At 42.2% G+C, this 71,940-nt stretch overlaps 3 protein-coding genes across 3 annotated transcripts; 1 reads left to right on the top strand and 2 right to left on the bottom strand.

Annotated features, from left to right (window-relative positions):
* Positions 1-12,585: 12,585 nt before the first annotated feature.
* LOC311094700 (E3 ubiquitin-protein ligase TRIM35-like) lies at positions 12,586-28,661 on the bottom strand. The gene is made up of 6 exons (XM_084132824.1): positions 28,084-28,661; positions 27,412-27,507; positions 27,069-27,299; positions 26,929-26,951; positions 26,735-26,847; positions 12,586-15,598 (listed from the first exon to the last, which is right to left on the bottom strand). Exons 1-6 carry the CDS (start codon positions 28,477-28,479, stop codon positions 15,039-15,041), a joined length of 1,419 nt encoding a protein of 472 aa, XP_083988950.1. The 5' UTR covers positions 28,480-28,661; the 3' UTR covers positions 12,586-15,038.
* A 6,895-nt stretch (positions 28,662-35,556) lies between these two features.
* Positions 35,557-45,078, bottom strand: LOC311094702 (E3 ubiquitin-protein ligase TRIM39-like). The gene is made up of 6 exons (XM_084132826.1): positions 44,456-45,078; positions 43,932-44,027; positions 43,589-43,819; positions 43,449-43,471; positions 43,251-43,369; positions 35,557-37,039 (listed from the first exon to the last, which is right to left on the bottom strand). Exons 1-6 carry the CDS (start codon positions 44,849-44,851, stop codon positions 36,498-36,500), a joined length of 1,407 nt encoding a protein of 468 aa, XP_083988952.1. The 5' UTR covers positions 44,852-45,078; the 3' UTR covers positions 35,557-36,497.
* Positions 45,079-56,924: 11,846 nt separating this feature from the next.
* On the top strand, positions 56,925-58,327 carry LOC311095370 (cyclic nucleotide-gated channel alpha-2-like; the record flags this gene model as incomplete). The annotated part of the gene is given in 2 exon segments (XM_084133862.1): positions 56,925-57,336; positions 57,339-58,327. Coding segments are annotated over 2 exon segments (1,401 nt in total).
* Between the last annotated feature and the right edge of the window lie 13,613 nt (positions 58,328-71,940).

Genomic DNA, 71,940 nt, shown 5'->3' with positions numbered 1-71,940 from the left:
CCTCTTTCTAGGTCTAACATTCTAACACTTGGAAACACATTGTACTAGAACGTTCTGTTCTTGTCTATTTGAGTTATGGAAAAATTTGTCTAATGCTGACTATAACAGAATCAAGAATATACTGTCTATCCTGTCCCATTACATATTGAGTAATCAACAGAACTCTTAACCTTTACTTGTGTTTTTTCTGTGTTTTTGCATATGCCACTAACAGAGGGTGAAAAGGAGGGGGGCTTGCTTCCTTATATTAATAGAAGATGACAATATTAAAGTCATGAGTTAGGCAGGTGATTTGGTTTCTGTGCGTCATGTCTTTATCCTATATAACCTGATGTATTTTTCTATGTGGGTGAGATTTCTCTGAGAACTGCTCGAGAAACTCTCCCAGCCGTGATTAAAGCATTTAAAAGACAATTGCTAGAGTTTGTCTGTCATTTTATGCTGCGCAGCAAGAAAACTAGTTAGTAAGGGAAAACAAGTTAGACTAGGTGACTTATTGAGTGGGGACGTTGATTTGTAGACGAGACCCAGATAGACTAAACGTCGACAGTAGACGTAAGGGGACGTCGATTTGTAGACGAGACCCAGATAGGTTTAGGGAAAAATCTACCACAGCTCCAACTCTGCAGTTCTTTTTTCCACTTCTGCTGCTGTTTTCCCCAGATCTGTGTTCTCCTCTTTGAGTTGTTTCACCTCGACGTGCAGTCTTTGGCACTGTTCTTTACATTCTTTGATTTCGGCAGAGTTAAACTCTACCGCTTTCGCGATGTTGGCTATGGTCAGCGTGTTCTGCTTAAGCTCTGCTTTGAAGTCCTGCATCATGTTTTGAAGAGTGCCGATAGCAGCCAGGATCGCAGCATTAGAGGCGTCTTCAGCATGGGCTCCAGCAGTCACGACATCGTCTGGTTTTGACTTTTTCTGTGGTGCTGGTGGTTTGGAAGGAGATGCTAAGGTGTTTTTGGTTCCTCTGGTGTTAGTTTCCATCCTTTCTGGACCACCATAGTCGTGTTCTTGGAGAGCCTTCAATTTAGCATTAGCTTTTGTGCTAGCCATGTTATGGTCTGCAATATCGTACTCCAGGAGGTGCTCAGGGTCACTCACACGTTTCTGAATTATTATAAGTTCCCTACGGTTTTACATCTGATATTTCAGGGTTTTGTTGAGTTAAAAGTTCATTCTGTTGATTTTCAAGGCTTTGCTACTCTGAACTATTCACAATGCGTCTCCTCTCTCCGCCATCTTGAGCCCCCTCCCAATTCAATTCTGTATCCTTCGAAGGCCGTTTTCGAAGGGCGGTTGCGTCATCGCGGCGCGACGAAGGCTACCCTGATTCAAAAGCGACACCAAATGCACCCTTCTTTTCCCCCGTGAAAGGATGTCAAACCACAGCCTGTCCAGCAGAGGGAGACTGAGAGCACAAGGCCTTCCACATCTTCCTCCTAATTCTATGCTCATTATTGGTTCAATGAAATCACCTGTGCCTAGCTAGTTAGAGTTAACCGGTGTATTTTTTTAAAGACTTGCATTTGCTTGTATCTTAGCTCAGTCTTGAAGGTCTCTTGCCTAGCCTATGCTTTTGTGTTTCTTGTTTGGTCTACCCTGAAAGACTTTTGCTCAGACCTTTTTGACCAGTTTCTCGGGTAAACATTGTTTTATGTTTTTGGACACTTTTGCCTGTATCATCCAGTGTGGATTTTGTACCTTGCTCAACCCAGCACTTATGCTGGATCCTTTGTGTTTGCTCTGGAAGAAAACTAATAAAGAACGTTTTTCCTTCTAACCTGCCTCTTGTGATTATCTGCCACTTGGGTCCACACTGCCCCATAGAACAGTGGTTAGAACCTTGGGTTTCCAGCAACACACTCTGGGTTCAAATCCTGGACCTGACAAAGGAAGGATACATAAAAGGAATTCTTAGTGGCCTATCCTACCCTATAAGTCATTGCGCGCCAGTGATGACAGCATTTTTTTTTTTTTTTTAAAAGGAGGCTGAGACTAGAGTTCGGTGGTGGACAGCAAATTCACATTTAAATGTAAGTATTGTTTTCATTTACTCAAATAGCTAGCGAAACCAGAGTTAAAAGCAACAAGTTTTTCTTTCTTATAAATTTCATCTTAACTCCTTCGTCACCATTGCATGGCTTCATTTGTCAGGTGGTTTGAGGCAAAACTTGTGCTAATATTATTAACAATAAGAAAAGTAGTAGATAAGGCAATGGGGTTTCACTTTTATGTGTTTTTGTAGTGTTGTCATGCAAGCTATGTCTACAAAGGTTTTAACCAAATTTGAGTATCCAGAAATATGTTTTCTGAAGTATTTTGTATGCATGTCCTGATGTGTCATACTTTGCAGTGTTAACAATGCATTAATGTTAAGATTGCACCATTGTGTTAATATTTTTCATAAGTACCCTTTTCTGCTTTTTTAGAGCAATTCTGGAGAAAATGGGTCTGCTGGGGAAGGTAACTCCCATGCTGCTAATAATAATAATAATAATAATAATAATAAAAATAATAATGATAATAATGATAATAATGATAATAATGATAATGATAATAATGATAATAATGATAATAATAATAATAATAATAATAATGATAATGATGCAACAACTTCCAAAATAAATAAATACAAAGAAAGTTAATACACACATCTTTGCTGAAATGTATTGTGTTGTTGTTAACAAGCCATGGTTCATTTGCTCTGCCTTTAGGATTGCAAGTGTCCTTGGACTTGGACAGGTGAGGGTGTGAGTGGGAAACCCACTGCTGAAACTTGGACCTGGTTTGTCCTCATGGATGAGGTGTTGGGACAGAGGCATTGCACCAACCCCCCATCCTCATTGCCTCAATCCCTGAGGAAACACCAGGGCCGAGTTCAGCAATGGGTGCCCACGTGAGGAAGAGCAAGGGGCAGCAGCACCACCAGCAGCAGCAGGAGCACCACCAGGAGCACCACCAGCACCAGCAGCACGAAGGCAGCAAGACAGAGAGGACTGGTTTTTGGACTTGATCAGAGAAGACATGCAACTAGGGTGACCACCATCAACCAAACCAAATGTGGGATGATTATAAGTTTGTGTGGGACAATGTGGGACATGTTACCAACACCAAAACATAACCTGAAACTGTTATATAATGTTTATCTAACTTAATAAAAACATTTGTATTCCGCCTTTCAGCTGATATAAATTCTTTGTTCTTTAGTTCCTTCCAGAAAACACCATTACATCACTATGTAACATAACATGTCTTTATTTTACATGTCATTTAAATTCAACATCACTGAGCCCAAAGGCAGCAGGCATCATCCATACATGCATACATATTTTTTTTTTTTTTTGACCAACAGTTCTGACCAACTCCAACTAAAATCCAACAAAATAAACAATGAACAAATAAAATATAAAACATGAAATTAGATCATTGACAGTCTTATATATTAAGAATATATTAAACCAAAATGTTCATATTTTTAGAAAGGATGTGAATTAAAACAACCACAGCAGGCAACAAGTTGATAAATTCTGTTAAATTTAAATTTACCAAATTATCTTTTTGTTTTCTGACCGAGAACACATGGAACGAATCACCGCTCCACATTTTGCAAGAGAATGCACGTTTTCTTAATATGATAATTAAAAACCTACAGACTGATGAAAATGCGGGACATTTTCGACGGGCAGGACAAGGGATTAAAATGTTGTGCGGTACAACCCAAAACGGGACGGATGGTCACCCTAATTGTATCCTATTACATAAACAGACCATGCGGAATAGACTTTTCATTATAAGTTCGCTGAATGATCTGATGATTTTCTGAAATACAGTTCAGATTCACTTAGAAATTCAAGTGATTATTAAATATATATGTATATATATTTTTATGATTTGTACTTTATTGATTTTCTCATTTGCAAACAAGAAATTATATAAACAATAATGTACTTGGCATATGAAATATATATATATATATATATATATATAAAAGAAAATACATAAAAAAAAAAAAAAAGTTGACCAGTGTTGCCAGCACCATAAGTTCCCGCTATAACTTAAATCATATTCACCATGACCATTATTTTTATTTTCGTCTCACCACGTTACTACTACTGTGGGTTACAGAAATGCCAAATTTTCCCCCATTTATATAAAAAAAAAAAACATCAATCCTCCCATGCAAACTGTAGGAGAGTTTTTCAAGGGCTGCGACCTGCCCTAAATCCGAAAGCCACTCAAAAATCGGAGGCCGGAAGATTTCCAGTTTTTTACAATCACATGTCTACCCAGCATGATGTAACTCTCTATCCACTATGATTCATTTTTTTTAACATGAATTAAAGGCAGAACTAAGAATGTATAAACTAGGACAAAAATCATACTGGGTCTGTGATATCTTTGAAATATAGTCGTGTAACTCTCTCCAGAAACTGGACTTCTGAGCATTGCCATAAGACATGAAATAGGTTGCCTTCCCCTCTCTGGCATCGCCAGCATTCAGGATTACCCTTTAAATCTGCTCTAAACAGCCTCCTGGGTGTCCAGTATAATCTGTGTAAAATTTTAAATTGTATGAGACGTGTTCCAATTAGATTTAGACATCAATTTTACATTACCAGTGAACCTCCCCCATTCCTCATCATCAAATGAGCATCCCAAATCTTTTTCCCAAATTATCTAAACCGCAGAACTAATATTTTGGCCCATCTGACTAATAAGAAAGGAATAATATGTAGATGCCTCGTGACCAGTACCCATAATATTCCGGATCATCTTGAGAAAGTTTTTACCCCTGGGAACATATGAGGGGGAGGAAAACATTTTGAGCAAATGTCTCATCTGTATGTGACCGAGTGAATAAGGATTGTGTACGGGGTGGGGCGTGTTTTTAGTTTGCTCTATAAATAGCGCAAAGGTTAGTAGGCCGGCATAACTTCCTGACATTTTCTCTTCCGTCTCCTTCCGGTGTTGTGACCCCGAAGCGCCATAGCGAGGTGTGAGTTTGGGATTTGCTGTAATGTATAAAGATGTTTAGTTTATTTATATTGTTGATTCTGTGTTGAACGCAGGGAGGAAATCCTTGATACACGAGTGTGAGCGCGTGGGTGATTAATGTGGCTAGTGTCACAAGGCCGTGTTTAGCCTATAGCAACAACCTTTGTCACCCAGTCTATTCCACTCTTGGATTACGGCAGAGGTGTGTGTGTGTGTGTGTGGATGATTTTAGGATGATTTCACTGATAAATGTTTATGTATAATTATTTGGTTATCTAACAATTGTGTATTTTGAATGTTTATGACGCTGTATGGGATTTGCGTCATAAGTAGTTTATTTGGGTTTGTATTTCAGATTTGAGTATGGGTTGTTTGGTATTTATGTTTTGTTTTTTTTATTTGGCAGATCTTTCTTTGTGGAGTTCTCTGTGGGGGGTCAGCCCTATGTTCCCACAGCCCTATGTTCCCACATTTCTAAGAATTTTTTTTTATGATTTGTCTAAACCCCAGTTACAGGTAGGTTTAGGGGTGGGGTCAGGGGTGGGGTTAGGGGTGGGTTTAGGGGTGGGGTCAGGGGTGGGGTCAGGGGTAGGCCATTTGTGGGAACATGGGGCTGTGGGAACATAGGCACGCTCCCCTATGTGGACCTCTGACGTCTAGGACCTGCTGTTTTGCTTATGATTTATTTTTGTTATGCAAATCTTAAGTTTATGGTTATACTGATTTTTCTGTTTTGAATTGATTTCTTGTTTATGTCTGTAATTGATGTTACTATTTGAGTTTGGTTTAGACCAACCGCTGAGGTTTATGTGATGTGAAAGGGGAGTTTTAATTCATATCTCCTGTGTTTTAGGAGCCAGCCTGTGTGGGAGTACTTTCCTCTGGGGTCATCTGGGCCTTTCCTCTCTTCACTGCATGTGGCGTGAGATTTCCTGCACTGCATGGGTATTGATTTGGGCGTGTAGAGTGGTTTGTATTATTCACTACACTTTTCTTTAGAAGTGGTTGGTTAAAGGAGAACTCCGGTCAATTTTAACATTGAGCTCATTTGTTTGTACATTTGGAGTGCTGTCAGTACAGAGAACAACGACAAAAATCGGTGTTGCCTACACCGTGTTATCCTCTTTTTAAAATTTGCACACTATTGACTTCAATGGGGCATATTTTAAACCTGCTTTTAGCCTCTTAACATCCTTGATGTGTCATTACAAGTGCCCAGCCAATGTGAGTGATTCCTTCAGAGTGAACGCGTGTGAATCTGACTGCAGTAGATGTGAAAGATATGAATAAAAATTAAGTTAATTCGGCCAGCGCTCATACCTGTATTTACACCCTGTTTTCGGTTGAAGTCCAAAGTAGTCGATTGTCGAGTTCACGCGCGTGATCATAGGTAACTAAACATATGCGCGTGAACTCGACAATCGACTACTTTGGACTTCAACCGAAAACAGGGTGTAAATACAGGTATGAGCGCTGGCCGAATTAACTTCATTTTTATTCATATCTTTCACATCTACTGCAGTCAGATTCACACGCGTTCACTCTGAAGGAATCACTCACATTGGCTGGGCACTTGTAATGACACATCAAGGATGTTAAGAGGGTAAAAGCAGGTTTAAAATATGCCCCATTGAAGTCAATAGTGTGCAAATTTTAAAAAGAGGATAACACGGTGTAGGCAACACCGATTTTTGTCGTTGTTCTCTGTATTGACAGCACTCCAAATTTACAAAAAAATGAGCTCAATGTTAAAATTGACCGGAGTTCTCCTTTAATGATCTTGAGAACCGTGCACGTGTGGTGTGTGCTCTTAGGGCTGCGGGTCCGTGGCCCAGTGACTCTTTCTCTTCTTCCCACAGGCTTGGTTACTCCTGTCTTAAGACTGGTGGGTTGTGATTTTAATAACTGACCTAATGTCTATATTTATTAAATTGTGATCCCTCTTTTACAGTATTCACCATTAAAGTTGATTGTTGATTCAGAGTTTCATGACTCCTGTTCAATAAAAGTTTTGAGCTTGAAAGTCACCTCTTCGTTCTTCCATTTAGTACTGTCTATTTGAACTTGTGTTGCTGTTAAGTTATTTCTGTGGGTGTTCAACCCCGGTGGCGTAGTCGGGATCAAGTGTGACCTCACGCCACGGTTACATGTAGATATCTCCAGAATTGATCATTAGACAAGATTAATTTTTGTTTAAGTCTCCCAAAAGATATAAATGCATCATCCTCAGACAGATCTTTCAAAATATTGATATTTTTATCTAACCATTCCTTCCAAAACACAGGTGTTCCACCTATTAACATTTTTGGATTGGCCAAATAGCAGACGAAGGGCTTAAAAAAGGGTCAACCCCTAAAATATGAGAAGTCTTCTTCCAGACTGTTTGTAGATGGGGAATAATTGGATGATGACTGCGCACTGGTAGTTTTGTTATCAACAAGGAATCAAATGGTAAATGTGGACAAACAGATTTTTCCATGGCTAGCCATGGGGGAGCTCGCTCTGGAGGTAACATCCATTGTCCCAGGTGCCTCAAACCAAATGCATAATGATACAAAGATAGCTTGGGGAGACCTAGTCCTCCCCTCTCAACTAGTAGCTGCAGTTTCTCTAGCCGCATCCGAGGCTTCGCCACATTTCACAAAAACTGTTTGCATATCTTATCATATATTTTGAATGGACAGAGACAGGCAGGGAGCTTAAAACATAATTTTAGGTATGGAGTTCATTTTTAATGCATTCACCTTGCCCCAGAGGGAAAGAAAAAGGGATGCCTTTTTTTTTTCCAAAAGGGGGTCAAGATTGACTTTAGCAATATCCTTAAACTGATGGGGGAAAGTAATGCCTAAATATAAGAATGCTCTTGTCAGGCCATTTAAAGGTCCCATATTGTCAAAACTGAAATTTCCTGGCTTTTTTCATGATAAGAGAGGTCTAGGGGCTATGGAACTGCCATATAAGTTTCAAAACAGTCAATCCACAGACAAATGCACACAGCCTGCATAAAGTAGCTGTGCCTTTTCACGAGCCGTTGTGACTTCCGTATAAATGTGATGTCAGAACTACTCAATCACCGCCTTCAGTCACCACCCACACCAATGGTGGGTCACTCAGAAAACAACAGGCCAATCAGAAGAGAGGCTTATGAATATTAAGTAGACAGGCCAAAATCGACCTGTTCTTGGCAGAGCTCCTGAGAAAGGAGCTGTATATATATATATTGAGATGGTTTTTGGTACTTATACCGCAAATATATATTCTTAAGGACATCAAATATAGAACATAAATATCGGGCCAAATCCAAAAGCTTCTAATATTGTGAACAAGTAAGGCCACTCAATACAATCAAAGGCCTTCTCGGCGTCAAGTGACACCGCAGCAATAGGAGAGCTATCGTTCCTTATGGCTTACATAACGTTAATGAAGCGTCTGATATTATCAGAAGAGTGCCTATTTTGTATAAAGCCGACCTGATCAGGATGTATTACAGCCGAGATTACTTTTTGTAAACTGTTGGCAAGAATTATAGAGAGTATTTTGACGTCTAGAGGAATCAATTAAATTGGTCGGTAGCTGGAACAGTGAGTTGGGTCCTTCCCCATCTTTAAAATTACTGAGATCAAAGCCTGGAACAAAGTTGGGGGTCGCACTTGCCTGTTGAAAGCCTCCGCATAAATATATTTTAATAAGGGTGTTAGTTCTGAGGAGTAACATTTAAAAAATTTGGCTGTATACCCGTCTGGTCCAGGACCTTCCCTGTTGGTAAATTCTTAATCACTTCTGAAATGTCATCCTCTGTTATGGGAGAATCCAAGAGTTCCCATTGATTCTCACTGAGAGATGGGATGCTAAGTCCACTTAGAAAGTTTTTTATATCTTCCTCAGAGGAACTTTTTCTAGAAGTGTACAAATTTAGATAGAAATCCCCAAATGGGGCATTAATATCCATGGCCTTAGTTACAAGGCATCTCCCAGGAGGTTGAATAGCACATATTGAGGCAGAGGATTCCCTATGTTTAATATATCTAGCCAGCATTTCCCTGCTTTATCTCCAGATTCAAAGGATTTTTGTCTTATTCTGAACAAGTCAAATTCAACCTTCTGAGTAAGGATATTGTTACACTGATACTATAGCTGTACTAAAAGTCTAAGATTACAATGGTTCGTTCTCTGTTTTAAATTATTTTCTGCTTCTTTGATCCGCCCCTCCAGTTCAGACAACCGCTCTAACTTTCTTTTAGCTGAGGCGAACTGTATAATGACCCCTCTACCATATCCTTTAAGTGCCTTCCATGCCACCCTTACTGAAGGAGCTGAATTAAGATTAGTAGATAAATAAAAATTAATTTGGTATTTGAGTAAATCTTTAAATGCTGGGAGATGTAACAAAGTGGAATTGAACCTCCATCTGTAAGATCTTTTAATAGTGTCCAATGGCATAATATCCAGAAATACTGGTGCATGGTCTGAAATCAATATGTTGCCAATTGTACATTTTAGCATGGACGGTACAATGTTTTTAGAAATAAAATAACAATCAATACGTGAATATGTGCTATGTGGTGATGAAAAGAAAGTATAATCTCTGCCAGATGGATTAAGCAACCTCCAAGCATCAATGAGGCCCAAAGAAGTACACACTTGTTTTAACAGAGTCTGATCTAGGGGTCCGTGTGCTGCCCGGACGGCTGCGATCTAAAACAGCATCTACTACCACATTCATATCCCATGCCCATATGACCGGATAGTCACCTAAATCACTCAGAATGCCTTCTAAAGTGGCAAAAAAAGGGGTCATCACTGTTTGTAGCATATGTATTGGCCAGAATGTGTGGTTTCCCTAAAAAACAAGTTTCTCATCTTTCCGGGATGCAATGTGTTTTCCAATGATCCCGGAACCGTCCATGCTTGTTTTCAAACGTGGAATAACACAAAATATGTATCATCTTAAAGCTTAGAATATCAGCTTGTTAAAGCATCTAAGCACTTCGATCAACTCTGAACGAGTGCTGACTAGTCGCTCTAAACCGGACACGCGGGCGCCACCTAGCTGCGAAAATATTATCATATTTTAAAAAAAAATACTGCCTTTATTAACACAAATTAGGTGTCAATTGAAAGCTTAGAGTCTGAACTTTACAGTGAATGTAGCCGTGTTGAGTTAAGCAGTGTTGAGTTATTTGCTGATAAGTATAATTTATTTAATTTTTTTCATAATCTATAAAATACTTTTTTGTACTATGTACTGCAATGTGTCAAAAACATCATATAGCTCATGAAACAGTCACAGATCATTGACAGCATATTATTATATAACAGCATATTATTAAAATTAAAATGAGCCCAAAATAAACAATCTATTGCGTTGATCACAAGATATTCCTCATGGAGGAACAATTTGTGAAAAATTGTGGGCATAAAAATGCCCTTTAAGGGGCATCAAGGACTGAACAAAAAGATTATCTTGGTTCCAGGTGCTGTAACTTTTGATTCCTTTATCCAGTCACCACAAAATTTTATCCAGATGCAGCTCACATATTGTCAGGATATAGGCACGGAGACAGAGGTAAGTGAATCCAAACACAGTTTTATTCAAATAGACAAGAGTGCAAGGTGAGTATTCAGAGTTCAGTTACATACGTTACTTTGCGGAATCGCGATGCATCAGCGACTTCAGGAGACAATAATGGTCTGTTCCTGTTGGAGGCTTGACAATGAACTGAGGCTGTGGTGAGTGTTTTATAGAGCTTGCTGATGAGGCTGCTGATTGATGTTATTTATATTTAAAAAAAAGGTAACACTTTAGAATACTGTATCTTACTTACTGCATAACTAATAAGGAATTATTGAGGAACTAATAGATAATTATTTATTAACACTTAAGTCACTACTGTTAACTACTAAGGAAGATGTGTTAACTAATCAGTATGTAATAGAATTGTATGATTGTGTTAAGTTTCAGTTAGTTAATCAATAACTAATGAATTATGTCATAACTCTTGAAGAACTATTATTAATTATCTATTAATTAATGTGCAAGAAAAATAACTAAGAAGTAACTATGAACAGTCATACACAGTGGTTACTACAATAAACCGTTTTATTTTAGCAGTGGAGTGGTGGATGAAGTACACAAATCAAGTACTTGAGTAAAAGTACAGATAACCCAATAAAATATTACTCCAGTAAAATGATAAACTATTGGCCTATTCATTTTCAAAATTACCTTAGTAAAAGTATAAGGTAATTACTTGAAAAGTAAAAAGCACTGATCAATGTTTTTTATTTTATTTTCTAGCCAGTTTTAGTCATTCTTCAGCACTAATAAGAAATATAAGTGCAGACATTTACTAGGCTATATATTGATCTGCAAATAAGCAAACTTTTTATTTAATTAGCAAAATGTATCATAATGTATGATAACTTATCTATTTTACAAAGGTTTAGATAATACCGTTAATAATGTGTTTTTTTACAGTAAGTTTGATTTGAGTCAGAAGTATGTGGTAATTCTGTATTAATTACTAATGAGTTCCCTATATTCTCACTTTAGAATACTGTTCCAGGTTTCAAGTAATTCCTGAAGAATTATCTAATAATTATTTGTTAATTACCAATTAATTTCCTTATATGTTCACTTTAGAATACTGTTTCAGGTTATAAGTAGCCTAATTCCTGGATAATTATTTGATAATTATTTATTAATTACTAATGAGTTCCCTATATTCTCACTTTAGAATACTGTTCCAGGTTCCAAGTAATTCCTGAAGAATTATCTAATAATTATTTGTTAATTACCAATTAATTTCCTTATATGTTCACTTTAGAATACTGTTTCAGGTTATAAGTAGCCTAATTCCTGCAGAATTATTTGATAATTATTTATGAATTACTAATAAGTTCCCTATATTTTCAGTTTCCCTCAGTCATTGCCTCAAACATGAATTTACTCAATGGCATTCTATGCTGAGGAAAACAGACACACACAGTACTATAAAATATAAAAACTAATCTGAGGTTAGTTTTGTATGACTGTTCATTAGTAGTTACTTCTTAGTTATTTTTCTTGAACCTTAATTAGTAGATAATTAGTAGTAGTTCTTCAAGAGTTATGACAGAATTCATTATTTATTGATTAACTAACTGTTACTTAACACAATCATAAAAATATATTACATACTGATTAGTTAACACAAATTCCTTAGTAGTTAACAGTAGTGAAGAAGTAGTTAATGAATAATTACCTATTAATTCTTCAATAATTCCTTATTAGTTATGCAGTAAGTAAGATACAGTATTCTAAAGTGTTACCAAAAAAAATAATATATATATATATATAATTTTATTTTTTTAACGAGTTCTATCAAACGATACCTACCTTTTGACTCTCCATGCTATAGTTTTGGAGTTATGAGTATTTACTTTTGTGTGTGTCACTCAGACAAAACAACTCTAAAAATGCCTTCAGGGCTTAATCAGAGTTCCGTGTTAGTTAATAGTAGTTAATAATAGTCACTAGCAGTGGTGGCTGGTGAATAATTTTCTAGGTGGGGCTGTGGGTTGTGGAATATCAAACTATTTCAGCAAGTGTTGCAAGTTGCAGTATGATTTATTGCAAAACAGGCAAAGTTAAAGAACATCTCCTTGACACCTTTTCATAAACTCAGAGGACAACTATGTACAAGAAAAATCGTTAACACTTCACAATAAGGTTTATTTAGTTAACATTAGTAAACTACTTCAGTTAACATGAACTAAGAATGAACAATATGTCTGCAGCATTTATTCATGTTAGTTAATGTTAATTTCAACATTACGATGTACTTACTGAAACTTTTAACCAGGCAAAGGGGGTCCCCTGGATTGGCAAACATGAAGCCTCGGTAGCAGTCTTTGTTGGGATCGGTGGGCTTTTTGTGTTTTTTTTGTTTCTGCATTATAAGACAAGCAAATATATTCATCATCATTTTCATCTTTTTTAATGACGAATGAATGCTTTCTTAATTCTCGATTTCATTCACGCCCCCTCCATGCCAGGTTCAGCTGAATGTCATACCAGACCTTGCGAACAAGCCTGGCTGCTGTGTCTGGTGACAGCTACGTAGAGTTACAAATGCGCTCTATTTCAGCGGTCAAAATGAGAGGATGATGAGAACTGGAGTCTTTCCCAGCCTTGCGAAACTTTTTGAGGACGGCCTTGAATACGCCGTTGGATGATTTGAATTCTGACTGCCGAATGATGTTGTATTTGGATATATAGCGGAGAGAAAACTTGACACTGAATACTCTGCGCCTGATGTGTTTCGGACAGTGGCATAGAAAGCCTGCAGCTGGGTATTTAAAGCATCTGCCCTGTCTCTCTCTACTTTGTCCACAGACGTATTTTTGGCCTTAAGCCACTCGTTAAACACATTGACAGCCCAAGCTGTTGTTTTTTTGGTGTTTTCTTCATGTTTTTCCCCCTCGAGTCTATCTAGCTGTTCTTCGCTGATTGTTTTATGTCTTTTGTTGTTGCCTGCTGCTTTTAATGTCCTCTTCTGTTTATTTGTTTTTTCGGTTTCACTTTATTTGGATGGTCGCTTTAACACATTCTGTTGTCTAGAAGTAACATTGCACCTACATGTCTACTAACTCTCATTAGAGTGTTAGTAGAGTATTAGTAGACTGGTAGGGTTAGGGTTAGAATAAGTTGACATGTAGTTGCAAAGTTACTTATAGTCAGTAGAGTGTCTGTTGCAGAGCCGGACAGTAACGGAGTACATTTACTTGAGTACAGTACTTAAGTACAATTTTGAGGGATCTGTACTTTACTCGAGTATCATTTTTGGGGAGTACTCATGACTTTACTCAAGTACATTTGAGAGGCAAATATTGTACTCTTTACTCCACTACATTTCTATCCATAACTGTGAGTACCCGTTACTTCTTCTATAAAAAAATAAAAAAATAAATAAAAAAAACCTCGGAAACCCTCAATTTGTTGTTTCCCTCTCAAATGTGATTGGATTGTGCAGGCGCCACTGATTGGGACAGCCTATCAGCAAGCAATCACCTTCACCTTTCCGCCAAAGTCAACTCCATGGTCAGATTTAGATAAGAGACGAAACCATGGACGAAACAATGGATGAAGACGCAGCAGGTCCATCCCGGGAGTATTTTTTTCCCCAGGATGGTAGGGGAAGACTCATGAATATTCATTAGGGAAGTCATCCCTGATTGGTTTTAACCCCAGTGACGGGTAGGTTTAGGGGTGGGGTTAGGGGTAGGTCATCAGACCAATCAGGGATGACTTCCCTAATGAATATTCATGAGTCTTCCCCTACCATCCTGGGAAAAAAAATATCGCTCCTGTGGCCCCACCTCGCCAGATTATTTAAATTTTCTGAACAAGTTAATGATAGTTTTCGCTTCAAGTATTTGCTGTGTTTACCAGTGTAAGCACTGTGGCAGTAGTAATGCAATATTTAGAAAATGTACTCTTGATACTCAAGTACTTTTAAAAACAAGTACTTTAGTACTTTTACTTAAGTAGACATCTGACTGTAGTACTTTTACTTGTACTTGAGTAAAATTTAGCAAGGGGTATCTGTACTTTTACTCAAGTAATGAAGCTGTGTACTCTGTCCGCCTCTGGTCTGTTGGAGGACCATCACAATAAAGAGTTTGCAGATATTAAGCAGACAGTCTACTAATACTCCAATGAGAGTTAGTTGACATGTAGTTGCAAAGTTACTTATAGTCAACAGAGTGTTCAAAAGGGACCATCAAAATAAAGTGTTACCGTTTTTTCATCTGGGTTATCCAATATTGCCGTCACCCAGTTGTTAAAATTTTCACCATAAATAAATATTAAAATTTACTTCCGGAAAATCAAAATTGTCTGTCATTTTTTTTCTTGTTATGAATTGTATCCTATTTTCCGTTATTACAGTTAACTACGCGAAGTGATATGGAACTGGAATGCGGTCAAGACCTGCCTGGAACTACTTTAGCCGTGTGTTTCCCTAAAAATAATTTCACACCTTAGAACGTTCGTCAACTAATCAGATACAAGCATTCAACGGCCTTGTAGTGTAAGCTGCAATAAAGAGTTTAACTGGTAAGATCCTCAGAGGAGTTGTGCGGCGATTATATAAGAATGGAAAGACTGTGTCGTTGAAGGTGGATGTGAATGTGATTAAATGTGTGTTAGTTACAGGATCAGAGAATGACACTGTTCCTCTGTCATAGTCCAGCTGAACTCTCACACGCTGAAGCTTCTGTTTAACAGTAAAGTAAGTGTGGCTTTGCTCTGGGGATTGTGAGCCATATTCGCTCTTAATGTAATTCACAAACCAGACATTAGACTTAAAGAAATCCTTTCCCTTCCTTTGGTTTGATGCTGTGGTTATTCCAAGAATCCAGTATGTATTGTCTCCAACCTCCACATCCCAGCGGTGTGTTCCTGAGTTAAAGCCCTCAGATCCCAGGACACATGGATACCAGTCAAACCTCTCTGGATTATCAGGAAGTGATTTATCTACATCACTGTCCGACACACTGGTCAGATCAGCAGAGAGTGTGAGCCAAGGAGCTGCTATGTTTGGATCCAGAGTCAATGGAGCTGCAAAGAGAATAACATCAGATTAGAGTATTAGATATGATGTATTGGAAATTTAAATGTTAAAAACGTACTCGGTTACTAACGTAACCTCGGTTCTCTCTAGAAGAGGGAACGAGTACTGCGTAAGTATCTTACGCTCGGGGAAAATCTCTTTTCCGCGAGATATTGAAGCCAAAAAATTATCCTTTAATTTTGTATTAATGTAAAACGCGTTGCAGCAGTATGCAGGCATAGGCGAGACAGCTCGCGCGCCTATTGGCTGCTCTGCGGCAACTGCATCAGCCTATCGAGTGAGGCCTATCGTGACGTCAGATCCAATGCGTCACATCCCGCCGAAACGGGCGTGGCTTAGGCCTATAATACAAAGCCTCGGAGGCAGCTGATATCTGGTTTTTCATCGCCAAAGCGAACCAGAGCGTGTTGCATGCACGGCAAGATACGCAGTACTCGTTCCCTCTTCTAGAGAGAACCGAGGTTACGTTAGTAACCGAGTACGTTCTCTTACGAGAGGTCTCGTACTGCGTAAGTATCTTACGCTAGGGGACCCTATGCAAAACGCCGTGCGTGCTGGGATCTAACACTAATAAACCTGAAGCGAACGCTCAGGGTTCACAGTGCATAATCACCAAGGGAACTTCACAGAGAGTTCTGGGAATAGGGGGGGGAACCACTCCATCCCACATACAGCAGCGTTCGTAGACGCAAGTGCTTTAACATGACATCATACAGACAGGACGGGATTCGGCCTGAACTGATGAACGTCTAAACCGACAACAGCTTGGCCTGTAAGGCAGGAACCTCCAGGTTATAAAACCTTATAAATGTAGACGGGGAGGCCCAGCCTGCCGCCATACATATGTCTTGCAAGGCAATCCCGCTAGACCAAGCCCACGAAGAGGCCATGCCCCTCGTGGAGTGTGCTCTGACACCCAATGGGCACTGCAAGCCCTTGGCAGTGTATGCCAGCGCTATAGCATCAACTGGATAGCCATCTGGATAGGCTCTGTTTCGATGCAGCTAGTCCCTTGGAACGCCCGCTGAACGAAACAAATAGCTGCTCTGTCTGTCTAAAGGCAGACGAGCGAGACACATAAGCTCTTAGCGCCCTAACTGGACAAAGAAAGCTTGCGTCCCCTTCCTCGTCAGAGACCGGCAGGGCTGACAGGGAAATGACCTGAGCCCGAAACGGTGTGTTGAGGGATTTTGGAACGTAACCATGCCTAGGTTTGAGTATGACTCTCGAGTCATTTGGCCCAAACTCCATGCACGCCGGTCACCTATGCGCTTCACTGAAGCGAGAGCCAGTAAAAACACTGTTTTGAAAGACAAGTGTTTAAAATCAATCGACTGGATAGGCTCGAATGGGTCACCTTTCATGGCCTCCAACACCGTAGAAAGGTCCCACACAGGGACTGAAGGAGGTCTGGGAGGATTCAGCCTCCTAGCTCCCCTAAGGAAGCGGATGACAAAATCATTCCTTCCTATTGACTGACCAAGCGTTGTTTTAGAAAACGCTGCACTGGCCACGGGACAGTGTCCGCTAGCTGCATCATAACTGGGAACCACGGTTGGTTCTTCCAGAGCGGCGCTACGAGCAGCACTGAGCATCCCTCTTCCCTGATCCGTTCTATCACCTGAGGCAGGAGAGAGACGGGGGGAAAAGCATAGAGCGGGCAGCGCGGCCACGTTTGGGCCAGCGCGTTCCTGCTCTTGGAGAAAAATTCCGGACAGTGAGCGTTTTCGTGAGACGCGAACAGGTCCACTTTCGCTCTGCCGAACCTCTCCCACAACAGTTCGACTGTATGTGGGTGTAGAGACCAATCGCCTGCTGGAACGTTGTTCCTGGACAGCCTGTCTGGCCCCAAATTCTGCAGCCCAGGCACGTGCACCGCTCTCAGCGTGCGCAGGTTGCGCTGAGCCCATACCAGAAGGCGTTCCGCCTTGAGAGCGCCCTGGCGATTTATGTAGGACACCACCGACATGTTGTCCGAGCGGACCAAGACGTGGTGACCCTTTATTTGGGGACGAAAACGCGTCAGTGCGTTGTCCACTGCCAACATTTCCAGGCAGTTTATATGTTGAAGCTTCTCCCGTTCTGACCATTGGCCGAAGAACGGTCTGCCCTCGAGCAGCGCTCCCCATCCCGAGGTGGAGGCGTCTGTTGACACCACTTTCATCCTCGAGGAAGTCCCCAGGCTTACACCTGATTGGTACCAGTCGTTCGCTTTCCAAGGTTTCAGAGCTAAGATGCATGTCTGATCGACCTTGAGATGAAGCAGACCGGACGCCCACGCTCGGCGCGGTACTCGCGCTTTTAGCCAGAACTGCAGAGGGCGCATGCGGAGCAAGCCCAGCTGGAGAACTGATGATGCTGAGGCCATGAGACCCTGCATCTTCTGGAATTTCTTGAGCGGGACGGTCGCGCCACAGCGGAAAGAGCTCGCTGCGCGCTGAATGTCCAGCGCGCGCTGTGATGACAGCCGCGCTATCATAGACCGCGAGTCCAGTTCTGTGCCCAGAAAGGATATTATCTGACTGGGGATCAGGGAACTCTTTGCCCAATTGACTCTTAGACCTAGATTCTCGAGGTGTTCGAGTAAAACGGTCCTGTGCTCTATGAGCTCTGAGTGTGATTGAGCTAGAATCAGCCAGTTGTCCAAGTAGTTCAATACTCGCATGCCCCGGAGTCTGAGGGGTGCGAGCGCTGCGTCCATGCACATCGTAAATGTACGGGGTGCTAGGGACAAACCGAACGGTAGGACTGTGTACTGATATGCCTGGCCCTCGAAGGCGAATCTCAAGTATCGCCTGTGACGTGACGCTATCTGTATTTGAAAATACGCGTCCTTCAGATCTATCGACATAAACCAGTCTCCTCTGCGAATCTGCGCGAGGATTTTTCTGGTTGTGAGCATTTTGAAGCGGCGTCTCGCCAGTGCTTTGTTCAGTTGTCTTAGATCTAGTATGGGTCTGAGACCCCCGTCTTTCTTCGGTACCAGGAAGTATCTGCTGTACAGCCCCCCTTCACTTTGAGCTTGAGATAAAGGCTCTATTGCCCCTTTGCTCAACAGTTTCGATATTTCGGCTCGAAGTAGGTGTGCTACTTCTGTATTCACTGTGGTTTCGACACGCGCCGCCACACGGCGAGGGCGTCGACAGAACTGTAGCGAATAGCCTCTTTTTATAATGTCCAGCGCCCATTCCGAAACCCCGGGAAGCGCTGCCCATGCGTCTGCATTAGTGGCTAGGGGTTGAATGCAGAGAGCGCTCTGGCCGCACGGCGACAGAGGCGCTTCGGTGCGCTGTAACATAGGCGTTATGCTTATGACATTTGAGGCGGGGAGCGCGCTGATCACAGCGGGCAGATTGCCCGCGCTCGACCCCGCTCGACCCTGCTACGGTGTTTAACCGAGTGAGGGAGGGCTGGGCGAGTCCCGTGGGACTTGTCATGTCTGTGAGTGAATGTGGGCGCGGGAGAGCGGGCACATTTACTGCATTGAGCGCATCGTCTGACCGAGCAGAGTGAAAGCGCACTGGTTTCGTTTTTACAGAAACCGTGAGACATGCAGAACATAGTGTTTGTGGGCACTGGGCAGTGGGCACGTTTACTATGTTGGATGCGCAATCGACCTGAGTCGATTTTATGAGCGCGGGTCCTGTGTGAAAGGTTGCTTTTTTGTGTAGGGATGGGCACTGGGCAGTGGGCATTTTTTCTACACTTATAGCACCATCGGCCGTGGCCGGGACACCAGAAAATACACTCTTTATGGGATTTATCTGGGTAGCCGTAAAAACGGCATTTGTGTGCAGGCAAGCGGGCAGCTGTTCCGGCTTGTACACCTCGGCGAATCTCTCCACAAAGTCGTTGACAGAGGCCAGCAGAAGAAAGCGGGGCGTCGAGGAACGCGGTGTGCTCAGACTCAGACATCTCCGAGAGCGTCAGCCATAAGTGTCTCTCAGCAACGGTGAGAGATGCAATGCTCCGTCCAATGGCCTGTGCAGCAGACTTAGTAGCGCGAAGAGCGAGGTCTGAAGCACTCCTTAAGTCTGCCATGCAGATTGCATCTGGTCCGCTCTCGTCCAGCTTTCGGAGGAGATCGGCCTGGAAAATCTGCAGCGTGGCCATCGTGTGCAGCGCTGACGCAGCCTGCCCAGCGGCGGAGAAAGCGCGACCGAGCAGTGTTGACGTCATGCGGCAGGCTTTAGAGGGTAGAGCCGATTTTGCACGCCGTCCAGCAGAGGGCGGGCAAAGGTGGGCTGCTATCGCCTCTTCGACTGGCGGAAGTGAATGGTATCCTCTGCTCTTAGCACCATCAACAGTAGAGAATGCCGGCGAAACAGAAGAATGCATTCGAGCTGAGAAGGGGGCGTTCCAAGCTTTGGCAACTTCTTCATGTAACTCAGGAAGAAAGGGTGCCGGTTTGGACTCAGGCGAAGCACGCTCCCCAGGAAGGAAGAATGCATCCAGCCGGTTGTGAGAGGGCAGCTCAGGCGTAGACCACTCGAGGCCGAGGCTCGCCGCGGCCTGCGTGAGAATACGCATCAGCTCCATCTCGATGCTAGCTCTTTTGCTCGACGGTCCACGGGCAGAAGGCACGAGATCCACAGAGCTCGCCCAATCCTCACTGCCCGATGCCAGCAGAGAGCAGGTGTCATCCTCCCCAGACGCGGCTTTCAAGTCATCCTCCTCAATAGAAGCGGCGGCGGACCGCGGCCGCTGTCCAACAGGAAGTGACTCGACCATAGGCAGTAGCTCGCAGTGAGGGCAGCTGCCGTCAGCGAGCGCGAGCGCTGCGTGATCTTCACCCAGGCAGGAAACGCAGATAACATGGCGGTCCCCGTCGCTGAGTGGGGCTCTGCACGAGCCGCATGAAGGCATCTTGAAAAAGACGCGAGCTCTTTTAGAGTGTGCGTCGCGCCAGCGAACACACACACACAGAACAGAGAGTGAAAAAGGATATAGGCGCCGGATAGCGCAGCATACTGCTGCAACGCGTTTTACATTAATACAAAATTAAAGGATAATTTTTTGGCTTCAATATCTTGCGGAAAAGAGATTTTCCCCGAGCGTAAGATACTTACGCAGTACGAGAGACCTCTCGTAAGAGAACATAAAGATTTTGTTGAAAGAAATCATAAATCATAACAATGGTCTCTTACTGTCAGAATGGACTGACGCTTCAGGTTTAATATCAGTATTCAATAAACACTATTGTATCCTAATACATAAATATAGTTTATGAGGAATATACTTTTCACTATGAGTTCGCTGTATGATCTGATGATTTTCTGAAAAGCAGTGTAGATTCACTTAGAAATTCAAGTGATTATTCAATATATTTCTATCAAATGTTAATGTTGTGTGTGTTTATCACAGGTGTAACCATTGGTAAACACGGTTGCAATCAGGGACCTGCGTGACTGGAAGATATTGATTGACAGCCGGAGCATCACATCAATGCATTTTACTACTTTTAGTCTGATCGTATTTTACTTTATCGCAAATTTATTTGAATAAATAATGACAAAAAACACGTTTTACTGATCATTAAATACATGTTTGAAACGACCAAAGATGGATTTTGGAACGACCAAAGATGGATTTTGGTGTAATTTGTTTGGAATTGGGACTAGGGAATCCCCGGGTCCCAATTCGAATCCCAGATAAAGTAAGTGAACATGCATATTGCGTGCAAAACAGTAAAAATGTTGAACTTGAGACAGACAATATCGATATGGAGTTGTCATCAAATTACAAACACAAAAGTGGCTTTCAAAAGCGAAAATGCACAGAGGAAAGCCAAGAAAATGCCGCTATAATGTAAGTGAGCATCTTTTTAATGATGTTTTATAAACAAAGTTCGGGAGGAGCACGTTCAAATAATCAATCCAATCTACTCGTCATCAAACAATTATGTCTACCCTAATCAGCATGACAAGAAGTATATATATATCCACTCTGTCAACTCACCTAACATTCCTTGACAGTTTTCCAGCATCCCTCCACCACCCCGACTCCTCGCTCTTGGCTCAATCTTTTACAGCCAGGAATACGGGGGGAGTACTCTGGGTTCGGGCCGAATACCGAGCCCGGAGCCCTCTCCTCGGACAGCACGCCAAATACGCATTTATTCTATCTGACTTATTTGTAAGTGTGAACTAGTGAAATGTATTTAATGTGTGTAGTCATAGCAGTGAGTAACAATGTGTTATGGTGCGCCGTCACCAGCAGTGTTTTTTCATGTCAAGTCATCTTCATTTATATAGCGCTTTTAACAATGTAGAAATTAAAGTAAAGTGCTTTATAGCAGCTCTAGAATAAAGTTATTGTGCAGCTAAAGTTAGTTAGATTGATTCACTTCCGTCGCAACGATCATTAGTTATTAACTTAGGGGTCGGTAACACGACACCGTTTTAACAGAAAACTCTTAAGTTCTTTCTGCGCAAACTTCAAAAACGCGAAGCAGTGAGAACGCAGATGCCGTGCACATGCGTATTATGAGTTCTCTTACGAGAGTACTCTCGTGTTGCGTAAGCTAGCTTACGCTACGGGAAAATCCCTTTTCTTGAGAATACTAAAGCCAAAAATTATCCTTAATTTTGTATTAATTTAAAACGCATTTGCTGCAGAGAGCAGACCTAGGCGAGGCAGCTCGCGCGCCTATTGGTTGCTCTGCGGCAACTGCTGCAACCTATCGAGAGGCTGCTTGTGACGTAAGCCCCAATGAGATGTGCGACATCAATGAGATGTTGCATCCAATGAGGAATGCAACATCATGACTGTGTCGACCCTGCGGGCTCGACTAGCCATTTCAATTTTGACGTGGACCCCGCTCCTCCGCCTCTCTTGTCCGTGCCGTGCCGCAAAAAGCGCAGCTCTCAGAGACCACCGGAATGCGATCCTGTCACAGCCCACCAGAATGGGCGTGGCTTATGCTTTATAAGCCAGATCCCGATAGGATGCTCTTTGTTTTTTCATCTCTTCAGCGAAGTGTTCACATCGCTGGATCTCCAGAAGAAGCCTGCGCCGTCCAAAAGGCCCTGCATCGGGACGAGCCATCTGCATCGCAGAGCCAAGTGTCTAAAGAAGCCGGCCGTCTTCTCGTCGCCTTCAGCCGCCGTTCCTGCTGTGCCATCCGGCACCCATATCCTTTGCATATGCTCCGTGTGTGTTCACCATCGCGACACTCACGTAATCTTCCTAAAAGAGCCGAGGCGTTGTTTCAAATGCCTCGTGTTTCTAAATGCGGCTCGTGTAGAGCCCCTCTCAGCGACGGGGACCGCCACATCCTGTGCGCTTCCTGCCTGGGACGGAACCACACAGACCACGCACTTTCCCAAGGCGGCTTCCATTTTTGATGTGGACCCCACTCCTCCGCCTCTCTCGTCCGGGCCGCGCCGCAAAAAGTGCCGCTCGCAGAGACTACCGGAATGCGATCCTGTTCGCGAATGTACGCCGGTGGAATCCCTGCGTGTATCGCTTCCTGAGTCTCCCACCTGCTCACGGCTGGTCAGCGCCCTACTTCCGCCCCCACTCCCACCGTGCTTGACGAGTTCAACGGGGACAATGCAAATGAGGACAGCTGCTCTCTTCTCGCTTCGGGGAGTGAGACTCCTTTGCTGCAAGAGTCCAGTGGAGTATGGGCCAGCGTCGACTCCGAACTTCTCCGCCTCCTTACGCCTCCTTAGGACCTCAGCCTCGATTGGTCGCTGCCCAAAGAGCCCGTGCCCAATAGGCTTGATGACAAAGGCTTCCTCCCCGGACGCCGCTCGACGCCTCACTCGAGAACCGCTCACTTCCTGCCCGAGCTGCATGAGGAGCTATCTAAGTGTTGGAAGGCGCCATTTTCGGCTAGGCTGCGGACTTCTTTCTCTTCGACGCTCTCTATTGTTGACGGCGCGAAAGACAAAGGCTACCAGTCCATTCCTCCCATCGAGGAATCTGTGGCGACGCACCTTCACCGTCACCGAGAGACACTTGTTACTCAAGCTGTCCGATAAGAAGGATTCCTACAGAGCCACCTTCCTCGACGCGCCCGTGTCTCCGTCCGGTCTCTTTGGCCCGGCTGTTAAAGGCTCTGCTGAGCGCTACTCAGAGGTGCAGAAGACGTCGCAGGCCATGCAACACTTCATCCCCAGGCGCTCGAGTTCCGTGACAGGTCGCTCTAAAAAGCAGCCACCTGGCCAGAACACAGCCGTCAGCCCAGGGACTCTCATCAGTGCTCGCACTCCTTGAGCCACCGTAGGCCGCCTCCCCCCGGGGACCCAGGCCCAAGATTGCGCTGAATCCTGAGCCTCCCTAGTCTTCCTGACCACTATGAGAAGACGACGATGGTCGAGTCCCGCTGTGGCCGGACCGCCATCGAAAGCAGCACGCTTCGCTCTCGCAGTTCCCACAACAGAGGTGACTGGAGGAGTGTATTTTGCAGCCAACGAGCCCATTATACAACGCCTGTACCCAAACGCCGTTTTCTCCATATCAGCCATAGCTGCGTTTATAAAACCAACGCATGGCCAGTCACTGGGTAGGAACGACCTTATCATCCGCTTCCTTAAAGGAGCAAGAAGGCTAAACCCTCCTCGACCCCCTTTGGTTCTGTATGGGACCTTTCCACGGTCCTGGAGGTCATGAAAAGTAACCCCTTTGAACCACTACAGTCTGTGGATATAAGGTATCTCTCACTTCAAACCGTTTTCCTGATGGCTCTTGCCTCGGTCAAGCGGGTGGGTGACCTGCATGCGCACTCTGTGAGCCCCACGTGCCTTGAGTTTAGGCCTAATGACTCCAAAGTCATCCTCAAACCGGTTATGTCCCCAAGGTGCTTGCCACCCCTTTCAGAGCGCAAGTTATTTCCCTGTCAGCTCTCCCTGGGTCTGACAGCGAGAATGACGTGAATCTCCTTTGCCCAGTCAGGGCGCTAAGAATTTACGTTGAACGTTCTGCTGCCTTCAGACAGTCAGAATAGCTCTTTGTTTCTTTCGGTGGCCGCGCTAAAGGGCTAGCTACCTCGAAACAGAGCCTTTCTAAGTGCATAGTTGATGCTATCGTGTTGGCTTATACGTCCAAAGGCCTTCGTTGCCCTTTGGGCGTTAGAGCTCATTCCACCAGAGGCATTTGTATGGCGGCAGACTGGGCCTCTCCATCTACATTTGTAAGGTTTTACAACCTAGAAGTTCCTGCCCTACAGGCTAGACTGTTATCAGTCTAAACGAAATATCTGCAGTTCTGCTAGACTCAGTTCCAACCAGACTGTGTATAATGCTTTAGCATTCTTGTACAGAGTGGACTGTGCTCAGTCCAGTTGTCATTCTACAGTTCAGGCTGACTAAGGTCTATCCTGACTGTTATACTGTGTTAAGCACCTATTCATTCTACAGTTCAGGCTGACTAAAGTCTATCCTGACTGTTATACTGTGTTAAGCACCTATTCATTCTACAGTTCAGGCTGACTAAGGTCTGTCCTGACTGTTATACTGTGTTAAGCACCTATTCATTCTACAGTTCAGGCTGACTAAGGTCTATCCTGACTGTTATACTATGTTAAGCACCTATTCATTCTACAGTTCAGGCTGACTAAGGTCTATCTTGACTGTTATACTGTGTTAAGCACCTATTCATTCTACATTTCAGGCTGTCTAAGGTCTATCCTGACTGTTATACTGTGTTAAGCACCTATTCGTTCATTAGGCAACTATGCTGCCTTCTGTTATTCTCATTAGGCCCACTTCTTGTTGGCCTTGATATTACCCACCTATCATGTGTGCCCTGGGCACATGCCCTTGGGACAATGTTGTGGACGATTCTTAGCATGCACAGCGTTTTACATTGGGTTCCCGTAGCGTAAGCTAGCTAACGCAACACTAGAGTACTCTTGTAAGAGAACGTTTTGGTTACTAACATAACCTCGGTTCTCTCTAGAAGAGGGAATGAGTGTTGCTTAACCCTGCCGTGCTTGTGCTACGATCTGGTTTCACTTCAGTTGATGAAAAACCAAAGAGCATCTTATCGGGATCTGGCTTATAAAGCATAAGCCACGCCCATTCTGGCGGGCCGTGATGACGGGCCAGCGCCCTCATTGGTGCTTACGTCACGAGCAGCCTCTCGATAGGTTGCAGCAGTTGCCGCAGAGCAACCATAGGCGCGCAAGCTGTCTCGCCTAGGTCTGCTCTCTGTAGCAAATGCGTTTTAAATTAATATAAAATTAAGGATAATTTTTCGTTAAAACTTACGCAACACTCGTTCCCTCTTCTAGAGAGAACCGAGGTTACGTTAGTAACCGAGACGTTCAGTCTATAGGTATGTGCGTTTGAATATATGTGCGCAGGTGTGTAGTCCTTCCCTACAAATCAACCCAGAATTTTATCGCTTCCAAGTAGCCGTGCGAACCGGAATTATCCCGACAATGCTTTATCTGTAGAGAGGTAAAGGGAGGGGAGGGAGCGTTTAAGCGTCCAAGCGCAGGTCCTTCATCAGATCTGGATACAGCCTGGATCCGGAGGACTGCGGTAAACCTCGGGATAAACAGAGAGACTAATATTAGCGTAGACGCCATTCTTTAAATTATGTAACGAGTACATCAGGATTTATGGGAAGTGTTCCCGGTTCCGGCTGACCTAATCAATGCAGCCTAACATTGAATTATAGAAGTCTATAATGTGTTATGTGTATGCTAGGTCAAAGAGATTGTTTTTAGTCTAGCTTTGAACTGACAGAGTGTGTCTGCTTCCCAAACAATGTTAGGAAGACTGTTCCGAAGTTTTGTTGCTAAATAGGAAAAGGATCTACCGCCAGCAGTCGATTTTGATATTCTATCTAGGTATTATCAACTGGCCGGATTTTTGAGTTATTTTGAATTCATGTGTTATGTTGCGCATTCACCAGTGTTTTCTTTGGTGTGTTGGTGCACGTAGGCTACTCCTGATTTTGTCAGTCATCTCATCTCTATTATGCTGTGTCTCTATGATCCTATCCTGTTCTATTCATGGTAGCCTGTTTGTGGACATTGCATCTTCACGTGCTGTAGTTGGGGGGCCAAATTGATAATCCTGCATTAGGGCCCGGTGTTGGCTCGTTACGCCACTGGTGTTTAAATCTGAACTATCTTCTGCACTGGTGTCAAATCTGCTGAGACTCACTGTATTGGACAGTTTCCAGCATCGTCTCGCAGACTCTGAACGGCAGGTTACCCAGATAACGCGACACATGAATCAAAGCTCCAGAACTCATCCGTGGATCCGAGATCTGGACTCTGAGGAACATTCAGGAGTCAGAACTGCAGTGAATTTGAGTTCAGATCCACTGAGAGAAGAGATACGAGCAGCTCACTCACCTTTTCATCGTGACTTTATAGTTCTGGAAAATATAGAGTTTGAAAACATTTTAATATCTTATCAAACACTCTCAGTGTCAATGAGTCTCTCTATACAAGTTGTTTTTTGCACAAAGAATGAAGCCAGATTGATTTGTCACCTTTAGAAATGAGACGTCATTGTCTTTCATCATCTCCTCCATGTCTCTGATTGTGTGTGAAAGAGCTGAGATGTGTGTGTTCATCTCCTCCAGCTTCTCCTTCATCCTCTGCTTCTTCTGCTCCTCTTCCTCTCTCAGTGCAGTGATTGTAGCTTCTTCTTCGTCTCTGAGAAACTGATGAAGCTTCTCAAACTCTTCTTTAATCTGGCGCTCTGTGTGCTCAGCTTGAGACTGAAATCAAATCACATTCACTTCAGTCAGCGCTGTATGAACACACACTCCACTAATGTCAATAATAAACTCTGCGTGTGAATGTTGAGTATTTAACTTTTTATATCCTCACCTTGATGTGTTTAATAGTTTTATCACACTCTTCTTTCATTTCTTCTCCATGTTTGAGCTTGTTTTGTAAGGATGTCAGTGCTGTATTAAATTCCTCCTACAGGTTAAGATGAAAATCTGTGAAACTTTTGCAGCTCTTAGAGGTTTAAACATTGTATGTTTGAATGTTTTTATAGTTATATTATTTATATGTTGAATGGGTGATTCTCATGGAAGCATTTGTGTCTCAAAATTGCAGGAAAATTGCTGATAATTTGGAAAGGATGAACATCAATAAATCATGTTTTTACCAAACAAATGTGTTTTTTGCAATGGCCAGTTCTTAATTATTATATCCATGCAGTTGTAAATTTTGTGGTTGAGCAAATACAAATACAGAAAGAGAAAGTATGTTAGTATCAGTCACTTTTTGGTGTCTTGTAATTAATCACATATTATTAATGAAAAAATATTAATAACCCATGACATTTCTATTTTCTATGTTTTGTGCCAATGCTGTTACATTCAAGAAGATTTGAACATTAGAGGGTCGAAGTTTTGTGTAGAATTTTATATCAGTAGAAAGTCAGAGATTTAGTCTGAGTAAAAATAAATACTGGTCTATTGTAAACACAAATAATACTCTATGTTTAGCACTGTATTCAGCATATGAAATGAGAGATATTAGTCTTACCTTGTAAGATGAAAGAACTTCACTGATGGGTCTGAATGTGTGATTGGTGTGTTTCTCTGAGTCTCTGCACACAAAACACACAGGCTGTTTGTCCTCCAGACAGAAGAGTTTGAGTTTCTCACTGTGTAAACTGCAGATCTCCTCAGATCCTGATGAACGTTTCTCATTTCCCTCCTTTATCAATGAATCACACAAGTTTTTTAACACAAGAATAACTGGTGGATCATCTCTAGAGGATCTTCTCCTGCAGACAGGACACTCCTGAGTTTTCTTAGTTTTCCAGAACTGTTGTAGACACTCTTTACAAATACTGTGACTACAGGACAGAATAACAGGAGTCTTGAAGATTTCACAGCAAACAGGACAAGAAAGCTCTTCCACAGATTTTGAATCCATTTCCTCGTCTTGTAAAAGATCCAATGATCTACAATTTACTTTCACTTTCTGAACTTTGGTTTAAAGAGTAAACAACTATTACAATCAAAATCTCATCTGGTTTCATTCAGAAATAAACAAAAATGCTATGAAATAATGTGTCCTCCTCTGTTCTTCACAACACTGACTCGTTTTAGCTTTCAGTAAAGCTGAAAGGCAGAAATAATGACTCACTTCCTTTTAGGTTTTGTAAGAGGGTGGAGTTTCTGAAGACAGACTGGATGTATAGACTGGATTTTTATCACTGTAAAGCCGCTTTGGAATAATCTAAATTGCTAAAAGCACTATATAAATGAAGATGACTTGACTTGACATGTATAGTTTTATCTTATTTTATGTGTGCTTTCAAGCATATTCTGGAAACAAAGAACTGAATAAAGAATCAAGTGAGAGTCTGTAGCATAAAAAAAACATTATAAAAGAATTTAATACTATAAAACAAAATAAGTTTACTAATATATATTTAGAGATAGACCGTCATTGTGTGTGTGTGTGTGTGTGTGTGTGTGTGTGTGTGTGTGTGTGTGGGTGGGGTGAACATGGATGGTATAAGTTGCTGACTTGAGAACATCATACTAGCATACTACTCTTCCTATTTCTGCCATATTTTTATGGGGTTTTTTTAAGCCGGTAGGAAAAATTGCATCACAATCTTCCAGTTCAGCTTGGAGTGAGCATCGAGTTTGCAAATCGATTTCTATTCATTTGGACATAAATATGTTAATTTTTCTCATGGAGAAAATACTAATGTGGTAAACTGCACAGTGAACTCTGTCAGCTGGTACATTATTATTAAAGGTTGATTAATAATTGATTTGTACACAATTGCATGCACAATATGCATTTTTTTCCGTAATAAAACATACGTAATAATCATTTTTTTAACATGAATTAAAGGCAGAACTAAGAATGTATAAACTAGGACAAAAATCATACTGGGTCTGTGATATCTTTAAAATATAGTCGTGTAACTCTCTCCAGAAATACTAGACTTCTGAGCATTGCCATAAGACATGAAATAGGTTGCCTTCCTCTCTCTGGCATCACCAACATTCAGGATTATCCTTTAAGTCTGCTCTAAACAGCCTTCTGGGTGTCCAGTAGAATCTGTGTAAAATTTTTAATTGTATGAGACTTGTTCCAATTACATTTAGACATCAATTTTACATTACCAGTGAACCTCCCCCATTCCTCATCATCAAATGAGCATCCCAAATCTTTTTCCCAAATTATCTAAACCGCAGAACTAATATTTTGGCCCATCTGACTAATAAGAAAATAATAATATGTAGATGCCTCGTGACCAGTACCCATAATATTCCGGATCATCTTGAGAAAGTTTTTACCCCTGGGAACATATGAGGGGGAGGAAAAATACTTTTGAGCAAATGTCTCATCTGTATGTGACCGAGTGAATAAGGATTGTGTACATAGACAGTAAAAGTATTTTTCCTCCCCCTCATATGTTCCCAGGAGTAAAAACATTCTAACATAGAGTCTGATCTAGAGGTCCGTGTGCTGCCCGGACGGCTGCGATCTAAAATAGCATCTACTACCACATTCATATCTCCTGCCCATATGACCGGATAATCACCTAAATCACTCAGAATGCCTTCTAAAGTGGCAAAAAAAAAAAAGGGGGTCATCACTGTTTGTAGCATATGTATTGGTCAGGAAGTCTCTCATCTTTCCGGGATGCAATGTGTTTTCCAGTGTTCCCAGAACCGTCCCTGCTTGTTTTCAAATGTGGAATAACACAAAATATGTATCATCTTAAAGCTTAGACTATCAGCTTTTTAAAGCATCTAACCACTTTGATCATCTCTGAACGAGAGCTGACTAGTCGCTCTAAACCGGACACGCGGGCGCCACCTAGCTGCGAAAATATTAATTGTCATATTTTTCAAAAATACTGCCTTGATTTAACACAAAATTGAAAGCTTAGAGTCTGAACTTTACAGTGAATGTAGCCAATTTGAAAAACTCCTAAGTAGTGTTGAGTTATTTGCTGATAAATATAATTTCTTTTTTTCATAATCTATAAAATACTTTTTTGTACTATGTACTGCAATGTGTCAAACAGCTCATGAAACATTCACAGATCGTTGAAAATGGCACAACATTTTTTACATCATATTATTACAATTCAAATGAGCCCAAAATGAACATAATCTATTGCATTGATCACAAGATATTCCTCATGGAGGAACAATTTTAAAAATGCCCATTAGGGGGCGTCAAGGACTGAACGAAAAGATTATCTTGGTTCCAAATGCTGTAACCTTTGATTCCTTTATGCAATCACCACAAAATTGTATCCAGATGCAGCTCACATGTAGAGGGACTTCACCAAAAAATAATTATTTAAAGAATTTATATATAAGAAACAATACTAAAATTCAGAGTCAGTTCATTCGCATTCGGAGATCGACTATTTTTGACTGACAAAATGCCGGCGGAAACAGTGAGTTGTTCAAAATCTTTCTTTTTAGTAAACTCTGTGTACACAAACACTGTTCTCAATGCTGGAGTTCAAGTGTAGAGCCCCTGGTGATACTTCCAGCAAAGTTTCATGTTGTGTCGAGCCTTCTTAGTGTTTTAAAAATAGCGATTTTGATGCTGTCATAATCGTGCCCCAAGCACTCCCATTCAAAAGGCAATTTGAGCGAAAACGAAAATACGGTCAAACTTAAAAGTGCCGTTTCCATTCTAATTATGCTTTTAAACGAAAGCTTGCCTTGGGTAGATTAACAAAAAGACCCTAGGTTGCATTTTAGGTGAGAGTTACGCTTTAAGAAAATTGTATCGGATTGGTACAAGGGTTTAAGAACTCACCGATAACAATGCCAGAATTTTTTGTGATATCGGCGGCATTTCCAATACTAGTATCGGAATCGGAACAACCCTAATTCATATTCTTAAAAAAAATTTGTTTGGAAACTGTAACTGGATCTATTAGAGTGATAGCAGATAATGTCTAATAAGGGGAGAACTTCCACTCTCAGTACACTTCCGGCTTCTGAACTGGTTGCAGTTCCATTCTGGTTCCATATGAGGGCGCTCACAGGACGAGTGCAGAATGAATGGAGGTCTATGGAGCTATACCCCTCAAAATCCACTTTTCTCAAGATATAATTAATCTTTTTTCAGGAAAAAGATTATTTTTTTTCTTTTCACTTGAGAAATAGGATAACCCTTTGCCCACTATTAGAACAATTTATCATTGCACACCTGCAAGGCATTTTTCTCCTTTTTCAATTTTTATTGATATTTAGCACTATTGAGCGGGACATTGTTTTTTTTGTTTTTTTTTAAGGTGGCAATACTATACCATATGTATCCTGTATTTCCTAACACAAGAATAACACAAGTACTTGAATTCAATTTATTTTCCGTGTAAATTTCACAGTACATACATAACCATAGGCAGATAAAAGTGCCAGCAACCAAAAAAAAAGTTGTTGCTTTGAAAAAAAAAAACTTGGGCGAAAAAGTCCGCCTTAACATTCTGGTCCCGCTTCGGATGCCACGATGCCATCAAGCGGTATCTCTGGTCGTAATCAGTCCTTCACTGACCAATCAGTGTTCATTAGCAGAATGCTAGCGTGTTATGGGCAACAACAACTCAACCTGTAAGAAATCGAAAGAACATAAGTACTCGTTCATTCAACTTTCGCCCTATAACCCATGTTGAACTTGCAAAACCTACAATCAAATCTGAGATTTCTCAACAGCAATCGGGTGAAAGAGACAAATTTAGCTGCCCCATAGACTCCCATTCATTTTGCACTCATGTGCGATCGCCCCCAGTGGAACTCTGGTGGAACTACAACCAAAATTCGGTACAATAGGACTTGATAGGGAGTGGCCAGGCTCTCCGTAGACGGTCTCTGGTGATAGATTACAAAGACTTTTACAAAGGGAAACCTATTATTTCAGTTAAAAGCTACCATTTTTCCTTGGTTGAATGAAGAATTAGATTTAACTCCATAAATATAATTATGATTATTGTTAGTATTATTATGATTTTTTTTATTATTATGAAGTGTGTATGTGATTATACTTTGTCAATGATTAGATCCCCCTGTAATGGTCTCTTTGGTTTCTCCCGTTTCTACTGAGTAACTAATTACATCCACACCTGTGACTCACTTTGTACCGGACACACTCTGAATGCCTGAAATGCATCAGTGTGCTCTTTTAGTTATTTTTAATGTTAGAGTGAGCCATGGTTTGAATAAAGGCTTTTTAACTGTTTTGAACTGGAAGAAGTGCCTTGGATCTTTTTTTCTATAAATACAAGTTTGAAACCCATGAGCACATTCTTGTATTACTTCACAAACGTCCTTCAAACAAGCAGCGCTCCAAGATGTGTTCCTTGAACAGTTAGTCTTATTGTTTAAAAGTCTTGTTTTCTTCATTTATCGCAAGTAACATGCATGTTTATATTTACTGAACAAGTAATAATCAAGTAAAGATAATCTAATGAATTTACGCTATGAAGTATATTACATTACTGTATTATTATTGTATTTTGATCATGTAAAACTGTGCTGTGTTACCCCACTATTTAATTCGACAAATAAAGTGATGTAGTGATTTAGCATTAAACATTACGTTACTTGCGGCTAATTCGTTAGAATAAAATAAAATCATGTGATCAAACGTAACGGTTATAAAACTATATTTCATTTCCTCATCCATGAACATGATTTGAGTCCCGTCGGATTGATTCCCATCGGCAGTGGAGGTGAAGACGACAACTCCCATGATTCCACACTACGCCTGCGTTATTTGAATATGGCCAAAATTGCATACTGTGCCTTTAACTTTTTATAATAATGTACGGCTGACATGGTTCCCTGTAGGCTATTGTTCACAGCATTAGTTTAGATTGTTTTTCCTTGAGAAACACAATAACACACTGTACCTGATATACAGTATTTCAAAATGAATCAACATTGAATCTAATTGAAATCAAGATCGAAATCAAACTGCAAGCTTATCGAATCAAATCTATTTGTGAAATTTGTGTTAATACTATAATTCTTACTCCAAGCTGAACTCAAAAGTTGGCTGCGCTGGTCTAGAGACTGGTTTGATTTCTCAAAACTATTTCACATCTATTTTACTGATGGTCATATCAGATGGTTTAAAGTTTCTCTTCATGTGTTGATTTATTTTCTCACAAGTTGATTAACGACTGTATTTTACTTTTATTTCTGTCAAATTAAATTGACACAAGATTATTGTTATCAATGCATATAAAAGTAAAAAATGAAAGTGAAATTTTCAAGCATTTGGAATGAAATTAAATTTATTTTGAAAAAGTGCAGATCTTGTGAACGATTCATCCATGTACACTTTTTTTTTTTAATTCATCCCTGTAATATTTAATCCAATCATTTATTCTCCTTAAACTCTACAATCAACTGTAAGCTCACATTCATTTTTGAGTGCAACATCTCAACATCCAGTCAACAACTGATGAACCTGCCCTACATTTCTGATAATCTGATAAACTTGGATGTGCGTCACAATATGTAAGAAAAGATCTCTCACTATTTCCTTTTCATTGCAACTTTATTTATATCATGCTTTATACAATACAGATTGTTTCAAAGCAGCTTTACAGTGATAAACAGGAAAATAATGATCAATGATGCAAACAGAAATCAATTCTGCTGTAAAGCAGATCTAAAAAGACAACAGTGTCATAGCCGTGTGTTGTAGTCCTTAAAAAGTGATTTCTGTAAAAGGAAATATCTCCATTTGCTTTGACCTTTGAGTGTCGTAACATTGCAGATGTTGTTTAAGCTCAAACAGCAACATTACACACTAACTAAAGTTAAAAACGTGAAATCATAATCAAGGACCCCTTTATTATCCACTGAAGTGCATCATTTTGCATCTGGCATGGTGCTTTTTTAAATTATAATGTTAGTATTATAATGTTTTTAATCATAACTTTAGTATATATTTTTTCAACGCCTGTTACATAAGACAGTTTTGTGCATCCCATTTTTGACTGATGAAAATCTGTCACACTGTAACCAACTTAAACCTTACATTAAAAACATTAAACATTTTAAACATTTAAAAATGTTCTAAATAACGGTTTGAAAGCATCTAGTCTTGTTATTGTCAATCATTTTGCATGAATATATAAACAGCTGCTTGCCTCACAGTGAATTCATAATTTTCAGAGCTCAATAGGATAATATGAGGAATTCACTTTATATTTCCATTTAAAAATATATATGTACATTTAACACTATTGTATTATATTACCTTTTCATAAAAAAAAAAAAGTTAACGCTGATGGTGTTTCTAATACAGTGACTGTGGGAGTGACGGATAAACTGACATCTTTCTCTCTTCTGACTGCCGTTATAAATCCCTCTATTTTTTCCCTCGCTATTTTTTTGTTGAAATTTGTGAAAACTCTATTGTGGAGTTTTTCTTTTGCCATTTGAGCAAATGGAAACATAAAATATATATTTAATGTAGTCTCTCATTCACCGCTAAAGAAGTTTCCCCAAATATGACGACTTCTGCTTCTGAGAAACCCGGAAATCTGAAAAGGGTCTATGACTAAAATGTGTCGACACTTTATGTTGTCTTACACTGTAAACGTGGATTTAAACATACTTTCATTATTTTATGAGTTATTTAATGGTTACTTAATTATCAAATTTATAATAATAATAATACACATATTTTTAAAAAAAATACAGAAATCAGATTTTTAACCCTTATGTTTCAGTTTATAAAGTTACTCTGAGGTCTTTAGAGGACAAAAATGTCTGTCAAAAAATAAACTCATAAACATTTGAAGCTTCGGAGCACAAATTTAATTCTGAAGACCCTCGAGAAGAAGAAGACTCTTGGAAGATTATTGTTGAAAAAAGTTACAAAAGTGAAAAATGAAAAAGTTAGAGGCTTAAATTTATGAAAATGATATATATATATTATATAAAATGTATATTTAATAAATAAATAAAAATAAATAAACTAAAAAACTGCTACCAAATAAAAGCCATGAATCCATTTTTATTTAAAATAAAAAATATATTTAAAAAAATAAAAAGAGAGAGAATTCAGTGAGATTTAGTTTGGGTTCAGTACAAAACTTTCCCCATGAATGCCAGCAAAGCTCCACTGGTATAAACAACGCTGGGATTTGATTTGCAGTACAGTAGAAACTTTCTCTATCAAATATTACACACAGCAAACACACACACACACACACACACACACACACACACACACACACACACACCGTTTTTCTAGTACATGCATACAAACCACACTGACATCCACAAGAATTATAACTGCATTATTTATCCAATTGATACACGCAAAAGAAGAAAACATAAATAGACATTTAAATAAACATAAATAATTGCATATGCGCAAAAGAAAACATGAATAAAGCGAGTATTTGCTTTATAGGCCAAACCTGAGAAAATGGCGCCATCTTGTGAAAAAGACCAAATTTACATTTTGTATCTTTACCAAACAAAATAAAAATGTTAAATGTTTGTTTGTTAAATGGCCCTGGGATAAAAAAAAGAAATGTAGTTTTCAATGGGGATATTTTTGTCCTTAAGGTCCTGAGTATAAATATGTTGTGTTACTAGTGTAAAATTGATTCATGAAAGAAAAAGATGAGAGTAAAATAAGAAAATTCGAATAAAAATAAACACTTGTGCCAAAATTCATGAATTTGGCATTAACACAGGAAATAATTATTTTAAAAAACAGACAAAAATGTCCTTAGGAAGTGTTAACAACAACAACAATCGTAAAGGACTGTTATACATCGCACAGTGTGCACCCGGCTTAAGGACGCACAAGTGTTAAGTTGGCAATAAATGTTACATTTAAGTGTGATTGATCAATGAGACCCTTTTATTACAGTGTTGTTATTGAAGCATAATTTGCAAAACTGAATTAATCTAGAAGCAGAATCAGATTTAACTGTGATTTTCTGCTGTAATAAAGAGTTTAACTGGTAAGATCCTCAGAGGAGTTGTGCAGCGATTATATAAGAATGGAAAGACTGTGTCGTTGAAGGTGGATGTGAATGTGAGTAAATGTGTGTTAGTTACAGAATCAGAGAATGACACTGTTCCTCTGTCATAGTCCAGCTGAACTCTCACACGCTGAAGCTTCTGTTTAACAGGAAAGTAAGTGTGGCTTTGCTCTGGGGATTTTGAGCTGTATTTGCTGTTCCAGTACTGCACACGCCAGACATTAGAGTCAAAGAAAACCGCTCCCTTCCTTTGGTTTGATGCTGTTGTTATTCCAAGAATCCAGTATGTATTGTCTCCAACCTCCACATCCCAGCAGTGTGTTCCTGAGTTAAAGCCCTCAGATCCCAGGACACATGGATACCAGTCAAACCTCTCTGGATTATCAGGAAGTGTTTCATCAACATCACTGTACGACACACTGGTCAGATCAGCAGAGAGTGTGAGATTACGATGTGCTGTGTTTGGATCCAGAGTCAACGGAGCTGCAAAGAGAATAACATCAGATTAGAGGATTAGATATGATGTATTAGAAATGTAAATGTTAAACACATATAAAGATTTTGTTGAAAGAAATCATAAATCATAACAATGGTCTCTTACTGTCAGAATGGATTGAGGCTTCAGGTTTGATATCAGTATTCAATAAACATTATTGTATCATAATACATAAATAAAGATTATGAGGAATAAACATTTCATTATGAGTTCACTGTATGATCTGATGATTTTCTGAAATATAGTTCAGATTGACCTGGAAATATATTTATTAATCAGATTCAGATTCACTTTGTAATTATTAAATATATTGGTAACACTTTACAATACGGGTGCACTAATATGCAGTAATTCATGTTTAACTAATGCACAGATAATCATGAGTTAATGTATGACTACATTATAAAGAACTAAACCATTAATTAATGATTACAATTGTCATGATTACTGCCAGGTTCATCCACCACAATCACCCAGCGATCACAGTCACCTGAGTTTTAATAAGTCACACCTGCACCCCATCAATCACCACTGCTTCTTAAGCACACCTCACGCACCTCTCATTGTCCGGGCTCGATTATCCGAAGCGGACTCATAGTGCTTCTCTCTGCGAGTTTCACTACTAAACTTACCTGTGTTTACTTACCAGTTCTCTCCAACGTTTCCAGTCTGTTCCAGTCTGTTCAGATCTCTACTCGAGTGGTCTCCGAGCCGTAAGCCTGTCTGTTCCATCAAGTGGTGCGTGAGTGTGTGCTGTCACCTGTCATCCTCTTCATACGAAGATCTTCTCCACTCTGAAGTCTCATCTTGCCGTTCCTGCAAAAGATACAGCGATCATTCAATCACGAATACCAATCAAGAACTGTGCACTTCTGAACTCTGATACTCACCTAAATCCTGCACGTTGAATCTTCTTGACACTCAGCTGTTTAAATAAACATTACATCACTACTTACCTTGTTGTCCGTCTGCTTCCGTAACAGTTAGCCCGGACCGAAAAGACAGCGGCAGCATGAGTGTTCCAGATCCCTTTCAAGAGCTGGTGGATTCATTAAAGCGGGTATTAACACTTCATCCTACCATCACGCCTACTCCAACCTTCACGCCTTCCGCACCACCAGCACCACCACTTTCGAGCACTTCTTCGACCACCGCATCGTCCAGTCCCATGGCCCGACCAGCGCCCTACTCTGGCGGGGCAGAGGAGTGCAACGGATTTCTGCTTCAATGTTCTCTCATATTCACCATGCATCCCACATTATATCCCACCGATCAGTCTAAAATCGCATTCATTACATCTCTTCTCACCGGTCCAGCTCTCCAATGGGCTGAAACGATTTGGAAGCAAGCTGGTCCCGCCATCAGTTCCATTCAAGCCTTTGTTTCTCACTTCAAAGAAGTATTCGGCCGAACAGATGGAGAGATATCAGCCGGTGAGCAACTCTATCATTTGTCTCAAGGAAAGATGTCCACTCATGAATATGCCCTTCGTTTTCGCACCCTAGCGGCAGCCAGTGGATGGAACGAACGGTCCTTACTGACCACCTACCGGCTTGGTCTCACACCTCAACTCCGTTTGCAGCTGGCCGCCTTGGATGATGCTATGGGGCTTGAAAAGTTCATTCAACAATCCATCCGATGTTCAGACCGTATCCAATCTTATCAGTTCCATTCTAACTCTTCTGCACTCCTCCGCCCATCTGAAACCGCCAGCCCTCCAGAACCAGAGCCCATGATCATCGAGTCTGGTAAACTTACCGCTGCTGAGCGACAGAGGAGGCTGACCCGGGGTCTTTGTATGTATTGCGGAGCCAGTGGGCATGTTCGGTTGAACTGTCCAACTCGTCCCATACGAACATCGGTGAGTGTATTCCATATTGATGAAGAAAAAATGCAACCACTCACTTCTTGTGTCCAGTTAACCACCCAGACATCATCTGTTTCAGTTCACGCCCTCATCGACTCCGGGTCAGCTGGTAATTTCATCTCGGGGACCCTCTGTCGCCAGCTCCAGCTCCGTACCGAAGCCTCGTCAATAGTTTACCAGATTCAATCCATAACCAAGTTCATCACTGCACGTCCTCGTATTCACCGGAAATGTGAACCCATTACGCTTCATGTCGGAGCCCTACACCAAGAGGATATCCAGCTGCTGGTTCTGGAGGGGGCCAATGCGGATATAATACTGGGACGTCCGTGGCTGGTGAAGCATGATCCCATCATCTCTTGGGGCTCCGGGGAAGTGATGAAGTGGGGCAAGAATTGCTCACCAAAATGTTTTCCATTTCTTCCACGTCCTGTTTTGAATCCTGTTCCAGTCTATGTCACATCAGTCGAAAGTCCACTCGAAAAACAGTCCACGAAGATTCCTGATATCTACTCATCTTTCCAAGACATCTTCTGCCCCAAGAGAGCTTCCCAGCTACCACCTCATTGGCCATGGGACTGCGCCATAGACCTGATTCCTGATGCTCCTTTGCCAAGAGGTAAGATCTACCCGTTGTCAATTCTAGAGACCAAGGCCATGGAGGAGTACATTAAGGAAGCTCTCGATCAAGGGTACATCCGGCATTCGACATCTCCTGCAGCATCCAGTTTCTTTTTTGTGGCCAAAAAGGATGGAGGGCTGCGGCCATGCATCGATTACCGGATCCTAAACCAAGGTACGGTCAAGTTTAAGTATCCCCTTCCTCTCGTCCCTGCGGCCCTCGAACAACTCCGATCAGCTACCATCTTCACGAAGTTGGACCTCCGCAGCGCTTACAACCTGGTGAGAATACGAGAAGGGGATGAATGGAAGACCGCTTTTGTGACCCCTACTGGCCACTATGAATATTTGGTTATGCCCTATGGGCTGGTCAACGCCCCCTCCGTGTTTCAAAACTTCATCCATGAGGTCCTCCGGGAGTTCCTGCATCGCTTCGTGGTCGTCTATATCGATGACATCCTCATCTACTCCCGGAGTGAAGACGAACATCGTCACCACGTTGCGGAGGTCCTTCACACACTCAGAGCTCATCATCTTTTCCTGAAGGCCGAGAAATGTTCTTTTCATCTCCAATCAGTACAGTTCCTAGGATACCTCATCGACCGTCAGGGGGTCCGCATGGACGAGAGGAAGGTCACCGCTGTAACCACCTGGCCAGAACCCACCACGATCAAAGAACTCCAGAGAGTCCTTGGTTTTGCCAACTTTTATAGACGTTTCATACGAGGCTACAGCATCATCACCACTCCACTCACCAACTTGCTCAAAGGTAAACCCAAAAGTCTCCTCTGGACTCCCGAAGCGGCCGCAGCCTTCCAATCCCTCAAGTCTGCCTTCACTCAAGCACCTCTCCTGACTCACCCTGATCCTGAGCTTCCTTTCGTCGTGGAGGTGGATGCTTCAACCTCCGGAGTTGGAGCCGTCCTTTCGCAACTTCATGGGACACCGAAATTACTCCATCCATGTGCCTACTTCTCTCGGAAGCTCAGCCCGACGGAGAGGAATTACGATATCGGCAACCGTGAGCTCCTGGCCATCAAGCTCGCCCTGGAGGAGTGGCGACATTGGCTGGAGGGCGCCATCCATCCATTCCAAGTCATCACAGACCACAAAAATCTCCAGTACCTCCGTGATGCAAAACGTCTCTGTCCTCGTCAGGCCAGATGGTCATTATTCTTCTCGAGATTCCACTTCACCATTACCTACCGTCCTGGTCCCAAGAATGTCCGTGCTGATGCTTTATCCAGACTACATGATACTCCAGAGACCTCCGAGTCAACCACCAACATTCTACCCGAAGATATCATCATCAGTCCCATCGAATGGTCTGCTCCTCCAGCCGTCGCCACTCCTAATCCTCGCCCTCCGCCGGGCTGTCCACCTGATCGCCAGTTCATCCCTAGGACGCAACGGGTAGATCTCATCCACACTACTCACACCTCTCTGGGCACTGGACATCCCTGGGCCAACAACACTCTCTCGCTGCTATCCGAACGCTTCTGGTGGCCGGGTATGGCAAGGGATGTGAAGAGGTATGTCCAAGGCTGTAAGGAGTGTGCCATGTCCAAAAGTCCCAGACATCTGCCTGCAGGAAAACTCCATCCCTTGCCAATTCCTAACCGCCCCTGGTCACACCTAGGAGTTGACTTCATGACCGATTTACCATCATCGGATGGAAACACCTGCATCTTCGTCATCGTCGATCGCTTTTCTAAGTTCTGCAGACTATTACCACTAACAGGTCTTCCCACTGCCCTGGAGACCGCCGAACTCCTCTTCAATCATGTCTTTCGCTATTATGGGATCCCAGAAGACATCGTGTCAGACAGGGGACCCCAGTTCATTTCCCGAGTATGGAAATCGTTTTTCAAGCTCCTAGGTGTGACAGTCAGCCTCTCCTCTGGCTACCACCCTCAAACCAACGGCCAGACGGAGAGGAAGATCCAGGAAGTGGGGCGGTTCCTCAGGACCTTCTGCCACGGCCACCAGAACTCCTGGAACCAGTTTCTGGGCTGGGCAGAGTATGCCCAAAATTCACTGCGGCAACCCACGACAGGCCTCACACCATTCCAGTGTGTTCTCGGATTCCAGCCTCCTCTATTTCCCTGGGATGGTGAACCATCTGAGGTCCCCGCAGTGGATTACTGGTTCCGGGAGAGCGAGAGAGTCTGGGACGAAGCTCACCATCATCTGCAGAGGGCAGTTCGCAGATCCAAGACAGTCGCTGACCAGAGGAGGATTTCGGGTCCAGTCTACGTTCCAGGTGACAAGGTTTGGCTCTCCACTCGCGATATTCGTCTGCGACTGCCCTCCAAGAAACTGAGTCCCAGGTTTGTTGGCCCCTTTACCATCCTGGAACAGGTCAATCCCGTCTCTTTCAAACTCCAGCTTCCACCACAGTACAGAATTCATCCCACATTTCACGTCTCCTTGCTCAAACCCTTTCACGAACCTCTTGTTCCCTCCACAGAACCTGGCCATGAAGAGGAACCTCCTCCCCCCTTGATGCTGGAAGAAGGGTCCATCTACTCCGTTCGTGAAATCCTGCAGTCCCGACGTCGTGGTGGTCAGTTAGAATGTCTGGTCGATTGGGAAGGATACGGACCAGAGGAGAGATCATGGATCCCAAGAGTCGATATCCTAGATCCCACACTCATGGAAGAGTTCCATTCCAGTCATCCTCAGTACCCTGGACCTCGTGGACGTGGAAGACCACCACGGCGTCGGAGACCTCGGCCCTCAGGAGCGGGCCCTGGGGAGGGGGGTAGTGTCACGGATTGGCCAGGTTCATCCACCACAATCACCCAGCGATCACAGTCACCTGAGTTTTAATAAGTCACACCTGCACCCCATCAATCACCACTGCTTCTTAAGCACACCTCACGCACCTCTCATTGTCCGGGCTCGATTATCCGAAGCGGACTCATAGTGCTTCTCTCTGCGAGTTTCACTACTAAACTTACCTGTGTTTACTTACCAGTTCTCTCCAACGTTTCCAGTCTGTTCCAGTCTGTTCAGATCTCTACTCGAGTGGTCTCCGAGCCGTAAGCCTGTCTGTTCCATCAAGTGGTGCGTGAGTGTGTGCTGTCACCTGTCATCCTCTTCATACGAAGATCTTCTCCACTCTGAAGTCTCATCTTGCCGTTCCTGCAAAAGATACAGCGATCATTCAATCACGAATACCAATCAAGAACTGTGCACTTCTGAACTCTGATACTCACCTAAATCCTGCACGTTGAATCTTCTTGACACTCAGCTGTTTAAATAAACATTACATCACTACGTACCTTGTTGTCCGTCTGCTTCCGTAACAATTACTGCATCAGTAACTAATAAAGATTCTAAATGATTAATAGATTAAGTAATATATAAATTGTTGTTAATTAAATGTGTCATAATGTATTAATTCCTTAATAACTTATTTTATTAACTAAAAATGTAAATTAATGCGTTAATTACCACCGTTGGTCAAGGCAATGTACTTCAACTTCCAGTTGTCTCCTTTAATTAATCATTAACTAATGATTTGCAAATGTATCATGTTATGCCTTTACTTGTTGAGGCACATAACTATTAACTAATTGTTAAGTAATATGCCATTAGTGCAATTATTGTAAAGTGTTACCAATATATTTCTATCAAATGTTGATGTTGTGTGTGTTTATATGTGAACTATCTTCTGCACTGGTGTCAAATCTGCTGAGACTCACTGTGTTGGACAGTTTCCAGCATCTTCTTCCAGACTCTGAACGGCAGGTTACCCAGATAACGCGACACATGAATCAAAGCTCCAGAACTCATCCGTGGATCCGGCTGTGAGATCTGGACTCTGAGGAACATTCAGGAGTCAGAACTGCAGTGAATTTGAGTTCAGATCCACTGAGAGAAGATACGAGCAGCTCACTCACCTTTCCATCGTGACTTTATAGTTCTGGAAAATAGAGAGTTTGAAAACATTTTAATATCTTATCAAACACTCTCAGTGTCAATGAGTTTCTCTATACAAGTTGTTTTCTGCACAAAGAATGAAGCCAGATTGATTTGTCACCTTTAGAAACGAGACGTCATTGTCTTTCATCATCTCCTCCATGTCTCTGATTGTGTGTGAAAGAGCTGAGATGTGTGTGTTCATCTCCTCCAGCTTCTCCTTCATCCTCTGCTTCTTCTGCTCCTCTTCCTCTCTCAGTGCAGTGATTGTAGCTTCTTCTTCGTCTCTGAGAAACTGATGAAGCTTCTCAAACTCTTCTTTAATCTGACGCTCTGTGTGCTCAGCTTGAGACTGAAATCAAATCACATTCACTTCAGTCAGCGCTGTATGAACACACACTCCACTAATGTCAATAATAAACTGTGTGTGTGAATGTTGAGTATTTAGCTCTTTATATCCTCACCTTGATGTGTTCAGTTGTTTTATCACACTTTTTCTTCATTTCTTCTCCATGTTTGAGCTTGTCTTGTAAGGACGTCAGTGCTGTATTAAATTCCACCTACAGGTTAAGATGAAAATCTGTGAAATTTATGCAGCTCTAAGAGGTTTAAACATTGTATGTTTGGATGTTTTTAAATTATTCATATGATGAATTGGTCATTCTCATGGAAGCATTTGTGTCTGAACATTGCAGGACATCAAGAAACATCAAGAAAATAGCATGGCCAATTCTTAAATATTATATCCTTGCAGTTGTAAATTTGTGGCTGTGCAAATACAGAACATTTCTATTTTTTCAAAAGATGTTTTGTGCCAATGCTGTTACATTCAAGAAGATTTGAACATCAGAGATTAGAGCAGAATTTTATATCAGAGAGATATAAAGATTTAGTCTGAGCAAAAATAAATACTGGTCTATTGTGTACACAAATAATACTCTATGTTTAGCACTGTATTAGCATATGAAATGAGAGACATTAGTCTCACCTTGTAAGATGAAAGCACTTCACTGATGGGTCTGAATGTGTGATTGGTGTGTTTCTCTGAGTCTCTGCACACTAAACACACAGGCTGTTTGTCCTCCCGACAGAAGAGTTTGAGTTTCTCACTGTGTAAACTGCAGATCTCCTCAGATCCTGATGAACGTTTCTCATTTCCCTCTTTTATCAATGAATCACACAAGTTTTTTAACACAAGAATAACTGGTGGATCATCTTTTGATGATCTTCTCCTGCAGACAGGACACTCCTGAATTTTCTTAGTTTTCCAGAACTGTTGTAGACACTCTTTACAAATACTGTGACTACAGGACAGAAGAACAGGAGTCTTGAAGATTTCACAGCAAACAGGACAAGAAAGCTCTTCCACAGATTTTGAATCCATTTCCTCGTCTTGTAAAAGATCCAGCGATCTATAATATACTTTCACTTTATGAACTTTGGTTTAAAGAACAAATAACTATTACAATTAAAATCTAATCTGAGTTAATTCAGAAATAAACAAAAATGCTATAATATAATGTTATATATATTATATAAACTTTGTTCTTCACAACACTGACTCGTTTCAGCTTTCAGTAAAAATGAAAGGCAAAAATAATGACTAGTCACTTCCTGGTAAGGTTTGTAAGAGGGTGGAGTTTGTGTGTGTGTGTGTGTGTGTGTGTACTTGTACTGTATTTCTTAGTTTGTGGGGCCCTGTGTGTACGTGTGTGTGTGTGTGTGTGTGTGTGTGGGGTGGGTGGGGGGGGGGGGGTTAAGTCATGGGTCATGGATGGTATCTGTTATGATTCCTGTCTTGTGTTCCCCTTGTTTTGTTTGGACTAATGTTATTTCCTGTTCTGTGCCATGTTTTGTAGTCCTTTGTAGTTTTTCATGTTGATATCTGTTTTACTTTATTTACTTAAAAAAAAAACAAAAAAAAAACATTTAGATCCTCACCTTCTCCTGCTTTCTCTGGCACGTTACAGTATCAGTTGCTGAATTCAGAACAGCATACAAGCATACTCTTCCTATTTCTGCCATAAAATAATATGGTAAATGTAGTATGAGTAGTGTACTAGTAAAAACAACAATATAGTATTTTCATGGTAGCTATTGTGGTGAAAATCAGTTAAGATGGCATTCCAGGGACCAGTTTATGGCAAGGCCCCTCTAACTGCCGGTGTGGAAGAAGATGTGCCACACTGTGATTGGATCCTTGGTGAATGAACATAAACAAATGTTCAGCAACATTAGATAAGATGCTAAGACAACTACCAGATACCTCTTACAGGACAGGAACGGGGACCTTCTGCACCCACCACCACCAAGGAGAGGACTTCCCATTGGTCACAGGTGGACTCTAACAACCAAACTCATTCCTTGGATTTAGGCAAGAACCGCCATAAAAATTCCTTCAGGACCTCCTGGATGCAGAAGCAAAGAGAGAGGCCACAGAGACCTATCTTAACCCTCAGGGTTCTGAGGTGTTTTTTGGGGTCCTTGAGATGTTTTGACATGCCCTGACATTTGTGCTTTTTTCAGTTGCTTATAAACATATTAATGGCAAAGGTGTAATTACACTCTATTTAGCACAAACAGGGCTACCATAATATGTGAGCAACATATTACATATTACACATATTCATGTTTGTATTTTTGAGAGAATAATGTTTATGCATGGTTATTGAAAAAAATAAAAACTAAAGCTTCTGAAATAAGGCCACAAAACACATACTAAATATGTGTCAATAAGACTTTTGACTAATGGATGTTGTCGCCTAGTGTTTTTTCTTCAAAATGATCTGAAAATCATCCTGCCTAATCGTTCACATAAAAACAATACATTGATTTAAACTCTGTAAGTCAGTTTTTTTTTGTCAGAAGAGGTTTATGCGTGGGAGTGGTAATGGCCTATCAATATTAATGAGATTCAGACCAGGGGTGTGACAGACACTCCCCCAATGGCTAATGGGCCATTAAGTGAGGCAGCCTGAACAAAGAATAGAATGAGAGGAGATTCAATGGTTTTGTTTTTCAATCTGTTTATTGTAATTCCTCTATGTGGAATGTTCTAAATGTGCTCTAAGCAAATCAAATGTGAGCAAAATAAAAAAATAATCAGTCGGCTATAAACAAAGCAATTGTGAACAATAAATAAACAAAAGTAAAGGCAGGTATCTCACAGTAAATGCTTATGCCCCGTTGATGCGGGCTCTAAGCAAATCAAATGTGAGCAAAATAAATAATCAAAATTGTTGATTGCAATCAAAATTGTATTCAAAGAATCCTGAAAAAAACGTATCATTGGTTATAAAAATATATTAAGCAGCACAACGGTTTCCAACATTGATTTAAAAAAAAAAAAAAAATCATATCAGAATGATATATATATTCTACCAAATTGGTTCACAGTTAGAAGCATCTAAAAAAAATTTATTTTCCCACAAATTGTGCTTGCAAAATATCCAAGGAAAACATGTCTAGTAATTGTGCAGTTAATTCTCATACTGTATTTTCAGTTTTAGAATATGTATCCTCTCCCCAAATTTGTCACTAATAAAACACAATAAAAATGATTTAAAGAAAAGGCTTATATTTACCTTTTAATAGTTTGTTTACATATTGTCACGGAACGCACGACAGCGCCTCCTCCTGGTTTCACTAGGTCCCTCTCTCCTGCTTACTAGGACTGCAATTCACCTCATTATGATTTCATCCGTTTCACCTGTGCCCCCTCAGCTCCCCTTTATCTGGACTGTTCAGTTCTGTTCTCATTTGTGAAGTCTTGTTTTACCAAACCTCTGTCTCAGTTTGTTTCTCTTGCTACTCAGTATTTTGACTTGATCTTGTGTATTTGAACTTGGACTCTGAACTCGTTTGTGAACCTTTGCTGCCTGCCTCTGACCATTGCTTGTTTGACTACGATTCTGGATTGCCCCTGTCATCTTTTGAGTTTGTCATCATCTTTAATAAATATCTGCACATGGATCCGACCGTCTCTGCCTCTCCGTCACAGAAGACTTCACCTCATCAGGATCCAGCAGATTTCAGTCGACTGGCCTCCGAGGTATCTAATCAAGCTAATGTACTCACTGCCCATCAGCAACAGCTGGTAAAATTAACCACTCTCACAGAGAAGCTCGCAAGAACTGTTCAATCCCTATCGCTGCCTAACGTGACTGAGAATCAAACTTCAAATCCAGCTCCACCCGCTTCTGCACCACCTGTCGTGAGTAACAATTCCATTCAACCCAAATTATCTCTTCCTGAAAAATTTGATGGCTCACCGTCTGCTTGTAAGGGATTTCTGTTGCAGTGCAGTCTGTATTTTGACCAGCAGACACAGTCCTACTCCACTGATGAGAGCCGCGTGTCCTTCATTTGTTCCCTACTCACTGGTCGAGCTCTGGAATGGGCCACTGCACTCTGGTATGGAGGTCAGCTCTCTTTCCCTTCTTATAACGAATTTCTGACTCAATTTAGAGAGGTGTTCGAACACTCAGCGGGAGGAAAGGATCCAGGTGAACTACTGCTCATGTTATGCCAGGGAAATTCGACCGCAGCGGACTACACGCTCTCTTTCCGTACCCTTGCTGCTCAAACTGGATGGAAGGAGGAACCTCTTAAGCTCATTTATCGCAAGGGACTTAACCCGAACCTCCAAGGAGAGCTGGCGTGTCGCGACGACGGTAAAACTTTAAATCAAATTATGGAGCTTGCTATCCGCCTTGACAATTTGTTACGCTCCCGACGCACACCTCTCAGATCTAGTCCTCTTGAGTATACTCTCCCCAGCGTGGAGTCGGAACCCATGCAGATTGGCTACACACGCCTTTCCACAGCGGAGCGGGAGAGGAGACGCCGTAATCATCTCTGTATGTACTGTGGAGAAGCAGGACATCTGAAGACCACCTGTCCGCTTAATCCAGCCTTCAAGAATTCTGTTACGGTGAGTTCTAATCGCTCTACTAGACTATTTTCTGTGGAAAGTTCTCTGAAATTTAATGGACTGGATTTAGACATAAAAGCATTGATTGATTCAGGAGCTGCTGGAAACTTTATCGACCTCACTTTTGCCAAAACTCATCGTGTTTCTCTCCTCGCATGTGAGTCCGGTGTTACCGTGGAAGGCCTGGATGGGCGCCCCCTAGGGTCTGGAAAGGTTCAATACATCACTCAACCCCTCACGCTCAGCTTCGGGAAACAGCACTCTGAAACCATCCAGTTCTTCACAATCCACTCACCTGGGCATCCAGTAATTTTAGGACTTCCATGGCTGGAGAGACATAACCCCCAAATTTCCTGGTCTGAGGGGAGAATTTCCCGGTGGTCTGAATTTTGCCAGTTCAATTGCAAAGCAGCTGTCCAAGGTCCTGAGCTCCACAACACTTCCCTTAAGGGAGTGGATTTTCAGAAAATTCCCTCTGAGTATCATGATCTCGCTTTGGCTTTCAGCGAAACTGAGGCTTCTCACCTTCCTGCACATCGTGCTGGCGACTGTGCTATAGAGCTTTTACCTGGGGCTGTAATTCCACGCGGAAGAGTTTATCCGCTGTCTCAACCTGAGACTGAGGCTATGAAGGCGTACATTGACGAACAGCTGGCAAAAGGTTTTATTACCACTTCTACATCTCCGGCCTCCGCCGGATTCTTTTTCGTCAAGAAGAAGGACGGGGGTCTCCGGCCGTGCATAGATTATCGTGGTCTTAATGAGGTAACAGTCAAGTATCGCTATCCTCTTCCACTAGTCCCAGCAGCCTTGGAGATGCTCCGCACTGCCCGCTACTTTACCAAGCTGGATCTAAGGAACGCATACAACTTGATTCGCATACGGAGTGGAGATGAATGGAAAACTGCATTTTCGACTACATCGGGGCACTATGAATACAGGGTTATGCCTTTCGGCCTGTCCAATAGTCCTTCCGTTTTCCAGGCTTTTGTTAATGAGATTTTCCGGGACATGTTGCATTTGAAAGTTATTGTTTATATTGATGACATTCAGATTTTTTCTGATTCCCTTGAAGAACATGTCCAAGATGTTCGTGCAGTTCTCAAACGCCTGATTGAAAACCAACTCTATGCCAAGCTTTCCAAGTGCGAATTTCATCAGACATGCATCTCCTTCCTGGGCTATGTCATCAGTGCGGACGGAGTCCTTATGGATGACGGTAAGGTCAAAGCTGTGGTTAACTGGCCCCAACCATCTTCTGTTAAAGAGCTGCAGCGCTTTCTGGGCTTTGCTAATTTTTACCGCAGATTTATCCGCAACTTCAGTGTGATTGCAGCTCCTCTCACATCTCTGCTTCGAGGAGGAGGTAAAGGTTTCAGGTGGACAGCGGATTGTACTGCGGCCTTTGCTCAACTCAAGGAGAAGTTTACCTCTGCTCCTATTCTCCATCACCCAGATCCAGAGAAGGAATTCATCGTGGAAGTGGATGCATCTAACACAGGTGTGGGGGCAGTATTATCACAGCGTCATGGTAATCCAGCTAAGATGTTTCCTTGTGCCTTCTATTCTCGCAAACTCAATTCTGCTGAAAGAAATTATGACGTGGGTGATCGCAAGCTTCTGGCCATGAAGACCGCCTTTGAGGAGTGGAGGCACTGGCTGGAGGGAGCCCGTCAACCGTTTACAGTGCTCACTGATCATAGGAATTTGGAGTATATCAGGTCTGCTAAACGTTTGAATTCTCGCCAGGCTCGCTGGTCTCTGTTTTTCTCAAGATTTGATTTCAAGATTACTTACAGACCGGGTTCCCAGAACGGCAAAGCTGACACCCTTTCCTGCCAGTTCGATGATCCAGCCGAAGAATCCAAGCCTGAACCCATTATCCCCACTGCTCTCATCGTGGCTCCCGTTCAATGGGACATCATCTCTGAAATCACCACTTCACTGAGTAAACATCCCGCTCCGCCAGAATGCCCCGCTGACCGCCTCTTCGTTCCACCAGATCTCCGCCACCGTGTGCTTCAATGGGTTCACTGCACTCCCAGCGCAGGTCATCCAGGTATTGCAGCCACCATTCAGTTAGTCTCAAACCGCTTTTGGTGGGCTTCTCTTCAGTCTGACGTTATCAAGTTTGTCCATCTATGCTCTGTCTGTAATACTGTGAAATCCTCCCATCTCAAGCCCGCAGGACTGCTGCAACCTCTGCCAGTACCACGTCGTCCCTGGTCACACATCGCTGTAGATTTTGTAACGGATCTACCTCCATCTCAAGGATTCACTACCATCCTCTCCGTGGTGGATCGTTTCTCTAAGTCCTGCCGTTTCATTCCTCTGACCGGTCTGCCCACAGCCTTACAAACTGCGGAGGCTTTATTCAACCAGGTTTTCCGTCTGTTTGGCTTGCCCGAGGACATTGTGACTGACCGCGGTCCCCAATTTACCTCCCGTGTCTGGAGAGAATTGTGGGCAAAATTAAACATCAATGTCAGTTTAACTTCTGGTTACCATCCCCAGGCCAACGGACAGGTTAAACGCCTTAACCAGGACTTGATTCGTTTTCTGAGAACTTACTGCCACCAGAATCAACAGGACTGGAATTCGTTTTCTGGCCTGGGCGGAGTATGCCCAAAATTCCCTGCGGAAGCCTGCCACCGGTCTAACGCCCTTTCAATGTGTTCTAGGTTTCCAGCCTCCCCTTTTCCCGTGGTCCGGGGAGCCTTCCGACCTCCCAGCAGTAGATGCCTGGCTCCGACGCAGCGAGGCCACGTGGGACGCTGCTCACGTCCATTTGCAGCGAGCCGTTCGCCGTTATCAGCAGCAGGCGGATCGAAGGAGGCGTGAGGGTCCCAGATACCGACCCGGCCAGTGGGTGTGGCTTTCCACTCGAGATATTCGTCTCAAGCTCCCATGCAAGAAGCTCTCTCCTCGTTTCATTGGACCATTCAAGATTCTTCGTCAGATAACACCCGTTTCTTTTCGTTTGGCACTCCCTGCTCATTACAAAATCTCACCCACTTTTCATGTGTCCCTTTTCAGACCCGCTGTTGCTCCCAGGAGAGAGAGGAGCCGGGAGGAGGTCGCTGCTGTTCAGACTCCCCCCATTGAAGTGGACGGTGCGGAGGCTTTCCGGGTGCGAGAGATCCTGAACTCCAGACGCCGCGGTGGGGTTTTGCAATATCTCATTGACTGGGAAGGTTACGGTCCCGAAGAACGCTCCTGGGTCAGGTCTCAAGATATCCTGGATCCCACATTAACTGCTGCATTTCACCGGGACCACCCAGACCAACCTGCTCCAAGACCCCGTGGAAGACCCCGTCGTCGGCCAGGTCCTCGCTTCCGGAGCCGCTCGCAGGGGGGGGGGGGGGGGGGGGGGGGCTCTGTCACGGAACGCACGACAGCGCCTCCTCCTGGTTTCACTAGGTCCCTCTCTCCTGCTTACTAGGACTGCAATTCACCTCATTATGATTTCATCCGTTTCACCTGTGCCCCCTCAGCTCCCCTTTATCTGGACTGTTCAGTTCTGTTCTCATTTGTGAAGTCTTGTTTTACCAAACCTCTGTCTTCAGTTTGTTTCTCTTGCTACTCAGTATTTTGACTTGATCTCGTGTATTTGAACTTGGACTCTGAACTCGTTTGTGAACCTTTGCTGCCTGCCTCTGACCATTGCTTATTTGACTACGATTCTGGATTGCCCCTGTCATCTTTTGAGTTTGTCATCATCTTTAATAAATATCTGCACATGGATCCGACTGTCTCTGCCTCTCCGTCACACATATACCTTGTAAATATATTTTTTATTAAAAAGGTTACAATTACAACAATTCAAATGTAATCTTTCTTTGTAAAAACTAAAGTATACATTTTAACATACATATTTCAAAGTTAAGGATTCATTACTTTGAATATAGCCTAGGCTACATTGGAAAAAACACTAACATATTATTTGATGACTTTATTTTTGACAAAACATACTTTATTTAACATATGAGCAAAAATTGGCAAACAAAAGCTTATATTTTAGAATAAAAATGTATAATCTATCCAAAACTAGTCAGCGAAATGTTGTCTTTCATATGTCTGTAACATAGGTCTAGGTCATAGGTTTTTGCTAGTTGTGGTAAACAGCGCGCATCTCTGCCATTCATTCACACACAGAAACGCGATTCACTTGAGAATGAAAAAAAAACTTACTACAGTATTCCTCAGCTCAGCGGCATCCGTTGCTCCTCGAAATACCCGCACTTCTGAGGTACATTTTCCATTATTATTATTACGATAGTATTATTCCTCACAGCGCTGCGAGATGGTGTAAACAAGTACAATGTGTTTTCTCGAGCTGATATGGGGGTGTTCACAGATTACATGGATTGCCTCAGATAATTTGCGTTTGAATAGCGCGCGCTCTCCGCGGGTGGAGTCAAATTAAAAATAATGAGCTGAGATGAGAACGACTGACATCTCTCTCTTTTCATACAGATTACATAAACTGAGAATATTATTTTTTTTATATAAATTACTTCATTCAAAAGAAGAGAATTCAAGCTTCATGCCTGTGTGTTTGTATGCCTGTTTGACTGAGTATTCGCTGAGTTGTGGTTCATTTTCGGACGCGTTTCAGAATTGACTTCACTGACAGAGAGAAAGCTGAACTTGCATCATGTTTATTTTTCTTTATTTGGCAAAAAGCACAACACTTTGTTTTTATTGTGAGTATACACAAAAATAATACACACTTAACAGGATCGATTGATGTATGAAACTGGTTTGTAACATCAAAGTTAACATACTATTTAGAGTCTCCTTTGCACTGATAAGGAAAAAAGCGAGCAGATCACGCCGGCGTGATTGCCGACCTCAGAGGGTTAATCCATTCATACATATGTTTGAAGGCCTTATACTAATAGACCCCTTCATGGTCGACGTCACAGGAAAATTCTAAGTTCGCAGTGCGCATGTCGGGGTCAGAAAGTTCATTCCATCCCATTGAATTGCGTGTTAACCAGAGAATTTCTCGTCAAGAAAAAATGCCTACTTGTTGCGTCGTGGACTGTGAAAATCACACCAGTTGTGGAGTCAAGTTTTTCAGGGTTCCTGCAGGATCTCATCCGTTTAAAAATAAATAAATAGACGACATCTGTTCAGATCTATTTTTTTTTTACAGTCTATGGTTCAGATAGATACTGCTATCTGCTAAGTAGCATGACACAGGTCACAATTAATGCCAGATATCGAACTTCACCTAACTATTAAACCAGTCTACAGTTTACAGAAAACATTTGTTTACTTACCAGGGCTTAACTATACCGTTGTTGTCACAATAACTGTCAATAACACAATAACACTACAAACACGAGCATCTTTGATCGTAGCATTGTCCCAGTCTGCCCGTTTATTATATATAAAAAAATACACATACTTAACCCCCTGAGGTCGGCGGTATTGCCGGCGATACCAGCTCGCTTTTTTTTATCAGTGTAAAAAAAACTCATAAATTCTCTGCTGACTTTGATTTTCCATAGGAGTTTCATACATCAATCGATTCTGTTAAATGTGTATTATTTTTGTGTATACTCACAATAAAAACAAAGTGTTGTGCTTTTTGCCAAATAAAGAAAAATAAACACGAAGCGAGTTCTGCCTTCTCTCTGTCCGTGTAGTCCATTCTGAAACGCGTCCGAAAATGAACAATAACTCAGCGAATACTCAGTCAAACAGGCAGACAGTCACACAGGCATGAAGCTTGAATTCTCCTCTTTTAAATGAAGTAATTTATATAAAAAACAAATATTCTCATCTTGTGAAACCTGTATTTAAAGAGAGCGATTCCAGTCGACCTCATTAGAGCTAATTCAAATGTAATGTGACTCCGCCCACGGAGAGCGCGTGCTATTCAAACGCAAATGTCTGAGGCAATCCGCGCAATTCTGTGAACGCCCCCATCAGCTCGAGAAAACATACAAGTTTATCAGATCATTACATGTTTACACTGTTTCGCAGCGCTGTGAGGAATAATGGAATGTATCTCAGAAGTGCGGGTATATCGAGGAGCGAGCTGAGAAATGTAAGTTCACGTGAATCGGGTTTCTTTATGAATGAATGAACGGCGAGATGCGCACTGTTTACCACAGCTGGCAAAAAGACAGTTTAAATTTAAATCGCGTGTGTGAATGAATGATGATGTTTTAGCAAACTGTATTGCTATACTGAGATGAGTAAAAATCGACTGAAATATGTTGAAATAAAATGTAGGCTATTTGTAGCCTATAAGCAACGTATTAAACTGCAAATTAACATTTATATGCCCTAATATTTCATAAAAACAACGTTACAGTCAGGCGAAATATGATAGACATATATATACTGATACAAATATACTGTAAGATTACACTTGAATTGTTGTTGTAATTGTAACCTTTTTAATAAAAAAATATATTTAAAAGGTAGATGTAAACAAACTATTAAAAGGTAGATATATTTTTTTTCTTTAAATAATTTTTATTGTGTTTTATTAGTGATAAATTTGGGGAGAGGATAAATATTCCAAAACTGAAAATACAGTATGAGAATTAACTGCACAATTACTAGACATGTTTACCTTGGATATTATACAATTTGCAAGCACAATTTGTGGAAAAATAAAAAAAATTGCGATGCTTCCAACTGTGAACCAATTTGGTTGTGTATGTGTATATATATATATATATATATATATGTGTGTGTGTGTGTGTGTGTGTGTGTGTATGTGTGAGTGTGTGTGTGTATGCATATATATATATATATATATATATATATATATATATATATATATATATATATGTGTGTGTGTGTGTGTGTGTGTGTATATGAAGAGTTCAGATGCAAAAGCCTCTAAATGCCATCTGAAATTTTCTTCTAGAATGATCATTTTTATGAAGCTTGTATATTTAAGTTAGCTGTAGGTGACACACCTGAATGAATAGCTCATTAAGTATGCAGGGGCATTGTCTCACCAGGTGTGAACTACTAAATATGCATGATCGTTTACGCCCCATCCGCATATTGGCCTTCCAAACTAAAAGTGTTTCACAAAACTAAAATCAATTTATCGTTTTTAAGTGAATGATTAGGAAGGATGATTTTCACATAATTTTGAAGAAAAAACTCTAGGGAAGGACATCCATTAGTCAAAAGTCTTATTGCCACATATTTAGTATGTGTTTTGTGGCTTTATTTCAGAAACTTTCATTTTTAGTTTTTTCAATAACCATGCATAAACATTATTCTCTCAAAAATGAAAACATGTACATACATGTGGCTCACATATTATGGTAGTCCTGTTTGTGCTAAATAGAGTGTATTGTTTTTGCCATTAATATGTTTATAAGCAACTGAAAAAAGCACAAATGTCAGGGCATGTCAGAACATCTCAAGGACCCCAAAAACACCCTAGACCTCAGAGGGTTAACAGTGTTAAATTTGAAAAAATACTGTTCGACAGAACTGCTTGCTTGTTACCACAGTTATCTGCGTGGTTCCTTGGCGATGAAGTTCCACATTTGCGGCTATCCAAAACGAAAATGCATGCATGCAGCAAATAAGCCGTTCACATTTTCTTCAGATAACTCCAAATTTCTCCCACACACTGGACTTGATTTTTGATGACTGTCGACAACTTTAAAATCTCCACTAGCTATCCTTCAACATCTCAGCATCCATTTCGACGACTGCAAGCAGATCGCGCGCGCGCGGTTATGATGCATTTTTGCATACAATGCCTTGAATATTTTAAAAGAACTACTGCCCACATTGTCATGATTTGCTGCCATCACAGCCACACACACCAGGGTGGAAGTGGATAACTACTTATCTAGGCCCTCCTGAAGGAAGGAAAGCACTGATCCAATGCCACACCTCCGTGGATCTTAATCTCGGAAAGAACACCATGTAGTGAAAAGATGCCACTTCAAAGCATATAGCCGTCTAGTAGAGGAGGTTTTTGCCTGAATGATTGTATCTATCACCGCTGGTGATAGCCCCCTGAATTCCTCCATGTCCCATCCAGGGACCAGACATGGAGGTTCCAGTGTTCTGGATGCAGGTGCCAGATTGTGCAACTAATAGTTATACAGTTACACGAGTAGTTATACTACCAAGTATGGTGACACAAAATAAAACGTGGCGCTTTTCTAAGCGGGTTAAAAAGGATAACTATAATGTATGGCGGAATAGCACTTTTGGGAGTAGTTCGACTCGGCGCAGTAAAAAGTCACGCCTGATCCTCTTCCTCTCACTTCTGTCAGTGGTGGAAAGAGGATCAGGTGTGACTTTTTACTGCGCCGAGTCGAAGTACTCTCAAAAGTGCTGAACACAAACGTTGATGTGTTTGGTCACTTCTAAATTCATTGCTGTTAGATAACATTGAATATACTGGGCTAAGCTAAGTGCTATCAAAGTGTCACAGCGCGCTAGAGCAATTAAGTGCACGCACTGAGATGAGAGAGGTATGTATCAACTCGTCTTAGTTAAGGGAATAACATAGTTTAATATGAAAAAACGGTGGAGTATCCCTTTAAGAGAAAGCTACTTTCATACTTTGCAGTTCAAGCTAGACCTCCTATCCATACTGCCCACGGATCTAGCCTACATCGTCATTGGCATTCACGTACCAGAGCTGCGTTTCAATCGACTGATGCGCTTCTCACGCCTGTTCGAGTTCTTCGACCGCACAGAGACCCGCACAAATTACCCCAACATTTTCCGCATTTGCATCTTGGTGCTCTATATCCTAGTCATCATTCACTGGAATGCCTGCATCTACTTTGCCATTTCCAAGTCTCTGGGCTTTGGATCCGACCAGTGGGTCTACCCAAACATTTCTGACCCTGAGTTTGGGACTCTCACGCGAGGATATGTCTACTGCCTCTATTGGTCAACCCTCACTTTGACGACATTGGGCAAATGCCAGCTCCGGTGCGGGATGAGGAGTATCTTTTAGTTGTTTTTGATTTCCTTGTTGGCGTTCTCATTTTCGCCACCATAGTTGGTAATGTAGGAGCCATGATATCAAACATGAATGCCACACGGACTGAGTTCCAAGCTCACATCGATGCCATCAAACACTACATGCAGTTCAGAAAGGTCAGCAAAGAGCTAGAAGCTAGAGTCATCAAATGGTTTGACTACTTGTGGACCAACAAGAAAGCAATTGATGAGCAGGATGTCCTAAAGAATCTGCCAAACAAACTGCGGGCTGAGATTGCTATCAATGTGCACTTAGAAACATTGAAGAAGGTCCGTATCTTCCAGGACTGTGAGGCCGGGCTTTTAGTGGAACTGGTGCTCAAGCTGCGGCCACAGGTCTTCAGCCCTGGAGATTACATCTGCCGAAAGGGAGACATAGGAAAAGAGATGTATATCATAAAAGAGGGTCGCCTTGCTGTTGTGGCTGATGATGGGGTGACCCAGTATGCACACTTGACGGGCGGCAGCTGCTTTGGCGAGATTAGCATCCTCAACATCAAAGGGAGCAAAATGGGCAACCGTCGTACAGCTAACATCCGTAGCATTGGCTACTCTGACCTCTTTTGTTTGTCAAAGGATGACCTGATGGAGGCTGTAATGGAGTATCCGGATGCTAAGAAAGTTCTGGAAGAGAGGGGAAGACAGATTCTCCTGAAAGAGGGTCTGCTGGAGGAGTTGGAGGCCGGTGGAATGGGAGAAGAGCGGGTTGAGGAGAAAGTGGAGAGGTTGGAAGGTTCTCTTGAAATACTTCAGACTCGGTTTACTCGGTTACTGGCTGAATACACAGCTACTCAACAGCGGCTGAAGCAGAGACTTACAGCATTGGAGTGTAGGACACATCACTCTGGAAGCGGATTCCTCTCGGATGGCAATGAAAGCACTATTGATGGTGATGGTACACACAGTGAGGTCAACATCCAACTATGAGCACTTGCTTTTAAGAGAGAACCTTGTACTAGTCTTAATGACCACTCAATAGCAATAATATATGAACACTTTACAACAATTATAGCTGTCAAAACAGTTAGTGGAATTGTTTCATTTATATTTATAAATGTCATGGAACAAACCTTAGTTATACACAAAATTACATTTTACATTTCTTACATTTTTGGCCATCCTGCCTGTACTTTGTTTGCTTATTGTGTGATGTTTTCCAAAATAAAAAAATTCCCACATAAAAAATTAACTGCACTTCTTACAAATACAATTAAATGGTTCAGTATGGTTCTGTTCTGGGTAAGAACTCCCTGGGCATAGATGCAGTCTAGCATGGATAACAGCAGCAATAACCCCCCTTAGGGTAAACAGAACAGAACCAACATGGTTGATACTATCCTTCCTAATTGTGATATTAAAACATTTTAGGCTTAATATAAAAAAAAGTGCATTGTGCAATAAAGAAGTACTCCAAATAAAGTTGAATTATAATATTTATAGCCAACCAGTAAGTCTCAAGCAATATGTCAGTAAATATGTTAATGGATGTGTAGTATACTTGTGAAATAAATGTATTTTAAATATATTTTGGTATAAGTTTTTCTCACTAGTGCTGCAGGGTTGGGAAATAGTGTGTAACAGCATCCTCCCTTACACTGCATGAGCCTGTCCAGCAGAGGGAGTTGGTAACACACACACAGACTGTGTCCCAATTCAAAGGCTGTTTAAAAGGGTAATTCAGCAATTTCTCTCTCTCTCTCAAAAATAATAATAATTCAGGGATAGGCAAGGCTGCGAATAAGCCATCTGTGGTATCCCTCATTTCATGAGAAACAAAGGACACATTTGAAGGAGCCTTCGAATTGGGACAGCCTTCGTCACACTACGGTGACACAACTGGCCTTCGAAGGACGCAGCCTCTGAACTGCGACACAGCAACACAGTGCTTTCTAGTCAACAGAATCTAATTTCTAGTAAAGAGTTGACAACGACACTGTTAATACTTACATGTCCTTATATCAAGTTCTTTATCAATTTTCTTTTGACCCAGGGCTATATTGTAGAGAAAATCCTTTAACTTTTATTTTTGTAAAATTAAATTTACACAAGATTATTGGTGCATATAAAAGTAAAAAGTTAATGTGAAATTTCCAAGCATTTGGACTAAAATTAAATTTATTTTGAAAATACAAAGATCTTATTGTAAACAATTCATCCATGTACACGTTTATTTTTAAATTTCATCCTTGTAATATTTACAATTATTTCGTCTGCTTAAACTCTACAATCGACTGCAAGCTCACATTCATTTTTGAGTGCAACATCCATTCACCAAATGATGAACTACATTATTATGACCGCCGCTAGCGTAGCTAGCGAAAGCGGTCATATAGGGATTGTCAAAGTTTTTTTTTTTTTTTTTTCCCGTCACCTTACTGAATTTTTCGTCAACGATACCAGGGACACCGAAACACCGGGGAACATGAAATTTGGTGGGCATGTAGCCCCACTAGACTTGTACGGAAAAATTTCGTTTGGTCCCCGGGGGCCACTCCCCCCCCCCGCGCTGGGCCCCCCCAAACCCCAAAAAATGCAGTTTTTCCTAAATAACTACCTGAACCGTGGCACCGAGGATGAAGAATTTTTTATGGTATGTTGGTCTACTAGACTTTTACGGAAAAATTTCGTTTGGTCCCCGGGGGCCACTTCCCCCCCCGCGCTGGGGCCCCTGTGAATTTTTCGTCAACGATACCAGGGACACCGAAACACCGGGGAACATGAAATTTGGTGGGCATGTAGCCCCACTAGACTTGTACGGAAAAATTTCGTTTGGTCCCCGGGGGCCACTCCCCCCCCGCGCTGGGCCCCCCCAAACCCCCAAAAATGCAGTTTTTCCTAAATAACTACCTGAACCGTGGCACCGAGGATGAAGAATTTTTTATGGTATGTTGGTCTACTAGACTTTTACGGAAAAATTTCGTTTGGTCCCCGGGGGCCACTTCCCCCCCCGCGCTGGGGCCCCTGTGAATTTTTCGTCAACGATACCAGGGACACCGAAACACCGGGGAACATGAAATTTGGTGGGCATGTAGCCCCACTAGACTTGTACGGAAAAATTTCGTTTGGTCCCCGGGGGCCACTCCCCCCCCGCGCTGGGCCCCCCCAAACCCCCAAAAATGCAGTTTTTCCTAAATAACTACCTGAACCGTGGCACCGAGGATGAAGAATTTTTTATGGTATGTTGGTCTACTAGACTTTTACAGAAAAATTTCGTTTGGTCCCCGGGGGCCACTTCCCCCCCCCACGCTGGGGCCCCTGTGAATTTTTCGTCAACGATACCAGGGACACCGAAACACCGGGGAACATGAAATTTGGTGGGCATGTAGCCCCACTAGACTTGTACGGAAAAATTTCGTTTGGTCCCCGGGGGCCACTCCCCCCCCGCGCTGGGCCCCCCCAAACCCCTAAAAATGCAGTTTTTCCTAAATAACTACCTGAACCGTGGCACCGAGGATGAAGAATTTTTTATAGTATGTTGGTCTACTAGACTTTTACGGAAAAATTTCGTTTGGTCCCCGGGGGCCACTTCCCCCCCCGCGCTGGGGCCCCTGTGAATTTTTCGTCAACGATACCAGGGACACCGAAACACCGGGGAACATGAAATTTGGTGGGCATGTAGCCCCACTAGACTTGTACGGAAAAATTTCGTTTGGTCCCCGGGGGCCACTCCCCCCCCACGCTGGGCCCCCCCAAACCCCAAAAAATGCAGTTTTTCCTAAATAACTACCTGAACCGTGGCACCGAGGATGAAGAATTTTTTATGGTATGTTGGTCTACTAGACTTTTACAGAAAAATTTCGTTTGGTCCCAGGGGGCCACTTCCCCCCCCACGCTGGGGCCCCTGTGAATTTTTCGTCAACGATACCAGGGACACCGAAACACAGGGGAACATGAAATTTGGTGGGCATGTAGCCCCACTAGACTTGTACGGAAAAATTTTGTTTGGTCCCCGGGGGCCACTCCCCCCCCGCGCTGGGCCCCCCCAAACCCCCAAAAATGCAGTTTTTCCTAAATAACTACCTGAACCGTGGCACCGAGGATGAAGAATTTTTTATAGTATGTTGGTCTACTAGACTTTTACGGAAAAATTTCGTTTGGTCCCCGGGGGCCACTTCCCCCCCCGCGCTGGGGCCCCTGTGAATTTTTCGTCAACGATACCAGGGACACCGAAACACCGGGGAACATGAAATTTGGTGGGCATGTAGCCCCACTAGACTTGTACGGAAAAATTTCGTTTGGTCCCCGGGGGCCACTCCCCCCCCGCGCTGGGCCCCCCCAAACCCAAAAAAATGCAGTTTTTCCTAAATAACTACCTGAACCGTGGCACCGAGGATGAAGAATTTTTTATGGTATGTTGGTCTACTAGACTTTTACGGAAAAATTTCGTTTGGTCCCCGGGGGCCACTTCCCCCCCCGCGCTGGGGCCCCTGTGAATTTTTCGTCAACGATACCAGGGACACCGAAACACCGGGGAACATGAAATTTGGTGGGCATGTAGCCCCACTAGACTTGTACGGAAAAATTTCGTTTGGTCCCCGGGGGCCACTCCCCCCCCGCGCTGGGCCCCCCCAAACCCCAAAAAATGCAGTTTTTCCTAAATAACTACCTGAACCGTGGCACCGAGGATGAAGAATTTTTTATGGTATGTTGGTCTACTAGACTTTTACGGAAAAATTTCGTTTGGTCCCCGGGGGCCACTTCCCCCCCCGCGCTGGGGCCCCCGTGAATTTTTCGTCAACGATACCAGGGACACCGAAACACCGGGGAACATGAAATTTGGTGGGCATGTAGCCCCACTAGACTTGTACGGAAAAATTTCGTTTGATCCCCGGGGGCCACTCCCCCCCCGCGCTGGGCCCCCCCAAACCCCAAAAAATGCAGTTTTTCCTAAATAACTACCTGAACCGTGGCACCGAGGATGAAGAATTTGTTATGGTATGTTGGTCTACTAGACTTTTACGGAAAAATTTCGTTTGGTCCCCGGGGGCCACTTCCCCCCCCGCGCTGGGGCCCCCGTGAATTTTTCGTCAACGATACCAGGGACACCGAAACACCGGGGAACATGAAATTTGGTGGGCATGTAGCCCCACTAGACTTGTACGGAAAAATTTCGTTTGGTCCCCGGGGGCCACTCCCCCCCCGCGCTGGGCCCCCCCAAACCCAAAAAAATGCAGTTTTTCCTAAATAACTACCTGAACCGTGGCACCGAGGATGAAGAATTTTTTATGGTATGTTGGTCTACTAGACTTTTACGGAAAAATTTCGTTTGGTCCCCGGGGGCCACTTACCCCCCCGCGCTGGGGCCCCCGTGAATTTTTCGTCAACGATACCAGGGACACCGAAACACCGGGGAACATGAAATTTGGTGGGCATGTAGCCCCACTAGACTTGTATGGAAAATTTTCGTTTGGTCCCCGGGGGCCACTCCCCCCCCCGCGCTGGGCCCCCCCAAACCCCCAAAAATGCAGTTTTTCCTAAATAACTACCTGAACCGTGGCACCGAGGATGAAGAATTTTTTATGGTATGTTGGTCTACTAGACTTTTACGGAAAAATTTCGTTTGGTCCCTGGGGGCCACTTACCCCCCCCGCGCTGGGGCCCCCGTGAATTTTTCGTCAACGATACCAGGGACACCGAAACACCGGGGAACATGAAATTTGGTGGGCATGTAGCCCCACTAGACTTGTACGGAAAAATTTCGTTTGGTCCCCGGGGGCCACTCCCCCCCCGCGCTGGGCCCCCCCAAACCCCAAAAAATGCAGTTTTTCCTAAATAACTACCTGAACCGTGGCACCGAGGATGAAGAATTTTTTATGGTATGTTGGTCTACTAGACTTTTACGGAAAAATTTCGTTTGGTCCCCGGGGGCCACTTACCCCCCCGCGCTGGGGCCCCCGTGAATTTTTCGTCAACGATACCAGGGACACCGAAACACCGGGGAACATGAAATTTGGTGGGCATGTAGCCCCACTAGACTTGTATGGAAAATTTTCGTTTGGTCCCCGGGGGCCACTCCCCCCCCCCGCGCTGGGCCCCCCCAAACCCCAAAAAATGCAGTTTTTCCTAAATAACTACCTGAACCGTGGCACCGAGGATGAAGAATTTTTTATGGTATGTTGGTCTACTAGACTTTTACGGAAAAATTTCGTTTGGTCCCTGGGGGCCACTTACCCCCCCCGCGCTGGGGCCCCCGTGAATTTTTCGTCAACGATACCAGGGACACCGAAACACCGGGGAACATGAAATTTGGTGGGCATGTAGCCCCACTAGACTTGTACGGAAAAATTTCGTTTGGTCCCCGGGGGCCACTCCCCCCCCGCGCTGGGCCCCCCCAAACCCCAAAAAATGCAGTTTTTCCTAAATAACTACCTGAACCGTGGCACCGAGGATGAAGAATTTTTTATGGTATGTTGGTCTACTAGACTTTTACGGAAAAATTTCGTTTGGTCCCCGGGGGCCACTTACCCCCCCGCGCTGGGGCCCCCGTGAATTTTTCGTCAACGATACCAGGGACACCGAAACACCGGGGAACATGAAATTTGGTGGGCATGTAGCCCCACTAGACTTTTACGGAAAAATTTCGTTTGGTCCCCGGGGGCCACTCCCCCCCCCCCCCACGCTGGGCCCCCCCAAACCCAAAAAATGCAGTTTTTCCTAAATAACTACCTGAACCGTGGCACCGAGGATGAAGAAATTTTTATGGTATGTTGCTCTTAAGGGCCCACATCAACCTAGCCCATAATCACTCATTTGTGATTTGCGCCCCTCCCATAAAAAATGAAAATGCAATATTATTCTACTTTAATCGCCCCTATCTTCAGTTGAGATGTTCAGAACTGCACCATATTTCAATGTGTATGATTAACTTGACATCCTCTGGGGGTATGCTAAGTTTCGTAGAATTTCATCCATGGGGGGGTATAAAATAAATTCATTTATGTGCACATTTAGTGACTGTACACTCATCGGCCTGTAGATGGTGGTGTTGAGCGAAGGGTTGCTGGTTTAGGATGATACTGTCACACACACACATGCAGGAATACAAACAAACGCAAGCATGCACACACACTGACATCCACACGCACAGACACACACCCATACACACACATACAAATCCACATGCACAGACACACACACACAAACACACGCGCACACACATGTACGCACGCACACATACACGCACAGACACACACACACACAGACACACACATACACAAACACACACACATACACACAGACATGCACATACTACTACTTTTTTTAGGTATATACATAAACACGCAATACAGCCAAATTGCTCCACGTCATTTATTTTTGTGGAAAGCCAGTGCAGGCCTGAGCGGCGGTCATATTTTGTACCGCCCTGCGGTACATCTAGTTTCTTTACTGATAATCTTTTACACTTGGATGTACGTCACAATATGTAAGAAAAGATCTGTCACTATTTCCTTTTTCATTTTGACTTTATTTATACAGCGCTTTATACAATACAGATTGTTTCAAAGCAGCTTTACAGCGATAAACAGCAAAATAATAATCAATGATACAAACAGAAATCAATTCTGCTGTAAAGCAGATCTAAAAAGACGACAGTGTCATTGTTCAGCTGAAGTCAGTTCAGTGTTGATTCAGTTCAGGGCCCAGTTCCCCGATAACGCTCACTCTTAGCGTGCTAAGAAGACTCGAAAGATATATCTTACCAAAGTTGTTTATGTTCCTAAGTGTGTTCCCCGAACCATACCTTAGGAAGCTGCTTAAGATATACCTTCTTACGTGCGACGTTACCAGGTGCTGTCCGTGGCGATGGTGCTGAATTGGTTGATATCGATGGCTCGAGAATCAATTATTCTCTCGTGCAGGGTCTGTTTATGTGAGAAAGCGGTGTTCTTTATAAAAGAAGCTCTTCAGAAATAGTTGAAATTGCATTTATTAGGACTCATGGGATATTATAAAAAATAATCCAAACTAAAATAGCCCATAATAGCCTAGCCTACATATTTTTAAATTGTATCATATATTGCTGCCATAATAACCATTTCAAATTTGTACGTGCTTTCTTCTCTTTCCCATTTTTGTTCGCTGAGGTGGACCTGCGATGAAATATTGTTCTTGTAAATACTTTCCAGCATTTCAGTAATAAAAGTGTACATCTTACGTAAGGTGCTCGGCAGTGATCAAAAAGGATTTAAACAGTGAATTTTGAATCTCTTCTTGTAAACTCAGAGATGTGGATTCAGACGGCAATTAAATTACCACAAGACCTGTTTGCCAAAAACAGTAGGTACTAATTTGGCCAGGGATTTTTACGCGGGTTGGGTGAGAAAAAACACTGATATTATGGATTCGGACGGCACTAAAATCAAGGTTCAAGGTTCAAAGGTTTTATTTGTCACATACTCATACAAGATGCGCAGTGAAATGTTTTTGTGACACGCACTGTACTTCTGTGCTCATTTGTAATAAAAATAAATGCAATGTAACAAAAAAAATATATAAAAATAAAAATACAATAAATGTACAGACAGATGTACAAATGTTAAAATTCAATGGCTGTTTTTAAAAGTGTTGAAAATGTATTAAAAGTTTAAAAAGTTCAGAATGCAGAGTTCAGGGCTCTGATTGCCGCAGGGAAAAAACTGTTCCTCATCCTCTCTGTACGTGTTTTGTGGCAGCGCAGGCGTCTGCCTGACCTGAGGGTTACAAACAGTTTGTTGCAGGGGTGATGGGGATCCTTGATAATCCTTCTGGCCCTGTTGATACAGCATGTGGTGTATAAGTCCTGCAGAGGGGGAAGTGTGGTACCCATGATCCGCTCAGCGGTCTTCACCACCCTCTGCAGGGCTCGACGGTCCCTACAGGAGCTACTACCGTACCAAACAGATATACCTCCAGTCAGTATACTCTGTACAGCAGCGGAGTAGAAGGAAATTAGGATCCGTTGGGAGACCCTGAATCTCCTGAGCTGTCTGAGGTGATAAAGGCGCTGTCTTGCCTTTCTCACCACAGTGTCCGTATGTACAGTCCATGATAAATCCTCGGAAATGTGTACTCCGAGGTATTTAAAACTACTCACCCTTTCCACTGGTGTCCCGTCTATCAGAAGAGGGGTGTAGTTCCTGCAACGTTGTGGGCAGAAATCCACCACCATCTCCTTGGTCTTCTTCCCGTTAAGCAGTAAGCTGTTGTCCTTACTCCACATTATCAGATCTGACACCTCCTGTAAGTAGGCCCGTTCGTCGTTGTTAGTGATCGGGCCCACCACAACCATGTCGTCCGCAAACTTCACGATGGTGTTGGAGTTGTGCCTGGCGACACAGTCGTGGGTGTACAGGGAGTACAATAACGGACTCAGCACACAGCCCTGAGGGACCCCAGTGTTGAGGACGAGAGATTGTGATGTGTGCCCTCCCACTCTGACGACCTGAGACCTGGCAGTCAGGAAGTCCAGGATCCAGGCACACATTGATTGGTTCAGGCCCAGGTCATACAGTTTAGTAGCCAGCCTGCCGGGGACTACAGTATTAAAAGTTGAACTGTAGTCTATAAACAGTAGTCTGACATAGCCCCCTCCTACGATGTCAAGGTGGGAGAGGGTGGCGTGCATGACCTGTGAAATGGCATCATCTGTTGATCTGTTGGAGCGGTAGGCGAACTGCAGTGGGTCTAAGGTGCTTTGAAGAGAGGAGCAGATGTGGTTCTTTATCAACCTCTCAAAGCACTTCATAACCACCGAGGTCAGTGCTACGGGGCGGTAGTCGTTCATACCGGCTGGGGAGGCATTCTTGGGCACAGGGACGATGGTGGACATCTTGAAGCATGTGGGGACTATAGATTGTATAAGAGAGAGATTAAATATGGTGGTGAACACTGGAGCCAGAAGGTCAGCGCAGGTCCTGATGACTCGTCCTGAGATCCTATCTGGGCCAGCCGCCTTTCTGGTGTTCACCTTTTTCAGCTCTCTTCTCACGTCGTGCTCAGAAAAAACGAGGCTGAGTCCTGCCTCACTGGTAGAGCTCCTCCTATCTGCATTGGACAGTGCAGCGTTAGAATGGCCAGCGTTAGCATTTCTAGGTTCGAAACGTGCATAGAAGGAGTTCAGTTCGTTTGCCAGCGTCGCATCTGCACTCACCATACAGGGGCGAACCCCCTTATAGTCCGTAATTTCATGTAATCCCTGCCATATGCTTTGTGTGTCCTTTTTCTCGAATTGTGCTTCCATCTTGTCCGTGTAACGTCGCTTAGCATCCGCTATATCCCGTCTCAGTTTGTAACATGCAGCCTTGTATTCCGTCATGTCACCCGACAACAGTCCAGCGTTGTAAGTGGTGGTGCGCTCTTTCAGTGCAGCGCGGATGGATCTGTCGACCCACGGTTTTTGGTTCGGAAAAGACTTCACCATCGCCGTTGGTATAACATCATCTATCAGTGTGGCCACAAAACTCATAACCACATCTGAAAACACACTGACGTCATTGTCTGCACTCACCCGGAACATCTCCCAGTCTACGTCACTCAGCGCGTCACGTAGCGTCTCCTCTGATTCGGCTGTCCAGCGTCTAACCTCTCGCGTCACTACCGGCTCTCGTATCATTCTCTGTTTATATTCCGGGATCAGAAAAATTGCATTATGATCAGATTTCCCAAAAGCTGGGATAGGAATGGATTTGTACCCTTTTTTAAAAGGTGAGTAGCAGTGATCTAATGTCTTGTCATTTCTGGTAGTACACTTAATATGTTGGAAAAAGTTTGGCAGAACTTTTTTCAAATTTGCCTTATTAAAATCCCCTGCCACAATGAGTGCAGCATCTGGGTGTCTTGTCTGTAATCCAATTGTCACTTCGTGTAACACCGACAAAGCTGTCGGTGTCAGCTTGTGGTGGAATGTATACAGCCGTGGAAATGACTGAGGTAAACTCACGAGGAAGGAAAAAAGGGCGACACATAATCGTCAGGTGTTCCAGGTGAGGCGAGCAGGAACTTGAAAGGATTTTGGTCTCCTTTGGATTACACCATTTGTTATTAATCATGAAACAGACTCCTCCCCCTCTTATTTTACCGGACTCTTCTGTTCTGTCCATACGAAAGACGGAGAAGTGCTCCGACACTAAATCACCGACTTGATCGACTCCGTCGGTAAATCACCGACTTACCCCATAAATGTTTAAAATACCATACAAGCCCATGAGAAACAATATTAGCGTCCGAATAGGACTTAACTGACAGTAGCCTATGCTTTCACTGGCCTTTAAAAGCGCTTTTTAATTAAATTAATAATATTGTATAATAACATAATTAAAAATCTAACAACAATCAGTGAAATGACAATTTTATTCTTTGCATGAAAACACTTGAATTAGCCTAATTTAATACTGTCTGGGTGTATTAAAACTTCAGAAATATATTCATATAGACCTGCAACAGTGATAAGGTAAAGCTAAGAGTGGTCCAGACCAACCTTACGAAAGTGTGACTTACAAAAGGTATACTTAGCGTACGAACGTGTCGGGAATCGTGCCATAACGTTAAAGGAGAAGTTCACTTTTAAAATGAAAATTCTGTCATCATATAATCACCCTCATGTTGTTTCAAACCTGTATGAATTTCTTTCTTCTGCTGAACAGAAAGGAAGATATTTAGAAGAATGTCAGTAACCAGACAGTTTTTGGGTCCCATTGACTTCCATAGTATATTTTTTTCCTACTATGGAAGTCAATGGGACCCAAAAACTGCCTGGTTACTGATATTCTTCTAAATATCTTCCTTTCTGTTCAGCAGAAGAAAGAAATTCATACAGGTTTGAAACAACATGAGGGTGATTATATGATGACAGAATTTTCATTTTAAAAGTGAACTTCTCCTTTAAGAGAGAGGTTAAGGAATAGGTTAAGAACTACTTAGAGATAAGAACGTTTTGGGGAACCGGGCCCAGATTTTTAACTCTTATGCATCAATTTAAAAAGTTACTCTGAGGTCCTTAGAGGACAAAAATGTCTGTGTCAAAAAATAAACTGTCAGAAAAAATGTAACCTTGGAGCACAGACTTATTTCTGAAGACCCTCAAGAAGAAGAAGACTCTTGGAGGATTATTATTATTATTTGTGAATCGATTTTTTGTAAATCGATTTTTCCAATTGAACTCGGGTTCGGAACAGGCAATCGAACCAAGTGTGAAAGCGCCCTAATACACAGAAGAAGAAAACAAGAAACAAGCGAGTATTTGTTTTATAGGCCAAACCTGAGAAAATGGCGCCATCTTGTAAAAAATAGGCTACTATTTTTTATTTTTTTTATTTTGAAGCCTTGACAACAGAACGAAAACCTATTTATATTTATAAAGACATTATTTTATAGTTAAAATTGCCACTTTAATGGGTTTCAATGGGGACAATTTTGTCCTTAAGGTCCTGAGTGTAATTATTTTGTGTTACTAGTGTCAAATAGATTTATGAAAGAAAAAGATTAGGGTGAAATAAGAAATTCCAATAAAAATACACACCTGTGCCAAAATAGATGCAGTTGGCATTAACACAGGAAACAGTGTCAAAAAACAAGACTTTTTTTAATATAAAATGTATATTTAATAAAACATGTTATACTCAAAAACTGCTAGCCATGAATCTAAACAAGTTGTGTTAAAAAAAAGAAGAAGAAAAAAAGAAAAATAAGAGCTTTCAGTGAGATTTTGTTTGGGTTCAGTACTAAACTTTCCCAATTATATGCCAGCAAAGCTCCACTGGTATAAACAGAGCTGGGATTTGAAGTATTACAACCAGGAAAATACTGCGTAATTAAAATGAAAGTACAGTATAACTTTCAATAATTACAGTGTACCTATAAAGTACGTACGTGTAAGTATAGGGGAATAATATGTAAAGTTTTGTGAATAAAGGGGTAACAACCAGGAAAATAACAAATTATTTAGGCAAATTATTTACACTAAGTATTTTAGAATCTTACTTTTGGGAGCAATTTAGCGAGTAGGGCCTACATACACTGCACCTTTTTGTAATAATAGTGTATAAAAATACATTAAAGGCTTTTTTAAAATTACGCAAAGGTGCACTGATTAAAGGGGGGGTGAAATGCTATTTCATGCATACTGAGTTTTTTAGACTGTTAAAGAGTTGGATTCCCATGCTAAACATGGACAAAGTTTCCAAAGTTAAGTTGTACGTTTGATGGAGTATTTCTGTACCAAAAATACTCCTTCCGGTTTGTCACAAGTTTCGGAAAGTTTTTTTCGAGTATGGGCCTGTGTGACATCAGATGTGGCGGAATTTCCTTATACGGGTCCTAAGGGCACTTCTCCTGGAAGGGCGCGCACACCCGTAGACCAGAGCGAGAGAGGAAAGCAGTATGCCCATCAAAGCGCTGTGCTCGGCTTTAGGGAAGTATTTGCCGGATTTGCAAGATCGTCTAATGCTTAAGGATAGAGCAGTCCCAACGATAAAGGTTAATGGTCGTGCGTTGGAACCGCAGGCGGTGAGTAAAACTGCTTCAAATGTCTCTGTGTTGTTAGCTATCGGCGCGTAAACATAGCAAGTAAACAACATGATCACGTATAGTTAATGTATCTATGGAGCATGCGATGTATGGTGTGTGTGTGTGTGTGTGTGTGTGTGTGTGTGTTTAAATACATTTGTTTAGCTGGCCACTGTAGGCCTAGGTGTCTGTTTGTTTATTGTAAAACCACTCCAAACAACAATACACAGAGTGTGAAAATATGTTGAAATAAATGAATTATTTCATAATAAACCTAGGGGCCGTTCACACAAAGCGCGCTTCTTCATTGAAATGCGCTACTATTCCATTGTTTTTCTATGAAAATACTAGTCTGATGTGCAAAACTGTTCTGCTTGCTACTGCTAAGTCACATAAAATAATCCATAAACCAATTCATGTCCTCATAAACCACGAGTAAACACACACAAATGTTGTAAAACTCGCGCATGACATGGTGTTAAAATAAAAACACTGCGCTCAAGTTAAAATCATTTCTACTTTTAAAAAACTCTCGAGACCTTGTGTTTTTCCCCCATTTCACTGCCCAGCTCACGTTTTTCTAAGCAAAAACGCGTTCTGTATGTATGCGCGTGAGTCGTGATTTTTTAGCTCCGCCACACGGCGCGCCTCCAGCCGCTCGTTTTTTTTCCGGAAAGACTCGGTATAGCCTATCTTTCTTTTATAAATATAATAAAACTAAAGACTTTTTGGAGATATGAAGGATGCAATACTACTCTATAGGTACTCAAGATTAGTATGAGATTGACTGAAACTGAGTGTTTCACAAAATGTTCACAAAATAAATAAATAGAAACAAAATCTCTTTATAACCGTTTAGTTAGTGCAAATATAACTTAAAAATCAATACACAATAAACAATAAAACAGCTGAAATTTAGCAAAAAAGCAATAGCTTTACTGCTTAAGATATTCAAAATAACAGGATTCAGCTCTTTTCAATGCTTTAGTGGAAATAACATTTAACATCCAACACAGAAACAGATAAATAAAACACTAGCTTCTCTACAAACTGAAATT

Source organism: Abramis brama (genome assembly GCF_963993115.1).
Source record: "Abramis brama genome assembly, chromosome: 13".
NCBI lineage: Eukaryota > Metazoa > Chordata > Actinopteri > Cypriniformes > Leuciscidae > Abramis > Abramis brama.
This window is presented reverse-complemented; position numbering and strand designations above follow the sequence as displayed.

Coding starts and splice junctions, on each gene's coding strand:
- LOC311094700 (XM_084132824.1), bottom strand. CDS start 28,479: ATGGATTCAAAATCTGTGGAAGAGCTTTCTTGTCCTGTTTGCTGTGAA. Junction 27,300..27,411: donor AAACTATTAAACACATCAAG/GTGAGGATATAA, acceptor ATTTGATTTCAG/TCTCAAGCTGAGCACACAGA. Junction 15,599..26,734: donor GCTGGAAACTGTCCAATACA/GTGAGTCTCAGC, acceptor TTCTCTTTGCAG/CTCCATTGACTCTGGATCCA.
- LOC311094702 (XM_084132826.1), bottom strand. CDS start 44,851: ATGGATTCAAAATCTGTGGAAGAGCTTTCTTGTCCTGTTTGCTGTGAA. Junction 43,370..43,448: donor TATAAAGTCACGATGGAAAG/GTGAGTGAGCTG, acceptor AATGTTCCTCAG/AGTCCAGATCTCACAGCCGG. Junction 37,040..43,250: donor GCTGGAAACTGTCCAACACA/GTGAGTCTCAGC, acceptor TTCTCTTTGCAG/CTCCGTTGACTCTGGATCCA.